At 40.1% G+C, this 72089-nt stretch overlaps 3 pseudogenes across 1 annotated transcript; 2 read left to right on the top strand and 1 right to left on the bottom strand.

Annotated features, from left to right (window-relative positions):
- Positions 1-14554: 14554 nt before the first annotated feature.
- Positions 14555-19383, top strand: LOC143597754 (65-kDa microtubule-associated protein 3-like; annotated as a pseudogene). The gene is made up of 6 exons (XR_013146987.1): positions 14555-14779; positions 14876-15085; positions 16650-16805; positions 16893-17052; positions 18074-18258; positions 18775-19383. The product of XR_013146987.1 is annotated as a 65-kDa microtubule-associated protein 3-like (transcript).
- A 5732-nt stretch (positions 19384-25115) lies between these two features.
- Positions 25116-49254, top strand: LOC143597753 (65-kDa microtubule-associated protein 9-like; annotated as a pseudogene).
- Positions 49255-50273: 1019 nt separating this feature from the next.
- Positions 50274-51183, bottom strand: LOC143597758 (putative rRNA-processing protein EBP2 homolog; annotated as a pseudogene).
- Positions 51184-72089: the final 20906 nt, after the last annotated feature.

Here is a 72089-nt window from a genome sequence, read left to right as displayed (position 1 = left end):
CGAATATTAGAAGGGTTCGATTCCCTAACATCACAGATATTATAAGGGTCTGGTCCCTAACATCACAGATATTGTAAGGGTCTGGTCCCTAACATCACAGATATTATAAGGGTCTGGTCCCTAACATCACAGATATTATAAGGGTCTGGTCCCTAACATCACAGATATTATAAGGGTCTGGTCCCTAACATCACAGATATTATAAGGGTCTGGTCCCTAACATCACAGATATTATAAGGGTCTGGTCCCTAACATCACAGATATTATAAGGGTCTGGTCCCTAACATCACAGATATTATAAGGGTCTGGTCCCTTGTTTTCGAATATTAGTAGGGTTCGATTCCCTCTTCGTTACCATACAACCATACATCATACCTCGAGTATTATTAGGGCTCGGTACCTTTTTCGTAACCATACAACCATACAACCGTCATTTCCTTCTTTTATTAACTTTATTACGTTCATACACATAAACATACATATCATACTTACCATATTCATAACGTTACAACCTGACAGTACGTGCAATATCCGAAGATCGTTCACGTACCGACAAGCTTCCATTCATAATGTTTATACATCATCCTCACATTACATACAATATTAATATCTTTATTTACATCCTGACAGTACGTGCAATATCCGAAGATCGTTCACGTACCGTCATGCAATCATTCATACATTTCACATTATCCACATAAGCATACACTTATCTCTTAGGATAAGCGTATTAACAAACATATTGAGTATGCACACAGCCCCGAAAACATAACACATAAATGGGGCTAGAAACTCACCTGAACTCTGCTTCTTTCTTCTGATAGCTGTAAATCCCTTCTTTAACTGAGCTCGGCTGACTGTACAAGTTACACGTATCAATACTCGTCTGATCTAATCTGGTGGCCTAGTATTAGCTTACTTTAACTTATCGCTTTTAATTTATTTTCTAAACGAACTTGGCTTTAGGCGAAGTTAACCCTCGGGCGAACTTAGCTTCAGGCGAAGTTAAACCTTAGGCGAACTTGGCTTCAGGCGAAGTTATCCTTAGGCGAACTTAGCTTCAGGCGAAGTTAAACCTTAGGCGAACTTGGCTTCAGGCGAAGTTAAACCTTAGGCGAACTTGGCTTCAGGCGAAGTTATCCTTAGGCGAACTTGGCCGTAGGCGAGGTTATCCTTAGGCGAACTTGGCCCTAGGCGAAGTTATCCTTAGGCGAAGTTACGCTTGAAGGCGAAGTTACGCTTGAAGGCGAAGTTCATCAGGCGAACTTAATCTTGCAGGCGAAGTTATCGCGCTGCAGATCTGTTTGCCCATAACTCCTTCGTTTCTTAGCCAAATAACTCGATTTTGGTACCCACGGAATCGTATGATCGGCGCCTACAAATCCCAACCATCAAATCGGCCTAAAATCGACGTTTTAGGGGTCCGATTTGGGCAGTTTGGGTTTCGGGTCCGGTTAACCCATCCAATCCTAACCATTTTCAGTAATATTTGCTTTGTTGGATTTGTTCTTACCTTACCAACTCAGATCTATCAACAAAATCTCGGGTCTCGGCTTCGAATCTTGATCGGTTAGAAGGTGTGTGTATGTGTGTGTTAGGAGTTTTAGGGTGTAGGGTGAGAATGAAGATATTTTGGGTTTAGGGGATATTTATATCCCTTAAATCCCATTCTCTTTTAACCCATCTCAAATAATCCAAGTCCACAACCCGCATCCATTACCCAACACTAGCCCGATTCATACCAACTCCTATTCTGTTATTTATTTCCTGCTAACCCGAGTAAACTTTCCCTCTATTATTAAGTAATATAATTAATATTATCTTGAAATTTCGGGATGTTACAAGTCTTCCCTCCTTAAAGAGGTTTCGTCCCCGAAACCTAACTTATTCCCTATAAAAGGAAAACTTCTTATATTTACACGCTTTATTGAATCGCCTTCGTTTTCTGTGTTACCCTTCTTACTTCCGGCTTTGCAGTCATCGAATGGTGGTCATGTGTATTAGCTATTTAAGGTAGCTTGTCCATGAGGCCCTCGATGTACCAAGTCTCGTTTCGATCTTTAAGAGGCTTTGTCTTATATCATATTAATGCTAAAGCCTAAGTCGACACTCTATCACAACACGTCAATTTATCATGACTAACATGCATTCAGACAATTCGTACCATAATTAATAAACACCAGTCTAAATTTCAACATAAAACAACACGCATCGAGTCATCAATAAGTTACACATTGATTTAATACTTATGGCTAGCATCTAGCCTTCTTGAATGTCTTCTCTAAGCATACGGAGGAATCTGTTAAACCTCAAGCACTCTTTTCTCCTTCATGTCCTCCCTTTGGCTTCTTGCAATCCCTTGCTAGGTGCCCACGTCCTCCACAGTTGTGACACCTATGGTAATCATCACATTCCCAAGAGGAATGTCCTGCTCTTCCACACCTGTAGCAAACACCTAATCCCTTTCTGCACTCTCCGGGGTGTCTCTTCCCACATTTTTCACAAGCAGTGAACCCCTCTTGCCTTGCCTTCTTTTTGCGTGGATCCACCTCATTGGCTTCCTCTGGTTCAGGGGTTGGGTTCTTTTTCTTCTTTTCCCCCACCGTTCTTGCTCCCCCACAATCCCTAGCTAAGTGACCCGACTTACCACACTTATAACATTTCTGGTCCTCGGTGCAATCACGAGTTATGTGTCCCTTCTTCCCACATCGGTAGCACTGATTTGGACCAGCCTTGCATTCTCCTAGGTGCATCTTCCCGCACACTTTGCATGTTTCCCTTCCCGCGACCTTTGGTATCTTCTTCCCCGCATACTCCACGACATCTACAGATCCTTTGGTTCCTTTCGCTCCTCCCTTATCATCATCACCCTTCTTCCCGTCTCCTCCTGCCTTCTCAGTGGCCCTTGCATGGTTTTCGGCAGACTTGTCAGTACGAAATTTCTTCTCTGCAGCAGCTACAGCGTAAGAAATGGCAAATTGAGTAACAGGATCCAGCTGATACCCTTCATTGCTGCTTGGTCCTTGCAAAGTTTCACTTTTATCCTTTTTCGTGGTAGTAACTAGTTCTTCAGAAGGTTCTCGGACAACGCGTATTCCAAGAGGACGTCCAGTGTGACCTCCCTTACCAACAAACCTTTTTGCTCCAGCCATTAGTATTCTAAAAGGGAAAACACAAACATCCTCACTCAAGGAACTATTTAGTACAAGGATGGTAAGGCTAACAGGTAATAACAGTGGCCAGTTGTGATTAGCTGATCACGTTACTTTCCGTGTCCTATACACTTCCTTTTATGAGTCTATTTGTGCTGGTTCTACTTAAGCAGTTAGTCAATTCAAACAATCAATTATTCCTATCCGTACCATTCTCATATCTTTTCTTTCTCATTAACATATATCATTTAATCATACCTTTCACCTTTACTGATCTTGCTTGAGCGACACACGGCATTCTTGAACTGGCATCTTCTTTCTTTTCTTACTTAAATCCCATTCTCTGTTCGAGTCTAAGCATGTAGGATGCTTAAATCTCTCGAACTTATGCTCTGATACCAACTTGTAAGGCCCCGAACCCGGTAGCCCTACTTTAGCGTCGGATTTACTCATAAACACAGTTCTTCAAATCAGAGTTTATTAAAACTTTTCGCGGAATATAAAACATCAATCATTTGTTACAAAACATTAAATCTTTTCTTTGATACCATAACACAAAACTTTATATTTAAAACATCTTTACTTCTTTCTTCAGATGCCAGCCGTTCAATCCATGCCGTGTGTCATCCTCATGCTAACTCTATAATCAGCTCACCTGCGTGCATCCTAAAAGTCAGCTACGCTAAGTGAGTTCTAGTTAATCATACAATACCATACAATACCTTATTACATACATACGTACTTAACCTCATAACTTTCTTTCATACACACATAAGTACTCATACCTTCATTCTTACTTACATACTTTCTTTCTTACTTACATACTTTCTTTCTTACTTACATACTTTCTTTACATTCATAATCATACGTTTTAAAGAGCCTTTCGCCCTATAACCTCACAGATATTATAAGGGTCTGGTCCCTAGTTCTCGAATATTAGAAGGGTTCGATTCCCTAACATCACAGATATTATAAGGGTCTGGTCCCTAACATCACAGATATTGTAAGGGTCTGGTCCCTAACATCACAGATATTATAAGGGTCTGGTCCTAACATCACAGATATTATAAGGGTCTGGTCCCTAACATCACAGATATTATAAGGGTCTGGTCCCTAACATCACAGATATTATAAGGGTCTGGTCCCTAACATCACAGATATTATAAGGGTCTGGTCCCTAACATCACAGATATTATAAGGGTCTGGTCCCTAACATCACAGATATTATAAGGGTCTGGTCCCTAACATCACAGATATTATAAGGGTCTGGTCCCTAACATCACAGATATTATAAGGGTCTGGTCCCTTGTTTTCGAATATTAGTAGGGTTCGATTCCCTCTTCGTTACCATACAACCATACATCATACCTCGAGTATTATTAGGGCTCGGTACCCTTTTCGTAACCATACAACCATACAACCGTCATTTCCTTCTTTTATTAACTTTATTACGTTCATACACATAAACATACATATCATACTTACCATATTCATAACGTTACAACCTGACAGTACGTGCAATATCCGAAGATCGTTCACGTACCGACAAGCTTCCATTCATAATGTTTATACATCATCCTCACATTACATACAATATTAATATCTTTATTTACATCCTGACAGTACGTGCAATATCCGAAGATCGTTCACGTACCGTCATGCAATCATTCATACATTTCACATTATCCACATAAGCATACACTTATCTCTTAGGATAAGCGTATTAACAAACATATTGAGTATGCACACAGCCCCGAAAACATAACACATAAATGGGGCTAGAAACTCACCTGAACTCTGCTTCTTTCTTCTGATAGCTGTAAATCCCTTCTTTAACTGAGCTCGGCTGACTGTACAAGTTACACGTATCAATACTCGTCTGATCTAATCTGGTGGCCTAGTATTAGCTTACTTTAACTTATCGCTTTTAATTTATTTTCTAAACGAACTTGGCTTTAGGCGAAGTTAACCCTCGGGCGAACTTAGCTTCAGGCGAAGTTAAACCTTAGGCGAACTTGGCTTCAGGCGAAGTTATCCTTAGGCGAACTTAGCTTCAGGCGAAGTTAAACCTTAGGCGAACTTGGCTTCAGGCGAAGTTAAACCTTAGGCGAACTTGGCTTCAGGCGAAGTTATCCTTAGGCGAACTTGGCCGTAGGCGAGGTTATCCTTAGGCGAACGTGGCCCTAGGCGAAGTTATCCTTAAGCGAAGTTACGCTTGAAGGCGAAGTTACGCTTGAAGGCGAAGTTCATCAGGCGAACTTAATCTTGCAGGCGAAGTTATCGCGCTGCAGATCTGTTTGCCCATAACTCCTTCGTTTCTTAGCCAAATAACTCGATTTTGGTACCCACGGAATCGTATGATCGGCGCCTACAAATCCCAACCATCAAATCGGCCTAAAATCGACGTTTTAGGGGTCCGATTTGGGCAGTTTGGGTTTCGGGTCCGGTTAACCCATCCAATCCTAACCATTTTCAGTAATATTAGCTTTGTTGGATTTGTTCTTACCTTACCAACTCAGATCTATCAACAAAATCTCGGGTCTCGGCTTCGAATCTTGATCGGTTAGAAGGTGTGTGTATGTGTGTGTTAGGAGTTTTAGGGTGTAGGGTGAGAATGAAGATATTTTGGGTTAAGGGGATATTTATATCCCTTAAATCCCATTCTCATTTAACCCATCTCAAATAATCCAAGTCCACAACCCGCATCCATTACCCAACACTAGCCCGATTCATACCAACTCCTATTCTGTTATTTATTTCCTGCTAACCCGAGTAAACTTTCCCTCTATTATTAAGTAATATAATTAATATTATCTTGAAATTTCGGGATGTTACATGATCCAGACACGTCCCCAAGAATAACATATCCTCAGTACTGATTATTCATGGCTTAACAATTGCCCCCAAAATGACGGTTGCAAGTGGATAACAACTGGCTTTTTGAATTTCAAACATCCTGCAAAAACAGATGAAAGAACACATATAGGGTTTAAAACGAAAATGACTAGGGATTAAAGATAAACCCTATTTCCTTCTTATACTCTTCATTCCTGAAATTACTCATCTACTCTCCACCATAGATCAGGTAATCCTTTCTCCTTTTCACTATTTATTTTGCTTTCCTATTTATCTGATGTCTAGCGATAGCCGTCTTTCAAATTCAGCCAGCCACATGGACGAGGAGTTGAAGAGTCAAACTTGTTACAAAACCCCTTATCGGAGATCTGTAAATTCATCGACCCCGAAATAGAACAGCCTGTACCCTTGTTTCCTTCCGGCACCATATTCAGGCCATATGACTCTTCTACACCAAGCGTCATATAATCTAAAATCTGGGTTTGCTTTCCAGCCTGCCCTTTCTTGCTTGGTTATTCATATCCATTCCCCGATTTTACCCAACGATGTTTCACCCTTACTGGTATTAGCTACATCCAGGCGATGCCAATGATTTGGCGAACTTTGTTGACCCTTGAAGAAATTATTGCTGACCATGACCTAGACTTCGGACTTTCTGAACTTTCATACCTGTATTCTCTGTACACTCATGGTTCCAGCTTATTCTTGTTTAAATTTCTCATCAACCAACCCCACTTGACAAAGTTACCCAAAATGGCTCTTATTGGAAAAGCCAATTTTTCTTCGTTAGACGGGATTCAATTCCAAATTGGAATATACTTCCAACTAGGTGGATTATGCGGGGTAGGCTTTATAATTTTGTAAGTTTTTTGATAAAGGTTGAAATTATAATGCTGATTTGCTTCACTTTTATGCAGTTGACAACTTCGCACGGTTGGCTGATCTTCAAGGAACCAAAAAGAGAGCAGCTGCTTTTCTTGCACTGATCCCCATAAGTCGTACCTTTAAAATTTGGATCCCTGATTCTGATTCATACAGATGATCAGACAAATCTCTCCATTCGCAGTAACATGTCAAGTAAGTAATATTATAGAGATAAGTATATTGATTTTGTAATAAAAAATGAAAACTTATATGTTTTGTTTTTTTCAAGACATGCCCAAGTCTAGTATTAAGCCTGCAGCCCAGTTCCTGTTTGATGATATCAATCATTTGATTTCTCTAAGAGCAGTCAAGAAGGAACCTTCCAAGTCTACTCCGGCTCCTAGTCCTCATACAGTTACTACCAGGGTTAAGGCTCAATCTGTGAAGAAGAGGAAGATACCCGAGCCCCAAGCTGAGGTTCACGAAGTTGAGAAGCAACTCCATGAAGAAGTTTCCCAGGCGCTTACTCAGGTAAGGATCCTTTATTCTACTTACTATCCTTGCTAAACAATTGTTGTTGGTCCCGGGCTTGTGGTTTGTAGGGTGTTCAAGGTCTCTGTTCCTACTATGGATCAATCATTAAGGACCTCGAGGACACTTTGTCAGGGATGAGGACTCTTACTGCTGCCGCCAAGGATAAGTTCGATTGCCAAGCTTACAAAGGAGAAGAAACAAGCAGACTCCCAACTTATTTCCATGGAAATGAAGATTGGATGGGATCAATGCGGCTACTGATGAAGCAAAGATGTCTGTGGCCAAGTTGATCCTGCAAGCAAGGATCCAGTTTGTGGCTGATGCTAACGATCCCTCTTTTGACAAAGCCAACTAGGATGTGGAGGAATGGAAGAAATCCATGGCAAGGCTGGGCTTGGTAGAGAAAGAGGAGGCTATAGCTGAAGAGAATAAGGTTGCGAATGAAGGTGAAGCTGGGACTAGCGGGGTACCAAGGATGCGGGTGAGATGGATGAAGGAAAGGATGCAACAGTTGAAGAGAAAGCTGCTAAGGCGGGCAATGAAGGATAAAATAGACAAGACCCGAGCCCGTTTTTTTTAATTTGCTGATGTTTTTATGGATATTCTTGTTGTGTACTTAAGAAAATAGTAATTAGGGTAAAGGATCTATGATCCTTATGACAATTTTTAGGGGTAGCAAAGGTGGAGGGATCCTCTATTTGTGGGGATGAAGCCTTTGATGCCACTGTCTTTATTTTCCTGCACTTTGATGAACAATTAGCAACACATGCTTAACCCGGGTGGATGGTCCATTTTTTGAATGGTGAAATCCGGGTAAAGGATTATGGTGAGTCCGGGTGACTTAATAATAACAACTTAAGCTTTTAACTATTTAAGTGTTGTTTATTATTCTAAAATCATACATGTTATAGTTTAAGTCCATGAATAGTTTTAAGAAATACTCTTAAGAAAAAGCTTTAAGGATAGAATATCTTTGTAAAAACAAATTAAGGATCTAGAGACCTTACATAAAAGAATCTATAAAGATTTAAGCCAAGAAAATGTAAATTGATAAATAGAAATCATACCATAAGATCTAATTAGACGTAAGTTACCGTAACGCCTTGTTCTTGAGTTTTTTAACCAAGGAAAGAAAAGGAAAGGAGAGGAAAGGATAAGAAAGGGAATGGGAGGGAAGAAAATTTTTTAGTTAGGTGGTTCTTGAGTTTGAAGGAAATTAGAGGAAAGGAAATGATAACTGAAATAACCCTTGATATTCAAAACTTGTTTTAAATATTTAGAAAACAAAAGTAATAAATATTTTGTGTTATTTTAAAGTAACGATACATGTAAACATGTGTGGCTAGATATATCATTTTGAACGAACCACCAATACGCAAAAACGGATGTTTGAATGTGAAACATCTTATTAACAAGATTCAATAAGGGAAAGACAAAATATAAATAAATATACCAATAACAAATGTATATTGAAAGGCTTCAAACAAATAATTGTAGTCTGACTAAATCTCAATAATTGAGGTGGATGAGATTTGTTTGAAACATCTACGCAAAAATGATGGTTTGAAAATATGACGTATAAATTTGTCAAACAAAGATACTGTGCAAACTGTTATAGGCAAACTCAGTATATATTAATAATAAATCAAAATTTGAACTTCTACCTGAAACTTCATATCTTCACTATAAATAAATAAGATGGGTGTTCATCATCCTCACTTTCCATCCCTAACTTGTACCGAAATTGCTTTCGGCCCCTAATAAGATCGTCACTAGTATTCGCGAAACACCAAACCGAAATCACCATCACCTTTCTCCACCCCTAACCATTTCTCCCGCACCCTCAGTTGCAACCCCGTACATTACATCCGCCATTTCCAAAACAATTCCGGGAAGTTGCAGGTCTATCCGGCGATCTCTACCACCATCGGAACACCCAACATACCCACCGTACTTGTTAAACACCAAAACGTCGGCCACCACCGCAAAAACCACTCAACGTAACCACCCGTCATCGTCTCTACACTCTCGAATCCTCATCCAAACCTTCAACCCGCGAGCTAAGTCGCCGCTACTTGCTTACATTTTCCGTTTACCACCACCAACGATCGGAGAACCATCGGTTGTTTGAAAGCATCACCGCCGTCACCGTTCGCGTCTTTTCGGGAAGTATCTTTGCCACCGTATCGCGAGTCCAACCAAGGTAACCCGAACGTGAACCTATATAAATCATCTAGATAAGTTTAAACATGATTCATGACATAAAACAAAAAGGTTTACAATATGGCCATGTAGCTTATGTTATGATGAGTTAGCATGTTAAAGATGATAAAACAAAAATTGTGAATAAAGGAATTAAATCAGAATAGTAAACATGGAAACTCATAAGCTCCACTGGATAAGATGTTTCAGTTTTAAACTGTAGGTCCAGGATTCGAAACCCCTTGCTGCATCTATTTTCTTTTTAAGATTCTCAGCTCACTTTAAGTATATAACTAACAGTTGTTGGTCTGTTGGTTAAATTGTCAGTTATTTTCTTTTTAAGATTCTCAGTTGTTGGTCTGTTGGTTAAATTGTTGGATTGCAATAGTACAGATGCATGTTTGAAACCCGTAGGCAGCAATCATTTTTTTTAATTGCTTAACAGCTCCTTTAACTGATTTGTTTAACTGTTTCAAAAAAATAAATTGCTAGTCACGAGTTCAACCCCCACCCATGACAAACTAATTTTTTTAAAACCTTGTTTGATATTTATCCATGATCATATTTTCTTTTTACATTTGAATAATATTCGTTAAAATATATATATAAGAGACATTGACCTCGTTAAATAATACTTAAATTCTTAATAAAATGACTATATCTTTCTATATATACATAAGATAAAATTCGACTTTAACTTGTTAAACTGTACCCGAACTTATGAGCTATATGTATACAATGTAGGTTGATTTAAAAGAGCATCATTTATATTACATATCTCTGTAAGATAACTAATCAACAATCAAGGTACGGATCCTACCCCCCTCCTTATTGTTATATCATATTCGATTATTATAAACCCGTTGATATTATATACCTTTGGAACTCCTAACGTCTTTAACGCCTCGATTCATTTGACCGTCCGTTCGATTTATGTTCAGATTATGATTTGTTATTTGACTTGTTAGCATGCGATATATTTATTATTGAATTGTACTCGTTATCGCATGTTCCGTTATTTATTAAGATATGAATTGTTATTGTATAACTCAGATTATTTGTACTCTGTTACCCTAAGCACTCGTTTCCCGTGGAGTGTCCCACGGGCATAACATTGTGGCATCGATGTTATGTGCTCCTTCCGTGACGGAGAGATCAGTTCACGGCGTCTCTTAAGTACAGGTGTGGTACATAGCTATTAGGAGGCGTATGGATATATCCTAGTTCAGTTTTTCAGATTCAGTTTCAGGAAATGGTTGTGGGTATGCCAGCTTACGCCATTTCGGATGATTGACATAGAGGAGTGGCCCCCCTTGTATGTCGTCACATATTATCAGACTCAGTTATGCTTATGGGTACATCCGTATTATATGTTTCAGTTCAGTTATATAATTTTAATTAGTCATATGTTATCATATATTGTGATTCAGTTGATTATTACTTGCTTTTGAGCCTTACTATTCCGTACTGGGCATTCGGCTCATTCGGTAAATCTTTTTACACTTCAGGTTCACAAGATACTTTGGAAGGGATCAAGAGAGAAGCTTAAACTTAGGAAAAATATGAAGATGTGTGTTAAGCTTATGTCATTTGAATAATATGTATTTTGGACTTAGTATCTGAACCATCAGTAGTATGTACTTTTGAATCTAATGAAGTAATGGAATTATGTCTTTTGTCTCTGTATACCTCCGTACATTGTGACACGTCAGCCTATCCGGGTTGGGGTGTTACAATAACTATGTTAAAAAATAGTTATCCTTAGTAATCATCCCATTTTTGGTATGATAACTTATTGGGAAAATACATTAATTTAATCCCTCCTAACTCCTCCTAGTCCTTTCCTTTCCATCCTAAAAAACACTTAATAACACCCATTTTTTTAGCTATCCTTAGTTTTCCTTTTCTTTCCCTCCTTTAAAAAAACTCAAGAACAGGGCGTAAGTGTTGATCCTTTTATGATCCTAGTAATTTAACTTATGATACCTGATGCAAATAACTTATGATATTAACTGGGATTAAACCTAACAAACTGGGGACAAGCCCAAATAAACAGGGGAAAAGCCCGTGAACTAGGGACAAGCCCAAAAACTGGGGACAAGCCCAAACTGGGGACTGGCCCAAAGATACGGATGTCAACTGGGGACTCGCCCAAACCAAGATTTAGCCCAAACGTGAGTGACGTGAAAACGCCAAAACCTTAGGTATGGTACGTCTACCATAAATCGTAGGATCCTCCATATAGCCGAAAGCAACGAAATTGTCAGCCACTAAGCGTGTACTGGTCCCGCTGCCCCGAACTATACTTAGGACAACCTGCGCTACAGGCGAGAGTGTAGAAACTCTAATTCGTAAGAAAGGTGAAAACCTTTAAACCTTGGAAGATATGACCATCGGGGGTCACATCTTAATCGTGGGTGATGTGCTGTGTGCGGTGCGGTATAAAATGTAGATTGGATATTTAGGCTTTCGCACAAGATCGTGTTTTAAATTTATAAAAGTGATTTCTACTAAGACTAAATACACACAAAATAGGCAAATGTACCTATCGTATATGTAGAATAGTATTGGTAAGAACCAAGCATCGATCCGTGGACACAAATGTTTCTAATAAGAATTTTCGTTATACTTTAATCAGAGAGGATAATCATTTTGGGGTAAATTTTAAACTCTTTATAGAAAAGAAATACTTATGTATAATATATAGGTGACAAGAAGAGAATTTCTAAGTAAGTAATGAAATAATAATAAGGTTACCATCTAAGATCAAGAATCCACTCCATTGTTCCTTGATGATTATTAAATAAACATGTGATAAACTTGTCCTAAGAATATATGATAGAGTAGTCCCTAATTTCTAAGTGAACATATTTTTATGACATAAAAGAAAGTAGCATGCGCATTTTAAATTCTATCCTTTCCTAATGTCATGCTACCACGAGAATGTCAATTTAAGTAGACAAGCAGTTTGGTTTAATAGAACGATTAGGATTGACTTCGATTTCTCAAATACCAATCTAACAACTTCGAGTGGTTGTAGTTAACTCACACAACCTCCCCTTTGTTGATTTAATTAGGTTATAGTTACACATTCCATTAACATATGATTTCTTTAACTAGCATGATACCCTAAGCAATCGTGTTAACAATGTTATTTTAGAATTATCAAAACTAGAGAAATAGATCATAACCTATATCTCATCATTTCTAAGTAAAACATAGGGATCCATGTTTTATCTTTGAATAAATTATCAAAGTATTCTTTTTACCATTTCTAGTTTCCAAAAACATGAGTTAACATGAATGATTATTAATCATCAAATTTGATGTATTGAGTTAAAGTGATAAAACATTTCTTAATCAAAGGATAATTGAAAAATAACCATGTACTATACCAAACTAAACCACAGGTTTCACATAATCATCAAGTAAAACAAAGCTTCTTCATAGATTTTAGATGGTAAATGGAGTTTAGCTCATAATGAGCATTGTTATAAACATTAAAAGAGATGATGATAACAAACACATGATTAAACTTAGAACAATCTAACCAAATGTGGATGAATCTTCCTTCTTAATAATGATGATGGTAATGATGGATGATAGTGGTAACCTCCAAGCCTTCAAACTCCTCACAAGATCTTCAATATGAGTGTAATGTGGGTGTTTTTATAAAAGAACCTTATTTAGAGATTTTCTTCAAGCACACCAAGTGAGTGCAACTTAAGCCTCCATTTATAGGCTGTCTGGAGAGAGGGGCACGGCCCCGTGCTTTATGTGGCATGACCTCGTGTCCAGGTGTCCAGTTGCATGATGTAAGATAGTACATGATGACTCAACCACGGCCCCGTGCTTCTTGAGGCACGGCCCCGTGCTTTAATGTGACATGTGCTAATTCTTTTTGTCTTATCTGAAAGGTGACCATGGCCCCGTGGTTGAGGAGGCACGACCCCATGCTTTTGTCTTAAGTGCTTGTCTTTTCTTGTAGATTTTTGTCTTTTCTTTTATTCAGAAGCATGGGGGCGTGTTTCTTGTTTTTCATGTGTATTCTTTCGTTTTTCTTTGTCTTTTCGCTTGTATCTTCGTTTGAGACTTGGGTTTATCTGAAATTGCATTTTGTTATGATAAGTAGCCTTCTGAGCTATGTTATTTGATAGAATGTGCAGTTTTTAGAGATTATTTGATGTTATTTATATACATTAGTGGGCTAGGCCAAGGAAATAGCAATGTACCTTGAGTGTGAGGGAGAGGTGGCCAACCTCTTAGTCATTGAACCTCTTATTGAAATCTGCATTGTTACTAAAAACTTGGAAAAGATAACGGTTAAGAATATATTATCCTATAGTTAATAATAAGGATCTGAAATGAATAAGTGATTGGATAAATATTACCCATTTTAGGATCCTTGATCCTTAAATGATACTTGATCCTAATTAGAAAAAGTACTTCTTGAGATAGAGAGATGGGCGGGTTGGGTAAAGGGTCATTTGTTGAAATGGGTTGGGCTTTGTTGATTTGTTAACCGTTATTTTCCATTGTTAACAAAATTAACAAATGGTTTATTTGTAGTTATAAAACAATTTTAACCATCGGCTCTTGATTCTTCGTTACATAGTGTGCTACCTTTTCTTAATTTTGGTTAAAATAACTGTAAGTTCCTATTTTGGTTGCATAATGTGTTAGTTGTTCTTGATTTGATTGCATAAAGTGTTATATTTTCTCTATTTTGGTTACAAAAACATTGTTAACAATCAGTTCTTAATTTAGTTGCATAAAGTGTTACATTTTCTTGATTTGGTTGCATCAAGTGTTATTTTTTCTTGATTTTCGTTACAATAACCATCTTAACAATCAGTTATTATGGTTTGGTTACAAAAACAATGTTACTAATAAGTTCTTGATTTAGATCGCATAATGTGCTACTTTTGCAGTCTGATCAGAAGACAATGAGCCTTAAGGCAGAACTCAGAGCTATTCTTCCAGAATTTGAAGAAATGAGAAAGAGGAAATCCGAGAGGAAGAATCAATTCCTTGAAGTTATAGAACATATACAAAGGATACAAATGGAAATTTACGCAACTTCTTTCAAAACAGTATTGGATGAAACTGATTTATCATTAAGAAAACTTGAAGAACTTCATGTGCAGCTACAAGCACTTGAGAAAGAGAAGGTAAGTCTACCCTTTTCACCATCTACATTATTAAATCTTCAATAAACAGGTTTGTTTTAAAACTGATTACTTGTTGCTTTTGTCCAAAATATACAGAGTGATCGAATCAAGAAAGTTCTAGACCACATGAAAACCTTAAACTCACTATGTCTGGTGCTTGGAATTGACTTTAATTAGACAGTTCATGAAATTAATCCTCGTTTAGCATAAACCGAAGGAACAAAGAGCCTAAGTAATGATGCCATTGGGAGTCTTGCTGCTGCTATACACAAATTACATGAGGTCAAAAGAGAGAGAATGCAAAGAGTAAGTACATTGTTATATTTCAAATCTAATGGGTCAAAAGAACCGGACGTTATTTAAATAGTTACAACCTCTTAAAATTGCTTTTCTTTATCAGAAAACTGAGCAGGTCAAATGGATCGTAAGACCCTCCGCTATGGGGCGCGGAAAGGAGGGATGGCGGGGGCCCTTTGGCGCGGAACACCGCCAAGGGGCGCGGAAGGTGATGGGGCGCTGTTCCTCCGATCAACCCAACGTCGGGCGTGCTTGTGAATTCAGGTGGGCCCCTTCCTCTTTAACGGCTCTTTTTCTCTCTCAAACACACATACATACATATGTATATATATATATATAATATTTATATATTGGATGGGGCTTGGATGGGCGCCCTTACCATAGCGGGGCATTATTGAATGGGGCTTCGATGCCCTCGGTGCTTATGTGGCGCTGACGTGACATAGTGGAGGGGCTTCGAAGCCCCTCACCATAAAGGATGGCCTAAGTGACATGTAGTGTATTCAAATACTTACAGTTATAACTTCGAGAATTGCTTTATTCAAAAAGCTAGATTAGAATTTTCATATAGTAGTTCTATTTATCAGAAAACTGAGCAGGTCAAATGGATCATAAGGTTATGCGTAGTGGATGGTCTACAAATGGGGGCGAATTGCAACATGTGGCGCCCAGTCAGCAAGGGGTGGAAATTTGTTTTTGGAATGTAATGGTGTTGGGGCTACAAATTGAACCCACAGTGTCTTTTTTTATTATTTTCTTTTTATAATTGAACTAAACAAATAAAAACCAATTTATTTAAATAATTACATAAAAATGTATTAAAATTAAAAAATAAATACAAAAAAATACATAAAACTAAAAAAACACACACCAATAATAAAAATAAATTGTAATAAAAAAACACACCACAACAAAATACATATAAAAATACAAATAAAAAAACTAATCTATTCGTCTTCATCTCCGTCCTCCTCCTCGTCTTCGTTGATTAATTGATCCCATATCTCGGCAGAATTCGTGGAATCCGGGGAACCCATTGAGTTTGAAGAAGTATGAAATGATGAAAATGACTGGTATTTTTATGTTTGAGTTTGTGTATGATATGGTGAAAATGATTTAATTAGTTTGATATTTATATTAAGCTTTTACTTTAATTTATTTTTTTTAATTTAGCAGTCCAACGGTAATATTAATATAATATTATTATTTGCTTCTTCAAGCCGGTGACAAAAGAACCCGGCCCCCGCCTCTTTTCGCCCACATATCATCGGGGGGGGGGGGGGGGGTGTTCGCGCCCCTTCTCGCCCAAACTCGCGCCCCACTACACTTAGTCTAAGTGACCTGTAGTGTATTCAAATACTTACAGTTATAACTTCTAGAATTGTTGTATTCAGAAAGCTAGATTAGTATTTTCATATGGTAGTTTTATGCATATTTAATACATTAAATATTTACAAGATTCAACCCGGGCCCGTTTTGATCCATCAGAAAAATGGCATATTCTGATCCGAACCCATTTCAACCCATCGCTAAACCCGCTAACCTTATTAATTTGCCAAACTTCTTCTGTTAGCTCCAAAATATTGCAAGATCCCTATTAGAGCTTTGGAATTTGATGGATACGCCCATTGAAGAGCAACAAGAATTTCAGACTGTTACCTGCAACATAGCTGCTTCAGAGGAAGAGATAGCAGAACCCAACTTGCTTTTAGTTGAGTTTATTAATTATGTAAGTAATGGTATTTAGAATTATTTATTCAAAGCGTAATTGAGTTTTTCAAATGGTAGAAACTATTAAAGTTTTTTTCTTTTAAAGGTTGAGACTGAGGTTTCGCGGCTTGAAGAGTTGAAATCAAGCAAAATGAAGCAACTTGTTTTTAAGAAAAAATTAGAGTTGGAGAATATTTGTAGAAAGACTCACTTACTTCCTGAAGCTAATAGTTCAATGGAGATTGCAATGGAAGCAATTGAAACTGGTATGCATAATTATATGTAAAATATTTTCACTTGATATATGTTACATGCATGCATGAATGGGACATTGGGTAAAGGGGCAGAATTGGTAATTTCTTCATTAACTTTTTTTTATGAGTTATGGGCCATTCAAAAGTTTATGGGCCAAAGTTGCCAATTGGGTTGAAATTGGTGATTTTTTTATGAGTTATGGGCCTTTAATATAATATACTCAAAATACAACGTGTGTGTTGGGTGTCGTGTTAGAATTGGTGATTTTTGTACGGGTCAAAATGGGTTGAAATTGTCAACTGTCATCAGTATTATACTTAACATACAACGTGCGTGTTAATAACAAGTTATAATGGGTAATATATGCATGGATAAAAACAGGCATAACACTTTATAGCTAGTTTCTACCCAAAGTTTCAGTTTTTTAGATCAATAATTTGCGTGTCAAATATGAGATTATGAAATTTATATTATTTAAGTGATATTTCTTTTAAAAGAATATAGTTTAGAAGGTTTTATGCATTAAAATACACTTTGGAAAACTTTTCACATCTCAAACCGTTTTGACTTTTTTAATGTACTCATTTAGTGGTAATAGGGTCACATTGCCACCTCTCATTATCATACTTAAAATGCAATGTGTGTGTTGGATAACAAGTTATAATGGGTTAGTTTTTTTACGAATCAAAACGGATTGGGTTGTCCCATAACAAATACACTTGTGAAAATTATATTATGTCAGTGATAATCTATTTTAATATACCCATTTAACCGGTTTTCTTTTAAGGGGGTGTTTGGGATTCCTTATTTTACTTCATTATAACTTTTCATTATATTAATAAGTTACAAAGTGTAACTTATGGAACTTTTCATCTCACAACTTAAACAATCCCAAACACCTTATTACTTTTCAAAAAGTTTATAAGTTATAAGTTAGTAAAAATAAGCAATCCCAAACACCCCCTAAGCTAAACTTTATTAATATACCCATTTCACCCATAACCTGAATCGGCCCATTTACTATCTTCACAGGAAAAAGGGGGTCCAGGATGTCATATGGTGGGCAAGTAACAGAAGATTATCACTCGGGGGAGCTATGCATGCAACTAAAACTGATCTTCACTCCGTTAGAGCCACGCCTAATACCCGACATGGCAAAAAGAACGAACGACAGTTAAATAATAACCGGGATGATGGATCTTCGAGCCTTTCTGTTGGTAAAAATAATTCTATTATTTTTCTTACCATATTTATATCATACATAGATAAAAGAAAAAGGTGGTTAATATTTCATAATTTGACGAATTTTGTAGTATAAATCTATTCAGTATACAGTTAAATTTTATAAACATAGTAAAATAAGTTTAATAAGTGTTTTAATGATATTAATAATGACGTAAGTTTAACAACGAAAGCCAAAAATAATTATCCACAAGTCAAGGTATCCGGGTATCTAACTTAGTTTTAAAAATTCTCCCTTAAAAGAATTATAAAAAGAAATTGAGAAGGGTAAAAATGACTTTTTTTAGAAGGATCTCCTATTTTGAGAAAAATATTCTTTTTAATGGGTAATATAAAATTCTAAAGTTTTGAAAAAATAAAGGTAAAATGATCATTTCTTGAATTGTTTTATTTTAGATGGGTAAATTTGATATTTGTTTTATAAATTCTCCCTTAAAACAGGTATAAAGAAAATTATTGTTAATGAGTAAATTTGGTATTTCTTATTTCAGGGAGAAGAGGTTTGGACATAGCTGGACTTCCAGCAAACAGAAAACACTCCAGCAGCGAAACCGAACCGCCACAACGACAGCCGATCTTCCGAACACCCTTTTCACCATTATCTTCAACCGAATCATCAAAAACCAACATAACTTTACTTGAAGATCTCAACCGAAAACACAGAATGTTGCAGAAAGCATTTCAAAACAACACCACACCACTTACAAATCCTTCCAAAGCCATAACAGCTGCAACAGATGACGAAAACAGAACTCCTGAGACACGCATGATCCCAACCGTGCCTTGTACACCATCAACTGTTTCTGTCCCAATGCAGACTGTGATGGCGCCTGCACCAACGCCTATAACGGGTGTGAATCAGATTAAGGAGATGGTGATCCCTGAAGAGGTTGTTGAATACTCTTTTGAAGAAAGGAAAGCTGGTTTTGTGGCTCCGAGAACACTACTGAAGACGGTTGTTGCGGCTTAACGATGTTTTGTGAAGTTACTTAAGTAAGTAATTAGGATACTTTGATTTGTTATGGTTTAATGGTTGTTACTGCTGACAGACATGTTTGGTGTTTGAAGTCAATTGTAATTGGCTTTAATGACTTATGTTGATGTTTAATGACCTATGTGAGAAAGATTTACCACTTTTATTCCTAGGTTGAGTGGGTCTCTGTTAGGGTCTGGTATGTTATATATTGAATTTAAAGTAGATGTAGGGATAAAAGGAAGAAAGGTTATTTTATTATAAACGTAAAGAAAGATTACAAGATATTCCTAGGTCTAGCCCTCTTTTACCGCATACACGGGAGCCATGGCAATCTTATCTTAAATCTAAAACATATATTGGCTATTGATACCTATTAATAGAAATATAATTACACTTAACCCCCTCCCAAAATAGACAAATGACAATTAGTACTAAAACTAGAACATGATTCCTATCATTACTCCTCCCTTCAAAACAGTCTTGCCCTCAAGACTGGTAACGACAATTGGCTCGACAACCAAGCGGAGGCTTCCCCGAGAGCGTTTTCAGGTGGTCGACCCTGCCCATGCACCATCCACAAATGATATGATCCAATACTTAACACAATAACAAGACTGGCATTCTTGTACCACCACTGAATACCCGGTAGTTCTCTAGTAGAGAAAAGTCCAATAAAGGTAAACATGCCAAAAGACAGAACCCGGTCAGCACGAGTGAACGAAAGTGTGCCTCATTTCCAACCAAGGCGTCTATCGCCAATTTGAACGCAGGCCCAAGGAAATGAGTGACAAATTGAACGTCCCCATAAAACGGGCCCAGATTTGGGGAGTATCGGCCCACAACAATTTTCAGCTCCAGATCGTGGCCCACCCCCGTACCAAAGCCCACCAAAGATTATCCAATATGGCCCATTTATCAACTAACAGCCCCAATTTGGCTTGAACGGCTGGTTGTTTGTCAGATTTGCCAGCGCCACTTGTATTGGATTCAGAATTGGGGATTATTGTCGTCATTCGAGCGGGTAGGGATGGCAAAATAGGAAGAGAACATGAGGAACGATCCAACACAAAGCCAATTTTCCAGATCTAGTGACGGATCTGGTAGTACTGACTGGGATTTGGATGTTAATGTCGAGACCTCATGTTCCGATTTAGCTGAATCCAAAATCGGTGGTGTAGGAGTAAGAGATTTTGAATCAGATCCAGAGAAAACCCCACCGGAAAATCCAGATCCCAACGAACCATCGACGTTCTGTTTTTCTCTCTCATCAGATCTGGACACGAGTGCCTCCAATTGAGTTATTAGAGATGGAGGTGAAGAAGTAGGACCTGAAGAGCGATTCGGAAGTGGCGACGGAAAACGGGAACACGAAGATTCAACCACATAAGTGACGGAACTGGAATTCTGTCGTCTAATCCAAGCAATCACCTCCTTCCGAAATTCTCTGGATTTAGATCTATGATCTTCCAATATCGTCAAGGTGTTTTTAATTTCAGCGACAGCACATTGAAGCTGTGTGATCTGCTTTTCATGAGCGTTTAAACGAGTAATTGTAAGAGTTTCCATGTAAGATAAAAGGAATCGACAGGTCAGACCAATGTTAGGGTTTGATATGTTATATATTGAATTTATAAAAAAAAATGTAGGGATAAAAGGAATAAAGGTTATTTTATTAATGTTTGTTATTACTAAAAATGATGAAAATATTGTTTTTAAAATGGCATTTTACATGTTTATTTAACGAAATAGCACGTCATATTAACGTAACGAAATGACCACTTATTGTATGATTGAGATGTTAATTTAACGAAGTCAACACCCTAAGGTTTGGTACGTTGACCTGGGATGGGTTTTAAATAATTCTAACATTTTCAGCACTATCATTAAAGAAACCTTAAGTACATCGAACTAGTTTTTAGCCGGTGTGTTGCGTCGGGACAGTTGGGATATTTTTATATACATGTGTCGCCTCGTTTTTGCGGCGGTAAGTTGGTAAAACCTAGGCGTTGGTGAAACACAGACGTTGTCAGTCCCAGGCGTTGCAGCAGTAAGTCGGCGTAAATTGGGTTGGGTTCGATTATGTTCGTTACGTAAAAAAAAGAACAATAAAATATGGGTTGGTAAAACCCGAGCGTTGTAGTAGTGATTCGTCACGGATTTTGTCGATTTCAACGTTCGTTACAATATGGAAACTAAAATGAAAAAAAAAAAAAACATAAAAAATTGTGTGGACAACGGTGTGATGCCACTTGAACCAATAGAATTAGACACAATTATTTTGTTAATTATTTTGATTTCCCATTCTTTTATGTCATAGTGACTTGGTATGTAATATTGAAAGAGTTTGGTATAATCTTTCTTCATTGGATTCCCTCGTTAACTAGCTAAATTTTTATGTGATTAAATTTGTGTCTTTTTTTTTTCGAATTTGGAATTGACCCCACTAATCCAATTGCTCTTTCTCAAATCAAAACAAAAGATAGCATCTGCTTATTAAACATAACTTTCTTTTAACATGAATGTAAACTGAGAACCAAGATTCTAAACTACAAGAAGCAACAATCAAAACTCATAACCCGTTATCGAGCCAACTTATCTACATTCCCTATAACAATATAGGCCATGAGATGAAACTTAATCAGTGAAAGAAGCAAGACTTGAAGTTGAACTCAACTTTTCAGCCTTCCAACCTCTATTAACCTTTTCAATGAATTCTTCCACTCTTCTTCTGAGTTCATCCTCCTCGTGTTCATTGATCGATAAGTTGCAATCATCATCATCAACATAAGAAACTGGGTCAACGTCTATCAATATGCTAGTGGTAATCTTTTGTGGGGGTGCAGTTTGACTCCTTGGAGTGGCGGTTGCGAAACTTTTGGTTTTGTTGACGACAGCAGGCGGTGGTGGTGGAATGGGAGTAGGAGTGTGTTTATGATCAGAATGTGATGATGGTTCCAAACTAACAAGAATGAGAGTGATTATGATCACATTGCAAAAAAGAAATATGAGGTGCGGATTTGAAGCAGCAACAGCGATCAATTCAAACATGACAGTGGTGGTGGTGGTGGTTTATTAGAGAGAGGTGGGTTGGTTGGTGTTAGTTATTTGGGAGAGATGGAAGGGTTTATAAGGACGGGAGAATAATAAGAAGAGTGTGTGTGTGTTGTGTAAGCTTTGGGATGAGTTGATTTGAGGTGTGGTGTGAAAGCTAACAGCAGTTGACTTCTCAATATAAAAACCAGTCTTCTTTTTTAATAACCATCAATAAACTATAACATTAAAGCAGAAGATTGCTTCTTAATGATTGATTTTTTTTGTATGATAAAAGAATCATAAATAATTGACGTACAAGTATGACGTGTAGAATTCTGAACTTTTTAATAAACTTGCTTTGTAAGTCTTTATATAACTTTGACTTGTTCCTACACAACTTTTTGACTCGTTTCTTTGTGTCACAGAAGAAACATTCAAATCTCGGACAACAAAATAAACTATCAAATTCCTAACAATTTTATTCTTAAAAACACAACAAAAATCATACATAAGCTTACTATGTCATAAAACAACGCAAGCTATTATAGAATAATCTGCGTAATTACCACCCAAGTTGATAAACGTGTTCAAAATAAAATTTACTAATTCTCAAAAACATCTAAATTTGCGATATAAAATATAACTGGAATATATAATCAAGCTTTTATTTGTCATAGAAAGTTTGCCTTCAATTTTAAGTTTACCTTTTTACATGTAGGTAAACAGAAAAAAAAAACAGCAAATTTTGTTGAACTTAAAAGACATTAAAGTTCATTATACGCTATTTTTCAAACTCTCGGATCATATGCTATATTCATCTTTACCATTGATTTCTTATCGAGTACACAAGAATAATTCAAATATCTCTGCGTTAACCTTGGAAAGCGATTGTGTCACACCCCAGCTTAGAGCCTAGGCGTGTGACCACAAGTTTGTACATGTTTTGTAAATACATCAGAGTTGCGGTTTATTTTAGCGGAAGACTTTGGTTGAAATAAAATATTAATTTATTTGAAAACTTCTCGGATAACAAATATCCGAGTATTTGATTTATAAATCATATTTAAATCTTGTTTATAATATTTTAATAATTTAAAACTGAGCCATCTTTACCTTGCGAGCAACTAACTCCATGAATGATTATAATTTCTTGCTACTTGTACTAACATGTTTCCCTGAAATATGTGGAAAAATACGTCAGTGATATGTTGGTGAACACGTATGACAAAACAAAGGATCCACCCACCTTCGGTACCCCTGAAAATTGTCTTGAGGATCATTGATCCTTAAACCTAATTACTAATGTTTATTACAGACCATAGCTATTGTTCATAAAAACATCAACATAAAAAAAATGGGCTCGGGCCTTGTCTTCGATATTCGTCATCGCCCATTTACGTGGTTGCTTCGTCCTCCGCGGTTGCTTCCTTTCCTTCACCAGCTTCCATCACATCCTTGACCCCACTAGTCCCAGCTTCATTATCCTCAGCCATCTCCGTATCCTCTTCGCCACCAAGAGCCGCCAGGGCAGACTTCCACTTCTTCACGTCCCAGGTCGCTTTATCGAAAGCAGGATCACTGGCCTCCATCGCCATCTTGATCCTTACCTGGAACACCGACCTGGCAGCCCACATTTTGGCCTCTTCTGTAGCCTGCTTCACTTCTTCCTGGCGCTGGGCTTCTGCTGCGAATAGTTGATCCTCCAACTGCTTCTTGTCCTTGGAAAGCTGGATTAAGGCTTTATCCTTAATAACCACAGCATTCCCCATCCCGGACAGCTTCTCGCTCATCTGGTTCACAATCTTTTCGTAATGGTCCTTGAAAGCGTGTATAGTTGTAACCAACAATTGAGTGAGGATTAGAAGGATATTGGATCCTTAAATTCAAAATAGCAGGATACAGGATAGTTACAGTGAGGAACACATCAAAATGGGTTTCGGGCTCAGAGGATCTCTTTCTCTTGGAAGCGGCTGACTAGGCTCTGGTGGTTGCAGTTTTTGGCTCAGAACTGGTTGTTGCCTTCAAAGCCTCCTTCTTGACATCTTGAGGAGTAACCATACTGTCAATATCCTCCAAGGAGAACTTGCTGGCAGACTTTTGAGATTTCTTAGCGCATGCAGAATAAGTTAACAGATAAGTATTCTACCTATTGTTATTTATTTCAAATTATTACACTAATCTTACTTGACATGTTGGAATCTGAAGAAATATCACAAAAAGCTTCGATGAAACGGGCTTGAAAAGTTCTGACCTCGGTATCCAGTGCAAGGAACCGTTTTGTTTTTTCATCTGTTCCAGGTAACTTGGTCAGGGAAGCAAAATTCTCAACTGCAAATCTTAAAAAAGAGATATAGAGTTAGATTGGTCATCACGGATTATATCTTGTTAAGGATCCAGGATCCTACCCTTTCTGATCCATTTCAAAGGTAAATCAGCCCCACCAGGTATGGAGTTGCGATTTACAAAGAAAAAATGATTCCTCCAAAAGGAATCGTTTAGGGTCACTTTTGAAATCGGATGGGGTTGTCGAGGCTTGGATTTCAGTATGAACCGGCTCGGATCGTGAGTGGTTAGGGTATACAGGTGAGACAATTCCCAGATACCAAAGTCGATCTCCTCTTCTTCGATAATCTTCTCAATGGTACCTAGAACTCTCCAGATCATAGGCATAGCTTGGATATAAGATATGCCCGTGGTTTCAAAGAAAATCTGTGTGAAGGGGGAAAAGGATAAGTGTAGCCAATGAGAAAGGGACAAGCTGGAAAACACACCCAGGTTCGGGAATAAACATCACATGGAACGCCGGAGTCATATGGTCGGAAGATGGTTTCTGGTGGAAACAGTGATCGGAATTCGTCTATCTCGGGGTCAGTGAACTTGCATATCTCCATAGAAGGATTGGCTATGAGGTTCTGGGATTGCATCTCCGTCAAACCGGAGTCACCGGAAAACTGGTCAGACGGCTTAGAGGGAAAAGAAGAAGAAGCGACAGACATGATTGTTAAAATAATAAAAAAATGAAGAGAGAAAAGAAAGATACCTGCTGAACGGCCGGATATGTGATTATAAATGAATTATCGGGATCACATATATAGGCGGTTATAATTGATTTTTAGGGTTTGATAATAATAACCCCTGGCATATGTCTAATCGTTTAATCTTTTTGCAGGGATTTCAAATTTCAAAATGCCAGCTGTAAGGTATAAACACCCGCCATTTTGGGGGCAATTGTTAGGGCAAATCATTCTGACACTGAGGATATGTTATTCTTGCTGACAGATCTGGATCAATTATCCTTCTGAAGGGCTCTGGAGCTGTGGCAGGATCAAGGATCCTCAGCAGTTGGTATAATTAACAATTGTTTTTTGTGTATAGGTTATTATTTGATGAAGGTAACGGCTCTAAGACTCAGTCCACTGTCTAATTCGCTACTTGGACTTCTCAAGCACGTGGTAAAATGCATGAAGGAAGAGAGTGGAGAAGATGGAGGATTAATAGGAACTAGTTGTTATTTTCTTTTATTACTTACATTGAGTTAAGATCAATGCTAGGTCACACACAAGAACTCTCGCATACTCTAGCTGATAGTTTTCTAAGAACACACACTTAGTATCATTGTATTCATTGATCTATAATTCCACCCGTTGTAACCTTTTTTGATATTAATAAAGTGGTGATCGACGAGTTGTCATCACCCGGGGTTTTTTCCTTTGATCTAAACAAGATCAAGGGGTTTTTCCTTGTAACAAATCACGGTGTTCATTCCTATTTTGTTCATATATTCATTGCTATCAATTTAGCACTAAACCTCGCATAACAGATTTGGATACATTATCATTAGCTGATTTTTATCCAAAACAATATGTTCTTAAAAATACTTAACTAGTATTAATAATACAGTTTTTTCTTCGTAAAATAAGTTTTCTACTTTATAAGATTGGTTGAAGAATAGGTAGAAAGATACTGTCCAGACACAATTGGTGTGTAATACAAGACATATGGTTATACGGAACCGTATGATATGCGGAAAATAGTCGTATAGATCGTATGAGGGGCAAATCATACGATTCGTATAGTCGTATGATGTGACGGCTTTGGTGTGTAGACTTAATTGGTTATACGGAACCGTATGATATGCGGAAAATAGCCATATAGGTCGTATGAGGGGAAAATCATACAATTCATATAGTCGTATGATGTGACGGCTCTGGTGTGTAGACTTAATTTGACATCATATAGTTGAAACATGTGTGTTTATATGTATATATGGATAATCATGTAGAAGTAACTTGTAATATCTTGTGAAAAAATCGTTCTTTGAGCGTTTCATGTGTTGTGTGTTGTAGAGGACAAGACGAGGATTTAATCAAAGCAAACCGAAGAAATATGTCACAATGGGTGTTGGCCAATTTGGGTTCGAGTGAAAGTCTGGTGCTAGCGGTTCTAAAAAGTATTTTTGATGGTTTTGCTGTACATAACATTTTGGGGAGCAGGTTAGGAAAATTTTTATAACGAAAAATACAATGCGAAACATTAGAGGATTGATTATTATCATTTGGTATCATTTTTTTAATTTATAAAGTTCAAACAACATTCGTATCAATCAACCTAAAGATGTCATTCTATATGAAGAATCTCCATTATGTGTATTGTGGCCTATGTGATTTGTTAACATTATTTCATTTGGTTTATGTGAAAGGTGTGCGGATTATGTATGTGTAATTTATTAAACACATCAGTATAATAACAAGTTAAGTAATCATTTAAACCTCAAAATTGGAAGTGACTTTATTTCCTCATTTACGTGACAACTTGTTTAACCTTGTTCATTTAAGTTTTAGAGTTAGTCACCAACAAATGATTCTCACATTTCAGCATCAACACCAATTTCATACCACCCGCTAATTCTTTATAGATTCAACACCTTTCTATACATTTACTAGTCATAGATGAACATGTACATCTTCTCTCTATTTCAGGTTCAGGTTTCGACACAGATCAATGACTCGTATAATGCCTGTAGGATGAAAGAAAAAACATCCACTTAAACATATTATATGTTCTCCCACTTAAATGTAGAATTATATTATAATTTTATTTTTTTCATAAAAAAAGTTTTCTATTTTTTTAAGATTGTTTGAAAAACATATAATAACATACTATTACGACTCGTATGATGTGAAGGGTTTTAGTGTGCTTGACTTGAGATTATATGGTTGGATCAGTGTAGGTGCTTGTGTGTATATTATAAATAAGACAAATTGGCAAAAGACGTCCTTTACATCTGCACGGTTTTTCAATTGACGTCATTTGGCCAAACATATAGCATAAAGCATACTTCATGTTTCAAATCTATTTCACGTCACGTCCTTTGACACTAACCCCGTTAATTTTTCTTGTTAAATCTAGTCATGTGCAATGCACATGAGGGTAATTTTGTAATTTTACAATCTATTTATTAACAAATAATCTAAAAGAATAAATATATATAAAAACTCTCTCTCTCTCTCTCTCTCTTATATTCACCCAGTAACCCATCTTCATCTTCTTTTCCCACAATAGAACCATCACCACCATCAGTCACCTACCAAACAACCACCACCCATCACCTTCCACCGCAGCCGTCACCACTTGCCTCTCTATTACCCTAGATTTCGTCCACCGATTTCGTCCGCAGCCGCCACCATCAGAAAAACAACCATCGATTTTGTCCATAAACCCTAGATTTCGAAATCCTAGGGTTGGAGACAAACATAATACCTGCAATTTAGGGCTTTTCACAACTGAGAGAGGCGTCGCGGATGGTTTTGAACAATGAGTAGATCGTTATTGTGGTCGTCGGAGAGAGAGCCGTTGTGATGGTGGGGGTGGTGCTTGGTGGTCGTCGTGGTGTTTGGTTGTGGTGTTGATGGTGGGTTATGAATATTTGGGGAAGAAGATGATGATTAAAAAAATAAAACTTTTATTTATTTAAAGCCTCAAATTTTAAGTCAATTACACAAATAACCCCCCTGAAAGGGGTAAAAAGACTAAATTGCCCTTGCATGAGGTGCACATGACTGGATTTAACGAGAAAAACTAACCCTCGTTAGTGAAAAGGATGAACCATGCAACGTTTTTTTGAATTTTTTGTCATTAAATTTGCCAAAGGACGCTATAAATAATCATATGGAATTACATCGTCTTTGATTGCTTGATATGTTGCATGTTGTAGCGGAGAAGACGAAGATTTAATCAAAGCAAACTGAAGTTTTAATTTAGTAAGAAACACCATATATATGATAAAAGTCACATATTTGAAATTAAAATCTTCCGATCACAAATTTGTCAAGGGTCGAATTCCTTCCATTTCAAAAGGCATTCAATTACACACACAAACACTTGATCTCTCATTCTCTCCATCTCTTCTCTTCTTATTCGCGAATTCAGATCCATTGTTTGCTTTAAACCTTCACTTTTTTATCTGAGTTCTGTTACTTCTTACTTGTTTAATTACTACGCCTGATTTGTTTGTTCTTTAATTAACGAATTACCTATTTTTCTTTCAATTTCAATTTCAAATTACGTTAGGCTTTCTAGAATGACTACTAATGCAAGTGGAAATAACATGTCGTTCTCTTCTTCAGGTATTATTACATGTTTGTTGTTTTGCAGTCTGATCAGAAGACAAAGAGCCTTAAGGCAGAACTCAGAGCTATTCTTCCAGAATTAGAAGAAATGAGAAAAAGGAGATCCGAGAGGGAAGAATCAATTCCTTGAAGAACTTCATGTGCAGCTACAAGCACTTGAGAAAGAGAATGTAATTCTACCCTTTTCACCATCAACTTTATTATAGCTTTAATAAACGGGTTTGTTTTAAAACTAATTACTTTTTGCTTTTGTCCTAAATAGCCAGAGTGATCGAATTAACAAAGTTCTAGACCACATGAACACCTTAAACTCACTGTGTGTGGTACTTGGAATGGACTTTAATCAGGCAGTTCAAGAAATTAATCCTCGTTTAGCAGAAACCCAAGGAACAAAAAGCCTAAGTAATGATGACATTGGGAGTCTTGCTGCTGCTATACACAAATTACATGAGCTCAAAAGAGAGAGAATGCAAAGAGTAAGTACATCGTTATATTTCAAATCTAATGGGCCAAAAGACCATGACGTTATTTAAATAGTTATAACCTCTTAAATTGCTTTGCTTTATCAGAAAATTGAGCTGGTCAAATGGGTCGTAAGTGACCTGTAGTGTATTCAAATGGTAGTTTTCATATGGTAGATTAGTGTTGCTTTATTCTAAAAGCTAGATTCGTATTTTCATTTGGTAGATTAGTGTTGCTTTCTTCTAAAAGCTAGATTCAACCCGGCCCGTTTTGATCCATCAGAAAAATGACATGTTCTGATTCGAACCCATTAATTTGTCAAACTTCTTCTGTTAGCTCCAAAATATTGCAAGATCCCTATTAGAGCTTTGGAATTTGATGGATGCGCCTATTGAAGAGCAACAAGAATTTCAGAGTGTTACCTGCAACATAGCTGCTTCAGAGGAAGAGAAATCAGAACCCAACTTGCTTTCGGTTGAGTTTATTAATTATGTAAGTAATGGTATTTGGACTTATTATTCAAAGTGTAACTAAGTTTTTCAAAAGGTCGAAACTTTAATAAGTTTTTTTTCTTTTAAAGGTTGAGGCTGAGGTTTCGCGGCTTGAAGAGTTGAAATCAAGCAAAATGAAGGAACTTGTTTTCAAGAAAATATTAGAGTTGGAGGATATTTGTAGAAAGACTCACTTACTTCCTGAAGCTGATAGTTCAATGGAGATTGCAATGGAAGCTATTGAAACTGGTAAGTATAATTATATGTAAAATATATTCACTTGATATATGTTACATGCATGAATGGGACATTTGGTAAAGGGGCAGGATTGGTAATTTCTTCATTAACTTTTTTCTTAATGATGGGTCATTCAAAAGTTCATGGGCCAAAGTTGCCACCTTAAATATAACATACTCAAAATACAATGTGTGTGTTGGGTGACGTGTTAGAATTGGTGATTTTTGTACGGGTCAAAATGGGTTGAAATTGTCAACTCTCATCAATATTATAATTAAAATACAGTGTGCGTATAAATTATACTGAAATTACAATGTGTGTATTAAACTACACGGGTAAAAACAAGTCGGGTTGGCTCATAACACTTTCTACCCAAAGTTTCAAACTTTTTGATAAATAATTTGAGAATGTCAATTTAAGTATACAAGCAGTTTGGTATAATAGAACGATTAGGATTGACTTCGATTTCTCAAATACCAATCCTAACAACTTCGAGTGGTTGTAGTTAAGTCGCACACCCTTAGTTGATTTAATTAGGTTATAGTTACACATTCCATTAACATATGATTTCTTTAACTGGCATGATAACCTAAGCAATCGTGTTAACAATGTTACTTTAGAATTGTCAAAACTAGAGAAATAGATCATAACCTATATCTCATCATTTCTAAGTACAAGATAGGGATCCATGTTTTATCTTTGAATAAATTGTCAAAGTATTCTTTTTACCATTTCTAGTTTCCAAGAACATGAGTTAACATGAATGATTATTAATCATCAACCTTGATGTATTGAGTTAAAGTGATAAAACATTTCTTCATCAAAGGATAATTGCAAAATAACCATGTACTATACCAAACTAAACCACATGTTTCACATAATCATCAAGTAAAACAAAGCTTCTTCATAGATTTTAGATGGTAAATGGAGTTTAGCTCATAATGAGCATTGTTATAAACATTAAAAGAGATGATGATAACAAACACATGATTAAACTAAGAATAATCTAACCAAATGTGGATGAATCTTCCTTCTTAATGATGATGATGGATGATAATGATGATGGTAATGATGGATGATAGTGGTAACCTCCAAGCCTTCAAACTCCTCACAAGATCTTCAATATGAGTGTAATGTGGGTGTTTTTATAAGAGAAACCCGTTTAGAGATTTTCTTCAAGCACACCAAGTGAGTGCAACTTAAGCCTCCATTTATAGGCTGTCTGGAGAGAGGGGCACGTCCCCGTGCTTTATGTGGCATGGCCCCGTGTCCAGGTGTAACATCCGGCCCCTCGCACCACCAATATTGTCCGCTCTGCCCACGAAGAGCTCACGGATTTGTTTTTGGTTGCCCAGATGTAGACTTCCCAGGAGGTCACCCATCCTAGTACTACTTTCACCTAATCACGCTTAATCGTGGAGTTTTCATGTGCTCCACAGCCAACTAAGCCCAAAACGCGTTGGTGATTGAAGAGGCAGGACATTTACTTATGAACCAAGGATCTCTCTTGTCCACGGCCGATGTGGGATTTGCCTAAGAGTGGGACGATGTTGTGTTTGCCAAGGGTGTTACAAACAACCCCCCTTTGGACTCATCGTCCTCGATGAGGCGTGTCCCAACATCCCGAACGGCACAAGAGTGGATCTGATACCACCTGTAACATTCGGCCCCTCGCACCACCAATATTTTCCGCTCTGCCCACGAAGAGATCAAGGATTTGTTTTTGGTTGCCCAGATGGAGACTTCCCAGGAGTTCACCCATCCTAGTACTACTTCCACCTAAGCACGCTTAACCGTGGAGTTTTCATGTGCTTCACAGCCAACTAAGCCCAAAACGCATTGGTGATTGAAGAGGCAGGACATTTACTTATGAACCAAGGACCTCTCTTGTCCACGGCCGATGTGGGATTTGCCTAAGAGTGGGACGATGTTGTGTTTGCCAAGGGTGTTACACCAGGTGTCCAGTTGCATGGTGTCAGATCGTACATGATGACTCAGCCACGGCCCCTTGCTTCTTGAGGCACGACCCAGTGCTTTAATGTGACATGTGCTAATTCTTTTTGTCTTATCTGAAAGGTGACCACGGCCCCGTGGTTGAGGAGGCACGGCCCCGTGCTTTTGTATCCAGTGTTTGTCTTTTCTTGTAGATTTTTATCTTTTCTTGTGTTCAGAAGCATGGGTGCGTGTTTCTTGAAGCATGGATGCGTGTTTCTTGTTTTTCTTGTGTATTCTTCCGTTTTTCTTCGTATTTTCGCTTGTTTCTTTGTTTGAGGCTTGGGTTTATCTGAAATTGCATTTGGTTATGATAAGTAGCCTTCTGAGCTATGTTATTTGATAGAAGTTGCAGTTTTAGAGATTATTTTATACTAAAAAGATGTATAAATTTATATACATTAGTGGGCTAGACCAAGGAAATAGCAATGTACCTTGAGTGTGAGGGGGAGGTGGTCAACCTCTTAGTCATTGAACCTCTTATTGAAATCTGCATTGTTACGAAAAACTTGGGAAAGATAACAGTTAAGAATATATTATCCTATAGTTAATAATAAGGATCTGAAATGAATAAGTGATTAGAAAAATATTACCCATTTTAGGATCCTTGATCTTTAAATGATACTTGATCCTGATTAGAAAAATACTTCTTGAGATGGAGAGATGGGCGGCTTGGGTAAAGGGTCACTTGTTGAAATGGGTTGGGCTTTGTTGATTCGTTAACCGTTATTGTCCATTGTTAACAAAATTAACAAATGGTTTAATTGTAGTTATAAAACAATTTTAACCATCGGCTCTTGATTCTTCGTTACAAAACGTGTTACCTTTTCTTGATTTTGGTTACAAAAACTATAAGTTCCTATTTTGGTTGCATAATGTGTTACTTGTTCTTGATTTGGTTGCATAAAGTGTTATATTTTCTCTATTTTGGTTACAAAAAAATTGTTAACAATCAGTTCTTGATTTGGTAGCATAAAGTGTAACATTTTCTTGATTTGGTTGCATCAAGTGTTATTTAATCTTGATTTTGGTTACAATAACCATCTTAACAATCGGTTCTTAATTATGGTTTGGTTACAAAAACAATGTTACTAATAAGTTCTTGATTTTGATCGCATAGTGTGCTACTTTTGCAGTCTGATCAGAAGACAAAGAGCCTTAAGGCAGAACTCGGAGCTATTCTTCCAGAATTAGAAGAAATGAGAAAGAGGAAATCCGAGAGGAAGAATCAATTCCTTAAAGTTATACAACAGATACAAATGATTCAAATGGAAATTTACGCAACTTCTTTCAAAACAGTATTGGATGGAACTGACTTATCGTTAAGAAAACTTGAAGATCTTCATGTGCAGCTACAAGCACTTAAGAAAGAGAAGGTAATTCTACCCTTTTCACCATCAACTTTATTATAACTTTAATAAACGGGTTTGTTTTAAAACTAATTACTTTTTGCTTTTGTCCTTAATATCCAGAGTGATCGAATTAACAACGTTCTAGACCACATGAACACCTTAAACTCACCGTGTGTGGTGCTTGAAATGGACTTTAATCAGGCAGTTCAAGAAATTAATCCTCGTTTAGCAGAAACCCAACGAACAAAAGGCCTAAGTAATGATGACATTGGGAGTCTTGCTGCTGCTATACACAAATTACATGAGCTCAAAAGAGAGAGGATGCAAAGAGTAAGTACATCGTTATATTTCAAATCTAATGGGCCAAAAGACCATGACGTTATTTAAATAGTTATAACCTCTTAAATTGCTTTGCTTTATCAGAAAATTGAGCTGGTCAAATGGGTCGTAAATGACCTGTAGTGTATTCAAATGGTAGTTTTCATATGGTAGATTAGTGTTGCTTTATTCTAAAAGCTAGATTCGTATTTTCATATGGTAGATTAGTGTTGCTTTCTTCTAAAAGCTAGATTCAACCCGGCCCGTTTTGATCCATCAGAAAAATGACATGTTCTGATTCGAACCCATTAATTTGTCAAACTTCTTCTGTTAGCTCCAAAATATTGCAAGATCCCTATTAGAGCTTTGGAATTTGATGGATGCGCCTATTGAAGAGCAACAAGAATTTCAGAGTGTTACCTGCAACATAGCTGCTTCAGAGGAAGAGAAATCAGAACCCAACTTGCTTTCGGTTGAGTTTATTAATTATGTAAGTAATGGTATTTGGACTTATTATTCAAAGTGTAACTAAGTTTTTCAAAAGGTCGAAACTTTAATAAGTTTTTTTCTTTTAAAGGTTGAGGCTGAGGTTTCGCGGCTTGAAGAGTTGAAATCAAGCAAAATGAAGGAACTTGTTTTCAAGAAAATATTAGAGTTGGAGGATATTTGTAGAAAGACTCACTTACTTCCTGAAGCTGATAGTTCAATGGAGATTGCAATGGAAGCTATTGAAACTGGTATGTATAATTATATGTAAAATATATTCACTTGATATATGTTACATGCATGAATGGGACATTTGGTAAAGGGGCAGGATTGGTAATTTCTTCATTAACTTTTTTCTGAATGATGGGTCATTCAAAAGTTCATGGGCCAAAGTTGCCACCTTAAATATAACATACTCAAAATACAATGTGTGTGTTGGGTGACGTGTTAGAATTGGTGATTTTTGTACGGGTCAAAATGGGTTAAAATTGTCAACTCTCATCAATATTATAATTAAAAAACAATGTGCGTATAAATTATACTGAAATTACAATGTGTGTATTAAAATACACGGGTAAAAACAGGTCGGGTTGGCTCATAACACTTTCTACCCAAAGTTTCAAACTTTTTGATAAATAATTTGAGTGTCAGATTTATTTAAGTAATATTTCATTTAAAAGAATAGTTTAGAATGTTTTATGCGTTAAAATACACGTGGAACAACTTTTGACATATCCGTTTGACTTTTTAAGTACTCATTTATTGGTAACTGGTTCACATTGCCACCTCTCATTGTCATACTTAAAATGCAATGTGTGTGTTGGGTAGAGGTGGTAAATGGGTTGGGTTGGGTCGAACGAATCATGGGTTGAAATGAGTCATGGGTCAAAACGAGTATGGGTTATAATGAGTTTTGGTCAAAACGGGTCAATTGCAAAAAGGGTTTTTTTTCTTTTTTTGGTGAACGAGAATAACGGCAGAAACATTTTAGTTTTTTTAGATTTTTCGTTTTTTATTTTTAATTTAAGTTATGATTTTTTTTAATTTTTTTTTTTTTTGAATTTTCTTTGAGGGGTTTTCTATTAAGATAAAAAACCTTCAAAAAATATTCAAAAATAATAAAAAAAAATTATAACTCAAAATATAAATCATAAACAAAAAAAGTAAAGCACTAAAATGTTTCCTACGTTGTCCTCGTTCCATATAAAAATAAAAATAAAATAAAATAAAACGCCCCACCTAGAATTGAACCGAAACCGAAAGAATCGACGAAAAAGAAACAAAGAAACAAAAAGCCAAAACCGGACCACATCAACCAAATCGAAAAAATCAATCAAAACGAAACTAAAAGAATTCAAACCGAACAAAAACAAAACTGAAAAAACGAACAAAAACGAGTCCGCAATCGACCAGAAAGAAACAAAAGAAACCAAAACCCAACACGTCATGGATGAAAACTCGTGTTGGCTTGAAATTTGAACCGAACCCGTTCCATTCTGAAACCCGTTTCGTGCCGAAACCTTGTCTTGTACGAAAACCCGTTCCGATCTGAAACCTGTCACATTTCCTTAGGACACTAACCCACATCGACCCATTTCTTTGAACTTGTCGACCCATTTTGACCCGAAAATAAAAGAATGGAATTTCAAATGACTCATTTTGACTCATTTAGTTAAAACCTTTTAACCAAACCAACTCATTTAATTTTTAAAACAACTCAAATTGACTCATTTAAATGGGTTTGGGTCAAGATTGTCACCCCTAGTGTTGGGTAACAAGTTATAATGGGTTAGTTTTTTTATGGATCAAAACGGACCGAGTTGTCCCATAACAAATACAATTGTGAAAAAATTATTATTTCAGTGATAATATTTTTTAATATACTCATTTCACCAATAACCCGAATCGATCCATTCATAAGTAAATTGGTCAAAATTGATATCAGTAACAACAATTATATTTGCATATTTTGTGATACAAAGTTTGCATTTGTTAATGAAGGAGCTATTGATCCTGCTAGGCTTCTAGAACAACTGGAGCTTCAAATAGGAAAAGTTAAAGAAGAAGCATATAGCAGGAAAGAAATACTTGACAAGGTTGAAAAGTGGATTTCAGCTTGTGAAGAAGAGTGTTGGCCGGAGGAGTATAACAATGTGAATATTTTCTCTTTACCCTTAGTTACTTCTGTTCAGGGGCGAAGCTATGTGGGGACCGGGGTGGCCCCGGCCACTGTCGTATTCTCCGTTAGTATGGTAAATTTCGTGATTTTTTCGAAAATTTTTATAGGTATTAAGCGCGGTCACCCCCGATGTATTTTTCCAAATGCTATTGGTCACTACTGATTTTTTTTATAAATATAATACCCCATCGTTTGTTTTTTTTTCCAAAACCTTGCAATATTTATAAACAAAAGTTACAAAATAGTAGTCAGATAGTAAAAGATGTGTTTTTATAAATATTTTAGGTTTTTGTAATTCTTCTTCTAGGTATTCACCCTTAGGGATGAGATCGGTACCGTACTGGTGCAGGTACCGATACCAAAATATTCGGTTCAATACCGGTATTTAAGGTAAAATTTGAGATATAACGGTACCAAAATTCAAAACTTTGGTATCTATTCGGTACTGACGGTACCCAATCTGTACCGATTTTGGTACTGGTTTCAATACTGAATTTGCTTATCCCTACTCACCCTTCCTCTCGCATCATCATTTATATTTTAAGTCTTTGTTGGTTAAAAAATTGTTTTTGATTTTTTATAACAACTGTTTGAATAAATGAAGAAAAATTAGATATATAGATTTTTTTTTGGTGCACGATTACCACCTTTTATATTTTTTAGAAACATCCAAACGATTTACAATGAAGTGGCAGGTAAGCGGGCAACAAGCTGCGCCGCAACCCCCTTTTGGATAGCAAACCCAATCCGACTAAAAACAAAGTTATGATTCTTATGGGATGATTGGTTACTATACACAACTTTCTAAACCCTATTCAAAAGGTCCACGGCATCCGGAGCTAAGAAACCAAAAGTGTCAAAGGCGAAGGGGATAAACACGTGTTGATTCTCCAAACAAGCTCTCTCGTGTTTAGCAACCTTGCCCGATGCCGCCTTCAATGCTACCTGGCCTGCTACAAATCCAGTGTCCCTAATCCCAACAAGAGGGGACACTCCTGTGAGGTCGACACAAGCGTGTTTTCCCCCTACCCACCCAAAAATAAGTATATCGGCCGGTCGTAATGTAGATCTTCCTTCTTGAGGATCCGTAAGAAAGTTTACAGGGGCTTCCTTTTTAGCTGAAATTCCGGCTCGTTTAAAAACATCGCATAGAACATCCCTCACCAAATCATGCCTGTACTTAAACCCAGGCAACTCTTTGCAGTGAACCGCATGCTCGCCAAAAGAATCCAAACAAACCTTACGGCAAACCGGGCACGGCTCATCTACCGGAAACAAAGGGATCATTAACCGATACTTCAGGATGGCCCGGTACTCCAAAGCCGACATATGTTGGCCCAATCCTTCAATAGGGAGAACACTTAAGAAATCTTGAGCCCGAGGAGCCCGGCCCGAATCACCGACCCGACCCGAATCACCAACTCGAACCGAATCGTCGACCCGAAAATTTTTGAGTCCATGAATTCGGTCACCTCCGTGACTAAGCGCAAGCTTCGCCACTGCTTCTGTTTCTTCAATTTAATTACATGCTCAACTAAAATAACTTTTATTGTTTTGTATCCAGGATTATCTAGAAGGGGCGCGCATCTCACTCTAAAACTTGCAGAAAAAGCCCGCGCTTTAGTAAATAAACTTCCAGGTAAATCTTACTTTCGTGCAATTTTGTAAAATATTTGTTTCAATAATGAAATATTTTTTCATAGATATAATTTTTTTTGTTGTTTTTCAAACAGGAATTGTGGAGGCATTAGCTGTAAAGACAATAACCTGGGAGGATGAGAGAGGCATTGAATTCACTTATGATGGTGTAAGAAAGATTGACTTATATAATAATATTAAAAATGTTTTTTTTTATGTTATTTTATTAAATTTTCGGGTCGACGATTCGGTTCGAGTCGGTGATTCGGGCCGGGTCGGATAAAACAATATGACATCTATATATCTAATTTTTCTTCATCTATTGAAACAGTTGTTATAAAAAATCAAAATAAAATAAATAAACTTCCAGGTAAATCTTACTTTCATGCTATTTTGTAAAATATTTGTTTCAATAATGAAGTATTTTTTTCATAGATATAATTTTGTTGTTGTTTAACAGGAATGGTGAAGGCATTAGCTGTAAAGACAATAACCTAGGAGGATGAAAGAGGCATTGAATTCACTTACGATGGAGTAAGAAAGATTGACTTATATAATAATATTAAAAATGTGTTTTTTTTATGTTATTTTATAAAATTTTCGGGTCGACGATTCGGTTCGAGTCGGTGATTCGGGTCGGGTCGGTGATTCGGGCTGGGTCGGATAAAACAATATGACATCTATATATCTAATTTTTATTCATTTATTCAAACAGTTGTTATAAAAAATCAAAAACAATTTTTTAACCAACAAAGACTAAAATAAATAAACTTCCAGGTAAATCTTACTTTCATGCTATTTTGTAAAATATTTGTTTCAATAATGAAGTATTTTTTCATAGATATAATTTTTTTGTTGTTTTTTGAACAGGAATGGTGAAGGCATTAGCTGTAAAGACAATAACCTCATTTTTTTGTTGTGTTTTGAATATGAATGGTGAAGAAACACAAAGTGACCCGGTACAGATTATAGATAATCTGGGGGTTAAGTAATGTTTCCCACGGATGAGGTCTAGCTGAGAAGGCTGTTCTTCAGGAGACCTGCAAAACAAACACCGTAAGCTCGTCACTGAGAAAGGGGGGGTTCCTCCTTGTGACCACCCTCCGGCGTGAGAATCAGACTAGGTTGCTCTGAATATAAGTGTATATTAAGAGATTGCTAGATAACTGGATAGCAGATGATCTTACCATTCCAAGATGTTGGAGTATTTATAGCCGAAGGTAGGTTTCCTAGAAGGTACAGCCGGCTGAATAGTATTCCTGTTCTACCAACAGTGGACTATGCACAGGCCATACTGGTTGGTGAATAGATTACGGCCAACAGTAACTATGTCGGCTGCACTATTCCTCCAACTGTAGATTATGCACGTCCTACCTACTGTGGATTATACGCAGGCCATGCTGGTTGGTGAATAGGTTACGGCCAACAGTAACACTATTTCACCAACTGTAGGCTGCGCACGCCCTACAGTAAGGGTTGGTGAGTAGGCAGCGGCTAATAGTGACAAACAGTACTAGAGGGTGCTCCTCCTCGCACTGTTGTCGGTGAGCTGTCACCCTGTGATTGGCTCATGGGTTGTTCTGGTCAGATCGTCTGTCCTATCCATACCTTGGTAGGTATAGTACAGAAGATCTTTCAGAATCAGACTGGCTCATTTAGGCGGGATTGTTCCCGCCTTGCTCATTCCTTCATGTGACTACTGAAGTATCTATTGTCTTGTGCGTGTAGCCCTGCTGTCCGCGGGTAGCCCTCCCTGATGGCTTGTATCCGCAACTGCGGGAACAGGCGGGGTACTTCACCATTGGGAGGCTTTCCCTGCGTGTACAGCTTGCGTACTGCGCGTAAGGTTCTATGAGCATGGTGGGTCCTGCGGGAGCAGATGGTCTTTGCGCAGACGTCCCTGTTTAAGGTGAGTCTTGCGGGACCAACTGGGCTCTGCTGGGACCTACCTCTTCAAGTCCCCCCAGTCCAATGTTCTTCTCATGAATGTTCAATAAAGTGAGGTGAACTTTTGGACTTTAAGCAAGGGGTTTTGAAAAGGTTTTTAGTTTTAAGGTTCTTCGTGGGGATTCTTCCCGCGGATTTCCTAATGTCACTTGCAAAAATTCCCGATTTTTTTGCTTGATCTTTGGGTATGATGCGGGTAGGTATGTAACCTTCTCGCAAGTCAGGAGCGTTGAGTCTCACTTGTGTGGATTCTCCTTGAGGTTTTAGTGGTTTTGAACATAGTGATCAATTATGTTTAAACCACCAATTCCATCCTGGAGCCTCAAAACAATGTATTTCTCGACGTTCCCGCTATGCGGGGATGTTATTTCCGTTTCCACAAGCATTGCCCAAAAGATCCTTCTTGGTTTCAATTCCCTGCGGAGCGCTAGGTATGTGAAGGGTTTTGCCTTGACACTGTACCCGCGCTCGTCTTACAGTTACTTTACTTTCAAGGTACCTCTGGCGTCAATTCCCTGCGGGTGCTAGGTATGTGAAGGGTTTTGCCTTAACACTGTACCCGCATCCGTCTTATGGTTACTTGGTTGCCAAGGTTAGGGGTATTTTCCCGCTTACTTTTGAATCTTTTTGAATTTTGAATTTTGAAATTCGAAAGGTTGGTAAGGATAAGAACAGTCCAGACATCTGAAACGTCGTGCGACGGTTTCTTCTGACTGTGTCAGGACGTGCAGGAAGTTATGGTGATGTGACAGAACATGGTCATTCCAGTCGCTTTTTCAGGCGCGTGGGCACGATTTTTCGGGCGCGTGGCCGCGAAATTACTGGCACGCGTCCTGTCAACAGCTGTTGCCAGTTTGCTTTTTGCCACGTGTCATAGTTTCATTGCACCTTCGATTTCTCTCTCCTCCGCATTAAATTCACCGCATTAATTGCGATTACTATATAAAGGGGGAGAGGGTTATTTGCAATTCACACTTTCCACTCTTCTCTTCATCTTTAAGGCGATTTCCGGCGAATACTCCTTTATTTAATCGAGCATTCTCTCGAAATCGTTTTCTTCTTCCTCTGCAAGATGTCTTCACGTGATGCTGAAGCTGTGGCCGACGACAGGAGTACTGTTGGCGAGTGCCAGTGTGCTCTGCCCGGCGATCAGTACCGGTATGTTGTCAGGAAGTTCATGCTCGATCCCCTCGAGCCTGAGTTTCCTGAATCCCACCAGACCGTGTACGATGCCCCCAGAGGCAAGATCGGGGTTTATGCTGCGTTTTTTGTCCATGGGAATCTTAGATTCCCATTGACAAAATTTGTTTACCGTGTCCTTGAGAGGCACGGTGTTCATTTGACCGAGCTGCACCCCATGGCGATCGCCAAGATTCGCCATTTTGAGTGGGTGTGCCGGATTTTGGGCATCGAGCCCCATGTGGACCGCCTGATGACCTTCTATACCTGGAGGTGCATCCAGGGGTGGTACACCCTGACGACCCGCATTAAGGGTCTGAAGATTTGCGACACCGAGCGCAGTCTTCGCGCGTGGAAGCAGGAATTCTTCTACATTTCTGCCCGCGCCATCCCCCTTGCCATGAAGTTTAAAAATGGCCAAGCGATACCGAGCCTTCACGCCCCCAACTACCAGGAGGCGGAATGGTTTTCGAAGATATCCCGGATCCAATCTCCGGTTTACCGGTTTGCGGAATCCGGGATGGTTATGTTAGGGATGAGCCGGGTGTGGAAAGATGCGTCTCAGGTTCCCATCCTTCTCGAATACGGTTTGAACTCTATTCCCTATGGTATGTCTTGTCTTTCTTTTTGATACAAGTTTGTCTTCTAACTGTTTCTTTTCTTTCAGAGGGCAATAATTTGGAGTCGCTTCTGTTCCCGCGGGAAACCGACGGTCTCGCGCGGATGGGTACTCGTGCTCTGGACGAGGGCGAGTTGCCCATCCTGGAGCAAACGGCGGATCGTTTTGTGGAGGTCTATCCGCTGGGCCACGAGATCCTGAGCCACCGGCGGCCAGGTAAGGCGATATTTTTTCCTCAATCCCTCAATGCTGTACCCGCTGTTGGAATTCTTGACCTGTCTTCTTCAGAGGAATCCTCAGATGCTCCTCCACTGGTGCGGAAGAAGAAAACTGCTGCCGGCGGGAAAGGGAAGGAGAAGGCCTCCACGGCTGGTCCGGTAGTTCTATCTGACTCGGAGTCAGATAGTGAAGAGGTGGCGGGGAAGCCCGGTGGTGAGAAGACCACTGCTCCGGAGGCTACGACCGTTACCTCCGGAGAACCGACGAAGACGACGGTGACCGGTACCAAGAGGCCGGCTCCATCGGGTTCCTCCCCGCCCGTCCGTACGTTCAGGGTCAAGAAAACCCGTAAGTACAATCATAGTTGTCTTTGTAGATTTATTACTTCATAAATTTATCAAACACTTTCTTCTTTATGCAGGCGTGGATGTTGACGCACTCCGGGGTGAAACGCAGGGGAGTACCTCCCCGCCAATGACGGTAGGCTCGGTCAGCCTTCCTGAGGCATCGACCCAGGCGCCTGCGCCTGCATCCGCTGGTCCAGTTGCTCATTCCTTTGAGCCAACTGTTCCGGCCGAGATGACGTCACCGCTGGCCGTGAGTGCGATTTTTACAGCATCCTTCACGGAGCCGGCGGTTACTGCTGCTGATGAGGCGGCGACCGCGGCGGCGACCACAACGGCGACCACGGCGGCTGCCACCATGCCCGCGCCACCGGCACCGACGGCCGGACCATCAGGTACGCGCAGGGCTTCCCGCCGATCTTTGCCACCTTCCCGTCTGCCTGACCTGTTGGATGGATTTCCTTTAGGTTCAGGTGATGGGTTTGGCGGCTATCGGCCTGTCATTGACCCTACAGGTGCGTAGGGTTCCTTTCTTTTTCCCTTATGTTTTTTATCATCTTTTCCTTACTGCTTTTGTTTCTTTTGCAGTGTCGGATTCCAATGAAGTGTATGTTCCACGATGGAACATTCGCCGAGGAACAACCCTTCGCACACCTGTGGAGTGCGTGGACTGGGCTCGCCACGCTGCTCCCCCGGGTGCGTTGGGGGAAGCCATGGTTAGCTACCAGGAGGGTAGGCTAACCAATGAGCTTCGGGTTCTCCAGGCCCGGATTCAGCCGCGCGTCGAGCTGCTTTGTCGTGAAAATGACAAGTTGAAAGCAGCTCGCGCCAAGGACGTATCTGAGGCGCGTGCTCTTCGGGAGGAGAACCAACAGTTGGCGGCAACTGCCGCCGACAAGGAGAAGGCCTTCAAGGCCCTCGAGGTTGAAGTTCAGGCGCGACTCGAGGCCCGCTCCAAGGCTGCCCAAGCTGTGAATGAACAGCTTCGGCTGGCCAGGGAGACTGCGCGAAATGCAACCGAGAGGGCTGGCAAGGCTGAAGCCGTTGCTGAGCCTTTGCGTGTGGAGAATGAGGAGCTCAAGGCCAAATTAGAGGCTCTCCAACGCGCTCATGATGCCTTGGCAATGGAAGATGCCAAGAAACTCCAGGAAATCCTGGACCAGAGGGGGGTGCTTGACCACACCGAGCGGAAGCTTAAGGGCGTCGAAGAGGCTGCCGCAAAGGAAGTTTTACTTGCCAACCTTAACAAGAGCGAAGCCGAACGCGCCCATAACGAAGCTCAAGCTGCCCTCCAATGGCTTCTTCGAGAAGCGTTGCCTCAGGTATGTTTAGCTTTGTCCTCACGCTTTTCTCTGTAAGAGAAAAGGTTCTAATACTTTGTATTTTTTCTTTGTAGGTTGTGCGTCGGGTCTTTTCAGAGACCTCTTACGATGATGCTATGAGCGCAGCCCTCAACGCTTCTCATGAGGATGGGGAAAAGGCCGGCTTCTTGCTTGGTCTAGGGTTTGTTGAGAAAGGCGTCCCGCCTTCCAACTTCCCTTTGTTCAATGTGGATACCGAAGCCATTTACGACCAAGCATTGAACCAATACGCCGCCTTCCCGCATCCAGTGGTGGAAAAGGTGGACGAAGTAGCTGTTGCTGATGATGGGTTAGCTGTCCTCAAAGCTTTCTTCGAACCACCCCGTTCTTCTGACGGAGCGGGTCCAAGTGGAAGCGGCCCTGAAGCTTGACCCTGAAGATCCCTTTCCATTGCTAAGATAGACTTGTATAGATTTACTCTTTTAGGCGGGTAGTAACCCGGCCATTCTTGTAATATATCATTGAAATATAAATCTTTTTGCGGATAAGATTGTTATTTCCTTCTTTGGATTCCTTGCTTTATAAACTCATGACTTAGTTTAAGTTAGTAATTTTCCAAGTGTTTTAGAATAAGTTAACCTGTTGAACGTGGTTGATGATGGGTTAAAGTTTCGCTTCCTCATTCGTGATTGTGCGGGTAGAACCGTCACTTGCACTTGGTAGGATGGCTAAACTTTAACCTTCATCTGACCTGCGTGTAGGTTTTCCTCATTTTTCCTCGAAATTTCTAAGTATTTAGGATAAGTTAACCTTTGAACGTGGTTGATAGTGGGTTAAAGTTTTGCTTCCTCTTTCGTGATTGTGCGGGTAGAACCGTCACTTACACTTGGTAGGATGGCTAAACTTTACCCATACCTGACCTGCGTGTAGGTTTTCCTTATCCTTTTTTTTTTTTTTTTTTTTTTTTTTTTTTTTTTTTTTTTAGGATAACCTTTGAACGTGGTAGATGATAGTTTGAAGTTTTGCTTCCTTATTTGTGATTGTGCGGATAAGACCGTCACTTGCACTTACAAAGATGGCTAAACTTTACTTACATCATACCTGCGTGTAGGTTTCCCTTATTTTTAACGTTGTGTTTATGCGGGTTTTGCCGCCTTCCACACGCAACGACCTACTTCTCCCCATTTATGCGGTAAATACCGGCACCAGTGGGGAGTTCATAAGGATAAAGGTAAACACATTATGAAAGGAGAATCATTTCCATTAGAAGTGGCTCTTGGCCTTTTCTTTACAAGTTTTGGAATTGATCTACATATAACATTTGCGTAATTGAGCTCCATTCCATGTTCTTGGATGGGAGTGCCATCGAGCCTTTCGAGCCGGTATGCGCCCTTTCCCAGAACCTGTTTGATAACGTATGGCCCTTCCCAGACCGGGGCCAACTTTCCTGGGCGTTCTTGGTTCGAAGCCTCGTTGTTACGCAGTATGTAGTCTCCTTCCTTGAAGTTGCAGAGTTTTACCCGCGTGTTGTAGTACTTTTGCATTTGTCGTTTGTAGTTCTCTTCACGCACTGCGGCTAAGTCTCTGCGTTCCTCGGTTAGCATAAGATCCAACCGTCTTTCCGCATCATTGTCTTCTGGCTGACTCAAGACCCTTGGTGAGGGTAGACCAATTTCGACCGGGACCATGGCTTCAGTGCCATAAGTGAGGCTGAACGGGGTTTCTCCCGTACTGGCCTTCTTCAACGTTCTGTTTGCCCAAAGGACGTGCGGAAGCTCGTCCACCCAGCCGGATCTGTGTTTCAAGAGTCTTTTCTTTATGCCTTCGACGATGCTTTTATTTGCTCTTTCCACCTCACCATTTCCTTGCGGGTGTGCCACTGAGGTAAAGGTGTGGGTGATTTGAAGTTCTTTTAGCCACTGTTGTAGCTTTTTGTCAGCAAAGTTGGTGCCGTTATCGCTCACCAAATTCTGTGGAAGTCCAAAACGACAAATTATAAATTCCCAAATAAATTTTTTGATATGCTTTGCGGTTGTTTGGGCTAAAGGTTTTGCTTCTATCCACTTGGTGAAGTAGTCGATGGCTACCACTAGGAACTGAACATTTCCTGCTGCTGTAGGAAATGGGCCTGTCACATCGATGGCCCACTTCTGAAATGGCCACGAAGAAGTGACTGGAACCAGTTCGTTTTTCGGGCGATGCGTGTTAGGTGCGTAAAGCTGGCAAGACCTGCATTTTCTGATGTATGCCAGTGCATCCGTATGCATCCCCGGCCAAAAGTATCCCGCGTTGTTTAGCTTGGCTACAACAGCGCGGGGACTTGCGTGTACCCCACAGATGCCTTCGTGTACTTCCCTTAGGAGGTAGTCGGCATCTTGGTTGTCCACGCATCTCAAGAGTGGGCCAAGAAAGTTACGTCTGTAAAGGATGTCATTGACGAGTTGATAATTCAGTGCTTTACAGCGTAGTTTTCTTGCCTGTGTTTTTGACTCTGGTAGTATTCCTGCTGCAAGGTAATTTATTATTGGTGTCATCCACGTTTCTGTACTGGTTTGGATGACACAAATTTCCTTGTGCGGGACTGATGGCGCTTCGAGGAGTTCAATGCGGATGTCCTTTCCCAGGTGGGTGAAGGCTAGTGATGCAAGCTTGCTTAACGCATCCGCAGATTTGTTTTCGCTGCGCTTGACATGTATGACTTTACAATCACTAAAATCACGCATAAGGGTTTTTGCCTGGGCGAGGTACAGGGCCATGGTGTCGTTCACAGCCGTGTATGTTCCATTTATTTGGTTGGCCACCAGCATGGAATCCACGTGGGCTTCCAAGTTTTTCACTCCCATCTTACACGCAATTCTCAAACCGGCCAAGAATGCTTCATATTCGGCTTCGTTATTCGTACTTGGAAAGTCCAGCCGAATAGCGTAAGTATATTCTTGGCCCGCTGGGTTGGTTAATTTTAACCCTGCGCCTGAACCCTCGTTACTGGCTGCTCCATCAGTGTAGAGTCGCCAGACATCATTGACGTCCTGTGCTGGGGAGGGTTGAGCCTCCTCCTGGCACTCTTTTTCCCGCGAAGCGGGGACTTCTGCAATAAAATCGGCCAAGACCTGGCCCTTTATGGCTGGTCTTGGCTTGTACTTAATTGCATATTCTCCCAATTCAATTGCCCATTTGGCTAGACGTCCCGATAATTCGGGTTTGCCTAGAACATTTGAGAGTTTGAAGTTGGTGAGAATGGTGATTGGGTGGCCCTGGAAATATCGTCTTAACCTGCGTGAAGCGTGTATAAGTGCTAAGACTAATTTTTCAAGGGTAGAGTACCGGGTTTCTACGTCTGTTAGTACACGGCTAACATAATAGATTGGCATCTGGATGCCCTTTCGTTCTACTAGCAGGACTGCCCCGGTTGCTCTATCTGTTGCGGAAAGGTATAGGATTAACTCCTCTCCCGCTTGTGGTGCTGTAAGTGTTGGGAGTTCGATCAGGCGTGACCGAATCTCCTGAAAAGCTGTTTCCGCTTCTGGTGTCCAGCGGAAGTGCGTTTTCTTCAAGCAGTTTCTCAGTGTTGACACGAAAGGAAACGACTTATCCGCATGGTTTGCCAAGAAGCGATTAAGTGCGACTAGTCGCCCATTCAGTGTCTGAGCCTGTTTGATGGTGGTAGGTGATTCCATTTTAACAATGGCTTCGACCTTTTCAGGGTTCGCTCTAAAGCCATCTTTAGTAACAATGACTCCCAAGAACTTCCCTTCTTCCATCCCAAATGAACACTTGCTCAGGTTGAGCTTCATGTTTATCTTTCGGAGCGTGTTGAAAGTTTCTTCAATGTCTTTCAACATCGCCTCAGGCTCGAGGCTTTTGATGACCAAATCATCCATATAGACTTCCAAGTTTCTCCCTATTTGGGCATGAAACTCTTTGTCCATTAGTCGTTGGTACGTGGACCCTGCATTCTTAAGTCCGAATGGCATCATTTTATAACAAAATGTACCATCGGGCGTCCGAAATGCGGTTTTGTCCTGGTCTTCAGTGGCCATGTGGATTTGGTGGTACCCCTTATACGCATCCAAGAAGCATTTAAGGCGAAATGGTGCCAACGAATCCACTTTGAGATCAATTTCTGGTAACGGATAACAATCTTTGGGGCATGCTTTGTTCAAATCTTTGAAATCTATGCACATGCGCCATTGTTTGTCATTCTTCGGTACCATTACGGGATTTGCAACCCATGTAAAGACAATAACCTGGGAGGATGAGAGAGGCATTGAATTCACTTATGATGGAGTAAGAAAGATTGACTTATATAATAATATTAAAAATGTGTTTTTTTATGTTGTTTTATAAAATTTTCAGGTCGACGATTCGGTTCGAGTCGGTGATTCGGGTCGGGTCGGTGATTCGGGCTGGGTCGGATAAAACAATATGACATCTATATATCTAATTTTTCTTCATTTATTCATACAGTTGTTATAAAAAATCAAAAACAATTTTTTAACCAACAAAGACTAAAATAAATAAACTTCCAGGTAAATCTTACTTTCCTGCTATTTTGTAAAATATTTGTTTCAATAATGAAGTATTTTTTCATAGATATAATTTTGTTGTTGTTTTTTGAACAGGAATGGTGAAGGCATTATCTGTAAAGACAATATTCTGGGAGGATGAGAGAGGCATTGAATTCACTTATGATGGAGTAAGAAAGATTAACTTATATAATAATATTAAAAATGTGTTTTTTAATGTTATTTTATAAAATATGTCCTGTGCAGATCCGACTTCTATCCATGCTTGAAGAATATAAAACCTTAAGACAAGTAAAAGAAGAAGAACGGAAACATCAAAGGGTACAATATAATTTAAGTGTTGTGAATGGGTTGACCCGTTTGGCCCGATCTCATGACTTTATAATGTTGTTTTGTGTGTTTTTAGGATCAAAAAGAACTTCAAGGACAGTTGATGGCGGAACAGGAAGCCATGTTCCGGGTCAAAACCGAGCCCGATGAAACAAAGTGAGAAAAAGGGGTCCAAGATGTCATATGGTGGGGCAAGTAACAGAAGGTTATCACTCGGGGGAGCTATGCATGCAACTAAAACTGATCTTCACTCCGTTAGAGCCACGCCTAATACCCGACATGGCAAAAAGAACGAACGACGCCTAATACCCGACATGGCAAAAAGAACGAACGACAATTAAATAATAACCGGGATGATGGATTTTCAGGCCTTTCAGCTGGTAAAATAACTCTTTTAACTTTTTCTTACAATAATGTCATTTTAACCTCTACTTGTGAAATATCATATATACCAAACATAAACTTAAAATAGTAAATATGAATCTTTTGTAATGGGATGGCAGTTGCGAAACTTTTGTTTTTGTTCGGCGACGATGGTGGTGGTGGAATGGGAGTGGGGGTGTTTATGATCAGAATGTGATGATGGTTCCAAGCTAACAAGAATGAGAGTGACAATGAACACATTGCAGAAAAGAAATATGAGGTGTGGATTTGAAGCCGCAACCGCAATCAATTCAAACATGGCGGTGGCGACAGCGGTGGTGGTGGTTTAATAGAGAGAGGTTGGTTGGTTGGTGTTAATTAGGAGAGACGGAAGGGTTTATAAGGATGGGAGAATAATAACAAGTGTGTGTTGTGTAAGCTTTGGGATGATTTGATTTGAGGTGTGGTGTGAAAGCTAACCACAGTTGACTTCTCAATATAAAACCAGTCTTCTTTTTTATAATAACCATTATAACATTAAAACAGCAGATTGCTTCTTAATGATTGATTTTTTTTGTAAGATAAATAATTGACGTATGACGTATTTGTACCACGGTAGTGCTCAAATCGCTTTTAGGGCACTATGACTACACACGACACAAGTTCAATTTTAATTATTGCTTTCATTTATTTAATTTGTTTTGACAGATTACTCCAACACATTTCATTTAATGTATAAAATCTCCAAAACCAGTTCGTACTCCGATCCAAACTAACACCAAAAATTAGCCTCATACATCCCGTTTTAAACTGTACAATAGAAAACCCATTTCAACTCCACCTAAAATGACATGGTCACTCAACACCCGACCCACCCATGGTGCAACCTCTAGATTTACCATCAGCAGCAAACTATGAATCTGATAACATGCAATATCATGACTAAACATAATAACCAAAAGAAAAACAGACAAAAGATTTAAAAGTTAACCAAAATCTAATTTTACGTTTATATGCGCCAAAATAATTTTCAAGATTAATGTTTTTGTGATCTTAACTATTATTGTAGATCATGTTCTGACCTGTAAAACATAAGAAATCTCATAAGATGCAATAACATAATTGGGTTGACTGGCCGATCAAATAATGCCATGTTATATAACAATCTACAAACCAATATAAGTTCAAAAGCCAAAAAAACACACTGCAGTAAATAAAAGTTTTCATAGAGAATATCCAGTGGCTCAAAACATTCATAATACTAAAACTAAGGCAACAGGAATGAAACAAAAGTTGATTTAAAACTTAATATTCAAAAAAAAACAACAATCTGACCTTAGAGAACCAAAACTGATTAACTTATGATGGGTCACTTCTTTCTTTTCTTGTTCCCGAAAGACTCACTCTTCTTAAACCCTTTAAAATCATTAGTAGTCTCAGCAGTATTCTGCTTCTTCCCGCCCTTCTACCCACCAAACCCATACTTTGAATCCCGATTTTTCCTCTTATTGCTTGGGCCCCCCTTACGGTCCTTCCCACCACTTACTTTCGCCTTTCCACCTGACCGGTCCCACGGGTTCACCCCAGCCCGTTTGTTCTTCTTAGACTTGTCAGACTCTTTTCCACTTTCAAACGATAAACCCATATCACCATCCTTGTCACCACCCGCAAACCCACTTTGTTCCCGTTGTTTCCTCCATTTCTTAACCGACTCTATTTCTTCTTTCTTCGTTTTGGCCCGTTCTTTTTGCTTCTCGGCTTGCACTTCCTTGGCCTTCTTCTTATTCTCTCGAGCCTTTCGTCTTTCTTCTGCCTCTTCAATTCTTCTCTTCTCAGATAAAAGCCGTCCTTTAATCTTCTCCATGTGTGTGTCGGTTTTCACCATTTCAGCATAATAATCAGTAGGCCTAAGAAACGGGAGGCCCAAAGGTTGGAATTTGAGAAAAGCTTGACGGGTGCCTTCAAGGGCTTGTGTGTAAAACGCGAGCTCACGTGCCAGGTCATCATTAACGTCTACCTTTTGGTCTTGGTCAATGTCGAGTGATAGTTTGTGTAACCAGTCAACATCTTCGGGCCAGCTAATGTCTCCGAGTTTGTCAAGTATAGCTTCTTTGTTGTATATGGCGGTTTTTGATGGCTCGGTCAGCTTAATGTCCTCGTCCCCTTCGGATTCAGATTCTGATTCTGGGTCGGATTGGGATTCGATTTCTGGGTCAGAATCAGAAGCATCCATATCAAGATCTTCGGGTAACGTCTCTAATAACTTGGAGGTCGGCTTTTTTATAATAGCCATTTAGTAAGCTGTTACAGTTTAAAAAATAAACAAGCTATTCAACTAGTTTGTCAAAATAAATAATGAAAAATGACATTTTTATATATATTTTATTTTGCGGTTACTAGTTTGATTTTTCTAACAGCATTTTTCAGGTATTAAAACAATATTACATGCTGTAAACATGTAGTTAGTATCTATATAAACAAACAATATTGTTATCAAACATGTACGTATAATATTAGATAATTTGTAATAACAAACAAACTTCCCATTAACCCTGATGTGTAAATGAAAGAAAACCCTAAAAAATGAACTTTCAGCAACAAAAGAAATAGACATATACAGAACCCTAAACTTGTTAAACCATAGAAATCGATATTAACAGTTAAGAGAAGATAACAATTGAAATTGTAAATTACATAGATATACAAGAATCAATGGGAAAAAAATACTGACCTTGCTAATTGTCAACAGAGGCGTATGATGATGAACCCTAAACCCTTAAACGTCAATTGCTTTCTTTTTCTTTGCTGTATATATATATATATATATAGGCCCATTTTTGTCAAAAGAGAGTTGGGTCTAACATTTAGCCCGTGAAAAAGCCTATGACTTGGCCCATATTAAATAAATAGGCTTTTAAATATAAGGATTAATTTCATATACTCTACATACTTTAAAACTATCATATATATATACCCAACTATACTTAAAAATATCATATATATACCCAATTTTAATTAATGACTATTCTACCCTTTTTATATAATTTTGATATGATTAAAGCTAAAATTTGAAATCATTTCGTTCCCCGTAGGTTTAATCGGACCCGCCACTGGTGGTGGTTTAAATCCGATCGGGTTCAAAGATGGTAGTTGTAACATCCCAATTTGCCGTTCGGTTAATAATAATAATAATAAAATATGATAGGATAAGTAGGCTTTTAGATGGAATTAATTATGGACTAAAAGGGAAAGATGAGCCTTAGGTCCAAGGGCTTAAGGGAGTATAAAACCCCTTAAACCCTAATCCTTTCCATTTTTATCCAAATCTACACTATAGCCTACACCTTGAAAAACACACACAAACACCATCCTATAACCCGAGCCAAGATTCGAAGGTGGAAACCCGAACCCGTTGGTGCTAGATCGTCGTGAAGAACCAAAACAACATCAAGGCTTAAGCGTATTCGTAGTTTGACTCGTTTAAGGTGCGTATATAATTAGGAATCGTTCATTTAGGTCCGGATTCATTTAGATAATCTTAGATCTGTATACTTATGATAAAAACGAACCAAACGTGATGATTCTTGCTGAAAACCATTAACGATTGATAGGTTAAATTCTAACCTAAAGAACCCGTATATATATGTTTAAATCGCACCCTATAAACACGACTGTTTGAACGATTAAATGGTTAGGGTTTGTAGGCGTTGGGTAAACGACTCCATTGATACCTAAATCGTGTTATTTCATCGTGAAATGAGGGTTTAATTGCATACTTGATGAAGGTTGACTGCGTAAGTTCTTGATGATTTTGACTTTGACTCCTTGAGTCAAAGATCTGGATAAGACTGATGTGATTCGTTAAGGTAACGAATTAATTAGCCAAATCGTGCAGGCAAGATAACGAATCAGTTCACCAATTCGTTATGGCAAGATAACGAATTAGTTCACCCATTCGTTATGTCCAGATAATGAATCAACTTACCTAATTCGTTATGTTTAGATAATAAATCAAGTCAAGATCAGATAACGAATCGGAATGACGAACCATATGATGACAAGATGACGAACTAAGATAACGAATTAAGTTAGCGAATCAGGACAACGAAGCGGATAACGAATTACAGTGTCATCTGATAACAAATTAGACTATGATATGATAACGAATTAGACTTAATTCGTTATAGCAAATGAGATGGCGAATTAGATAATAATTTAAAATCCTTTTGAAAAATGTGTTAAGCTAGTTAATGAAAAAAAAAAATTTCCAAGCTGACCTGGCAGCTCAACCCCAGCCAGGGGATGCCGCCCCTAGACCCCGCTGCCCCCGGACCCCCATTCGTTGAGGGTAATAATTTAACTATAAACGCGATATGAAAAGTGATAGTAATCAATACGCATAATTGTTATACAGCTAGCCGTGCACAGCCAAAGAAACGAGTAACCAGTAACGGAAGAAGTAACCGAGTTCAGGTGAGTTTCTAGCCCCACTTCCTTAATATGTTTTCGGGGCTGTGTGCATACTCGATGTGATAGTTAATAAACTTACCTTGAATGGTAAGTGTATGCCAAGTATGATATATGTGATAGATACGAATGATTGTTTGACGATACGTGAACGATCTTCGGATATTACACGTACCGTTAGGTTATAAATAAAGATATGGATATTGTATGTAATGTAAGGATGATTGCTTGTCGATACGTGAACGATCTTCGGATATTGCATGTATTGCCAAGAATAGTGATGATTGTCTCATTATATGGATATTAAATGATAACTTATATATAAAGTTCCCTCTACGGATAATATATATAGTGTTCCTTAAATGGAAAGCCCAGTGTTCCTTTGATGGAAAGCATAGTGTTCCTTTAACGGAAAGCTCAGTGTTCCTTTGATGGAAAGCATAGGGTTCCTTTAACGGAAAACATAGTGTTCCTTCTATGGAAGTATATAGGATGTTCCTTCTATGGAGATTATATATATAGAGTGTCCTTCTATGGAGAATACAAATAGTAAGGGCAATAGTAATAGTTCTTTTAATAGATATTATGTGACGTTCATCTTATGGATATTTATACAAGGTTAAGATATGTATGTATGTATGTAAGATATGTGTATGTATTGTATGTCGCCTCACTTAACGTAGCTGACTTTTAGTATGCACGCAGGTGAATATGATTAAAGAGCTAGCATGAGTTTGGCACATGGCATGGATCGAACGACTGGTATTTGAAGAAGGAAGAAATGATGTTTTAATATGATGATTTATGTTATGGTTTTACAGAAAAGATTAAATGTTTTGTAATAAACAGTTAAAGTTTATATTCCGCGAAAGTTTTAATAAACTCTGATTTGTAGAATTGCGTTTATGAGTCATTCCGACGTTAAAGTGAGGCACCGGGAACGGGGCCTTACAGTGGTTAAACCTCCCCAGCTTCCGCACCTAAAACCATCATTGTTGTTTTAGATTACCCACATCGGTGAATGGTGATAACGACAATCACGGAGGTTTCAAATCTGAGGGGTGTGGGGCTGGATATGTTCATTTCCCACCTTCCGGCCATCACCAATCTTGCAAAATTGGGGGGAAATTGTAGTTCTAAATAACAACATTTGGAAATGGATTAGTGGTGAGGAATATCTAAACTGTAAAATGGAGGAAGGAGACGAATAGAATAGAATAGAAAGAAATGTGGTTCATCATCATTTTGTTTCTTATATTAGCGGGACCCACTTTTCAATTAAGTTTTCTTAGATTTTCTTTTTTTTCCTTTCGTTATAGTATATATTCAAGTTTAAATAACCAAGGGTAAAATTGTAACTTGCTAAGGTGTTTTCTAATGGATCGGGCATACATGATATTATAATTATTTTATAATGGCATACATGATATATTTAGTTTTGTAGGGGTATATGTGATATTATCAATGTTTGTAAGGGTATATATAAAATTGTCTCTTTAAATAAATTCATTCATTTTTGTCTACAAATTTAGTAAATTAGATAAGTAGGTTTCTCGAGTGGTTTTACTTACTTGCTATCATTTTAAGTTATAATTAGTAGTGATCGAACGAACTATTGTAATTTCTATATGCTAACATTATCACTGTTGTACTTTACAATTACAATAACAATATAAAAAATGAAAACAAAACAACAAAAGAATATAGAAAAAAATAACCCAAGAAATTAAGAGAAAGAAAAAAAAAGTTAAACCGAATGAACTAAACCACAAACGAATTAACAGATGGGTTAATTAAACCATAGTCGATTAACCATGGTTTAAGGTTTTGATGTGTAAACCCATGATCATATATGTTATGTAACAAACTTATTAATATTTGAAGCAGTTCTAACTAAAACTTCCGACAAGTGTATTTGTTTGCTAATTAACTAAAGTCAATTCATTTAGTTTTAAGTATCGTAACCAAATGTTCTTCAATCCAATTCTCTCGTGTTAAGAAATACTCATTTAATCTAGAAGCAGCTTATTGGATTTGCCAGTCAATATTACCACATCAATTGAATGTGAACATCATGAATCATTATTGAAGAAACACTAAGTGACCCCGAGTAGATTATGGATAATCTGGGGGTTAAGTAATGTTTCCCACGAGGGTTAGGTCCGGCAAAGAAGGATGTTCTTCAGATGACCTGCAAAACAGACACCGTGAGCTCGTCACTGAGAAGGGGGGGGGGGTTCCTCCTTGTGACCACCCTCCGGCGTGAGAATCAGACTAGATTGCTCTGAATATAAGTGTATATTGAGAGAAATAGCTAGTGAAGGTAAAATACAAGATGATCATACCGTTCCAAGGTGTTGGAGTATTTATAGCCGAATGTAGGTTTCCAAGCAGGTACAGCCAGCTGTATAATATTCCTGTTCTACCAACTATGGGCTACGCACGTGCCATGCTGGTTGGTGGGTAGGCAGCGGCTGATAGTGACAAGGCCGGCTGTGTACTGTTCCCTTTCCACCAACTGCAGGCTATGTGCGTGCCACGACAAGGGTTGGTGAGTAGGCAGCGGCTAATAGTGACAAACAGTACTAGAGCATGCTCCTCGTACTGTTGTCGGTGAGCTGTCACCCTGTGATTGGTTCATGGGCTGCTTTGGTCAGATCTTGTCTATTTTGTCCATACCTTGGCAGGTATAGTACAAAAGATCTTCCAGAAGCATACGGACTGGCTCATTTGGGCGGGAGTATTCCCGCCTTGCTCATTCCTTCAGGTGACACTGAATTATTGAGAGTTAGTGCCTTGTGCGTGTAGCCTTGCTATTAGTGCGGGTAGCCTTCCCTGATGGCTTGTATCCGCAGCTGCGGGGACAGGCGGGGTGCTTCACCATTGGGAGGCTTTCCCTGCAGGAACAGCTGGCGTACTGCGCGTAAGGTCTTCATCTCTGAGCATGGTGGGTCCTGCGGAACCAGTTGGTCCTTGCGCAGACGTCCCTCTTCAAGGTGAGTCTTGCGGGTCCAACTGGGCTCTGCTGGGACCTACCTCTTCAAGTCCCCCAGTCCAATGTTCTTCTCATGAATTGTTAATAAGTGAGGTGAACTTTGGACTTAAGCAAGGGGTTTTGAAAAGGATTTAGTTTTAAGGTTGTCCGTGGGGATTCTTCTCGCGGTTTCCCTAATGTCACGTGCAGAAATTCTCGACTTTTCTGCTTGATCTTTGGGTATGATGCGGGTAGGTGTGTAACCTCCTCGCAAGTCAGGAGCGTTGAGTTTCACTTGTGTAGATTCTCCATGAGGTTTCGGTAGTTTTAAACATAGTGATCAATTATGTTAAAGTACCAATTCCATCCTGGAGCTTCAAACAATCTAGTTCTCAACGTTCCCGCTATGCGGGGATGTTATTTCCCTTTCCGCAAGCATGGCCCAGAAGATCCTTCTTGGTTTCAATTCCCTGCGAGTGCTAAGTATGTGAAGGGTTTCGCCTTGACACTGTACCCGCACTCGTCTTATAGTTATCTTACTTCCAAGGTATTCTTGGCGTCCATTCCCTGCGGGTGCTAAGTATGTGAAGGGTTTTGCCTTGACACTGTACTCGCACCTGTCTTATAGTTACTTGGTTGCCAAGGTAAGGGGTATAGTCCCGCTTACTTTTGAATCTTTTTGAAATTCGAAGAGTTGGTGAATGGATAAGAACAGTCCAAACTGTTGAAACGTCGTCCGACGGTTTCTTCTGACAGTGTTAGGACGTGCAGGAAGTTATGGCGACGTGACAGTATATAGTCATTCCAGATGCTTTTTCAGGCGCGTGGGCGCGATTTTTCGGGCGCGTGGGTGCGGATTTTACGGCGCGCATCCCGTCAACAGCTATTGCCAGCTTGCTTTTTCCACGTGTCATAGTTTCATTGCACCAGCTCTTTTCTCTCTCCTCCGCATTAAATTCATCGCATTCATTGCGATGAGTATATAAAGGGGGAGAGGGTTCACGGTAATCCACACTTTCACTTCTTTCTTCTTTTTCTAAGCGATTTCTGGCGAATACTCTAACTTTCTGTCGAGCATTCTCCTGAAATCGTTCTTTACCTCCAAAACATGTCGTCTACTCATGATCCAGAAGCTACCGTCGAGGAGTCTGACTTGTATGTCGAGAACCCGACGTCTACGTCCGATAAGGACGATAAGAGCACTGCTGGCGAATGCCAGTGTGCTCTTCCCATCGAGCTTTACCGGTACATCGTCCGGAAGTTCATGCTCGAGCCGTTCGAGCCTGAGTTTCCGGAGCCACACCAGACGGTGTACGATGCCCCCAAGGGCAAAATAGGGGTATATGCCGCTTTTTTCGTCTATGGGAATCTTAGGTTCCCGTTGACGAAGTTTGTATACCGTGTTCTGGATAGACACGGTGTGCACCTGACCGAGGTACACCCAATGGCGATCGCCAAGATCCGCCATTTTGAGTGGGTGTGCCTCATTCTTGGCGTGGATCCCCACGTCGACCGCCTGATGACCTTCTACTCCTGGAGGTGTATCCAAGGCTAGTATACCCTGGTCACCCGGATCAAGGGTTTGAAGATCTGCGCTACCGAGCGCAGTCTTCGGTCTTGGAAGCGGGAGTTCTTTTACATCTCTGCCCGTGTCGTCCCTATAGCGATGACATTTAAGAACGGGAGAGCTCTCCCCAGCCTTCACGCCTCCAACTACCAGGAGGCGGAATGGTTCTCCAAGATTTCCCGGATCCAGACTCCGGTTTACCGCTTTCCGGAGTCCGGGATGGTGATGCTCGGTATGAGCAGGGTGTGGAAGGATGCTGGGGCGGATGCGCCACAGATTCCCATCGTACTTGAATACGGTTTGAACTTTATCCCTTACGGTATGCTCCGTCTTCTTTGTTGATTTAAGGTTTTTTCTAACTGTTTTTCTTTTTATTTCAGAGGGAAATGACTTGCAGTCCCTCCTGCATCCGCGGGAAGCTGACGGTCCCGCTCGGTTGGGTACTCGTGCTCTTGACGAGAACGAGTTGCCCATCCTTGCGCAGACAGCGGATCGGTTTGTGGAGGCCTACCCGCCAGGCTACGAAATACTGAGCGCCACGCGGCCAGGTAAAAGACTATTTAACCCTCGCCCTCTGAATGCTGAAACCTCTGCTGGAATTCCTCTAATCTTGTCATGTTCTGATGAGGAATCCGCAGATGGTCCTTTTCTTGCGCGGAAGAAGAAGGCTGTCGGCGGGAAGGGCAAGGCGAAGGTTGCCTCCACTGCCGATCAGGGGAACCGGTCTGAGTCGGAGACCGAGAGTTGTAGGTTCCCTGGACGGATCACACGAGATATCTCGATATACACAGGTGCGGAATCCCTGTGTAGATCGTTACGGACGTAGAACACAAACACACGAACACACGAATACGATACGAACAAACTCACGTTATATTAATAACTCAACACGTGATATAATCACAGTTACAGACTCTCGACCTCTCGTCACTTGACTCACTGATTTACACGTACTTAAAACAACAACCTTAAAGAATAATCCGTAACCTATATAAATACACGACAACTTCGCCTCAGGCGAAGTTGTCCATAACTTCGCTTGTTCAACAAGTTCGCCTAGGCGAACTTGTCAACAACTTCGCTTGGTTAACAAGTTCGCCTAAGCGAACTTGTCAACAACTTCGCTTTAAACAAACAAATACATAAACAATATTACAGACTCGATTACAGACATTAGACATATGAACTACTAACATTTATGCACCAACAAGAGTGAAGAAGCGGCGGGGAACCCAGGTGGTGTTGAGACCACTGCTCCGGAGGTTGAAACGGCTGTCACCTCCGAGCAGCCCAGGACGACGACGGTGACCGGTACGAAGAGGCCGGCTCCATCGGGTTCGTCCCCGCCTGTTCGCACCTTCAAGCTCAAAAGGACCCGTAAGTGTACATAACTTTAACTTCATATCTTTCCGCTATTATACTTATATATCTTGTCTTCGTGCAGGCGTGGATGCTACGGCATTCCAGAGTGGAGCGGGAGGGAGCAGCTCTGGACCCATGAAGGTAGGTTTGGTCAACCTACCCGAGGCGATGACCCAGTCGGCTACGCCTGCTTGCAGTACTGGTTCAGTTGCTCATCCCGTTGAGCCAACTGTTCCAGCTGTAACATTATCCCCGCCGGCTGTCAGTGCCATTTTCACAGAATCCATTACTGAGCCGGCGGTGATTTCTCTTGCGGGTTCTTCCGCAGCCGCGGCCACGGTTGTGAGTTCACCTCCGTTGGTTTCCACCGCGGCAGCCTCCACCATGCCTCCTCCGGCGCCTGCGTCTACGGCCAGTCCTTCAGGTACGTTTGGGGTTGGGGCGTCTAGCCAATCCTTGCCTCCTTCCCGTCTCCTTGACCTTTTGGATGGATATCCCTTAGGTTCAGGTGATGGGTTTGGTGGCTATCGGCCTGTTGTCGACCCTACAGGTGCGTAGGGTTATTTTGGCCTATATCCCTTTCATCATTTCTCTCTCTTAACTGTTTTTTGTTTTATTGCAGTTCGTGATTCCAACGAGGTGTACGCTCCACGGTGGAATATCCGCCGGGGAACGACCCTCCGGACTGCTGAGGAGTGCGTCGAATGGGCGCGTCACGCCGCCCCAAGGAGGTGCTCTGGGGGAGGCCATGGCCAGCTACCAGGAAGGTAGGCTGTCCAACGAGCTCCGAATCCTCCTCGCCCGGATGCAGCCGCGCGTCGAGCTACTTTGTCTTGAAAACGACAAGTTAAAGACGGCGCATAGCCTTGAAGTGGCTCAGGCGCGGGCTATCCGGGAGGAGAATGCGAAGCTTGCCGCCGTTGCTGCGGAAAAGGAGAAGGCCTTCAAGGCCCTCGAGGTTGAAGTTCAGGCCCGGCTCGAGGCCCGTTCCAAGGCTGCCCAAGCTATTAACGAACAGCTTCGGTTGGCCAAGGAAACTGCACGGAATGCAACCGAGAGGGCCACCAAGGCTGAAGCTGTTGCTGAGCCTCTACGCATCGAGAATGAGGAACTTAAAGCCAAATTAGAGAGGCTCCAGCAGGCTCATGATGCTTTGGCCATGGAAGATGCCAAGAAGCTCCAAGAGATCTTGGACCAGAGGGGGGTGCTTGACCAAACTGAGCGTAAGCTAAAGGGCGTCGAAGAGGCTGCAGCCAAAGATGTGTTGCTTGCCAACCTTACAAAGAACGAAGCCGAACGCGCCCATTATGAAGCTCAAGCTGCCCTCCAGGAGGCTCTGGTTACCAAGGAATGGCTTCTTCGAGAAGCGTTGTCGCAGGTATGCGCAGTTTCACAATTTCTTTACGCTTTTCCTTACACTTAGAAGAGTTTTTGATATACTTCTGTTTTTTAGGTTGTGCTTCGGGTGTTCACGAACACATCATATGACGATGCGATGAGCGCAGCCCTCAACGCTTCTCATGAGGATGGGGAAAAGGCTGGCTTCTTGCTTGGTCTAGGGTTTGTTGAACAAGGCATTCCGCCATCCAACTTCCCTCTTTACAATGTGGATACTGAAGCTGCGTATGACCAAGCAGTGAATCAGTATGCCGCCTTCCCGCATCCGGTGGTGGAGAAGGTAAACGAGATTGCTGCTGCTGATGATGGGCTAACTATCCTCAAAGCTTTCCTTGAACCGCCACACTCTACTGATGGTGCGGGTCCAAGTGGGAGTGGTCCTGAAGCTTGATACTTTAGATCCCTTTCCACCATTAGAGTAGATTTTTATGTTTGTAGACTTCTAATCTTGTATGCGGGTATGTACCCAGCAATTCTTTTAATGTTTGAATGTTGATGGAATAAAGATTATTTGTTAATGCCTTGCCTTGTTTATTTCACGCATATTTTGTTTTAACTTAGCAATTTCTTGAGTACTTAGATAAGTTAACTTTTCAACGTGACAGATAATAAGTTAAAGTTTTGCTTCCTCTTTCGTGATTGTGCGGATAAGACCGTCACTTTCACTTAGTAGGATGGCTAAACTTTACCTATATCTGACATGCGTGGAAGTTTTCCTCATCTTTTCCTTTGAAATTTTCTAAGTGTTTTGAATAAGTTAACCTTTCGATGCGCGGTTGCCAATAGGTCAATGTTCAGTTTCCTCTATCATGATTGTGCGGGTAGGATCGTCACTTTCATTTATTGGGATGACCAAACTTCACCTATAGCTGACCTGCGTGAAGGTTTTCCTTAGAAATTTTTACCGTTTTATGTGTTTATGCGGGTTTTGCCGCCTTCCACACGCAACGACTTACTTCTTCCCATATTTATGCGGTGAATACCGGCATCAGTGTGGGAAGTTCATAAGTATAAAGGTAAGGCTATCAACACAATGTGATAAAGGAGAATCATTTCCATTAGAAGTGGCTCTAGGCCTTTTCTTTACAAGTTTGGAATTGATCTACATGTAACATTTGCGTAATTGAGCTCCGTTCCATGTTCTTGGGATAGGAGTGCCATCGAGCCTTTCGAGCCGGTATGCGCCTTTTCCCAAAACTTCTTTGATAATGTACGGTCCTTCTCAGACCGGTGCCAGTTTTCCTGGGCGCTCTTGGTTTGAAGCCTCGTTGTTACGCAATATGTAGTCTCCTACATTGAAGTTGCAGAGTTTTACCCGCGTGTTGTAGTACATTTGCATTTGTCGCTTGTAGTTTTCTTCACGCGCTGCGGCTAAGTCTCTGCGTTCCTCGGTTAGCATAAGGTCTAACCGTCTTTCCGCATCATTGTCTTCTGGCTGAATCAAGACCCTTGGTGAGGGCAAACCAATTTCGACTGGGACCATGGCTTCAGTGCCATAAGTGAGGCTGAACGGGGTTTCTCCCGTACTGGCCTTTTTCAGCGTTCTGTTTGCCCAAAGGACGTGTGGAACTTCGTCTACCCAGCCGGATCTGTGTTCCAGGAGTCTTTTCTTTATGCCTTCGACGATGCTTTTATTTGCTCTTTCCACCTCACCGTTACCTTGCGGGTGTGCCACTGAGGTAAAGGTGTGGGTGATTTGAAGTTCTTCCAGCCACTTTTGTAGCTTCTTGTCAGCAAAGTTGGTGCCGTTATCATTCACCAAAGTCTGTGGAAGTCCAAAACGACAAATAATAAATTCCCAAATAATTTTTTTAATATGTTTTGCGGTTGTTTGGGCTAAAGGTTTTGCTTCTATCCACTTGGTGAAGTAGTCGATGGCTACCACTAGGAACTGAACATTTCCTGCTGCTGTAGGAAATGGGCCTGTCACATCGATGGCCCACTTCTGAAATGGCCATGAAGAGGTGACTGGAACAAGTTCATTCTTCAGGCGATGCGTGTTGGGTGCGTAGAGCTGGCAAGACCTACACTTTCTGATGTATGCCAGCGCATCCGTATGCATCCCCGGCCAAACGTATCCCGCGTTGTTTAACTTAGCTACAACAGCGCGTGGACCTGCGTGTACTCCACAGATGCCTTCGTGTACTTCCCTTAGGAGGTAGTCAACATCTTGGTTGTCCACGCATCTTAAGAGTGGGCCAAGAAAGTTACGTCTGTAAAGGATGTCATCGATGAGTTGATAGTTTAATGCTTTACAACGTATTTTTCTTGCTTGTGTTTTTGACTCTGGTAGTATACCCGCTGCAAGGTAATTTATTATCGGTGTCATCCACGTTTCTGTGCCGGTTTGGATGACACAAATTTCCTTGTGCGGGACTGATGGTGTTTCAAGGAGTTCAATGCGGATGTCCTTTCCCAAATGGGTGAAGGCTAATGATGCAAGCTTGCTTAACGCATCCGCAGATTTGTTTTCGCTACGCTTGACGTGTATGACTTTACAATCATTAAAATCGCGCATAAGGGTTTTTGCTTGTGCGAGGTACAGGGCCATTGTGTCGTTCACGGCCGTGTACGTTCTGTTTATTTGGTTGGCTACTAACATGGAATCCACGTGGGCTTCCAAGTTTTTCACTCCCATTTTACGCGCAATTCTCAGCCCGGCCAAGAATGCTTCATACTCGGCTTCGTTATTCGTACTTGGAAAATCCAGTCGAATAGCGTAAGTGTATTCTTGGCCTGCTGGGTTGGTTAGTTTCAACCCTGCGCCTGAACCCTCGTTGCTGGCTGCTCCATCGGTGTAGAGTCGCCAGACATCATTGATGTCCTGTGCTGGGGAGGGTTGAGCCTCCTCCTGGCACTCTTTCTCCCGCGAAGCGGGGACTTCTGCTATAAAGTCGGCCAGGACCTGGCCTTTTATGGCTGGTCTTGGCTTGTACTTATCGCATATTCCCCCAACTCAATTGCCCATTTGGCTAGACGTCCCGATAACTCGGGTTTGCCTAGAACGTTTGCAAGTTTGAAGCTGGTGAGAATGGTGATTGGGTGACCTTGGAAATATCGTCTTAGCCTGCGTGAAGCTTGTACAAGTGCTAAGACTAGTTTTTCCAGGGTAGAGTACCGGGTTTCTACGTCTGTTAGGACACGGCTAACATAGTAAATAGGCATCTGGATACCTTTTCGCTCTACTAGCAGGACTGCCCCGGTTGCTCTATCTGTGGCAGAAAGATATATGATTAATTCCTCCCCCGCTTCTGGGCTGTGAGCGTTGGGAGTTCGATCAAGCGTGACCGAATTTCCTGAAAAGCTGCTTCCGCTTCTGGTGTCCAGCGGAAGTGCGTTTTCTTTAAACAGTTTCTCAATGTTGACACGAATGGGAACGACCAATCCGCATGGTTTGACAAAAAGCGGTTAAGTGCGACTAGGCGTCCATTCAGTGTCTGGGCTTGCTTGATGGTAGTAGGTGATTCCATTTTGATAATGGCTTCGACCTTTTCAGGGTTCGCTCTGAAGCCATCTTTAGTAACAATGACTCCCAAGAACTTCCCTTCTTCCATCCCAAAGGAATACTTGCTCGGGTTGAGCTTCATGTTTATCTTTCTGAGCGTGTTGAAAGTTTCTTCGATGTCTTTCAACATCGCTTCTGGCTCAGGGCTTTTGATGACCAAATCATTCATGTAGACTTCCAAGTTTCTCCCAATTTGGGCATGAAACTCTTTGTCCATCAGGCGTTGGTATGTGGACCCTGCATTCTTAAGTCCGAATGGTATCATTTGATAACAAAATGTGCCATCGGGTGTCCGAAATGCGGTATTGTCCTGATCATCTACAGCCATGTGGATTTGATGGTACCCCTTATATGCGTCAAGGAAGCATTTAAGGCGAAACGGTGCTAATGAATCCACTTTGAGGTCAATTTCGGGTAACGGGTAACAATCTTTGGGGCATGCTTTGTTTAAATCTTTGAAATCTATACACATGCGCCATTGTTTGTTAGCCTTCGGTACCATAACGGGATTTGCAACCCACGTTTGATATCTACTAACGCGTACGATGCCCGCGTCAAGGAGTTCCTTGACTTGGGTTCTACACGCGTTAGCCTGTTCCGCCCCCATTACTCTGCGCTTTTGTATGACTGGCGTAAAAGCCGGGTCACACTTGAGCTTATGCTCTGCTTTACTTCGAGGTACACCAGTCATGTCAGCTGGTGTCCACGCGAAGATGTCAGCGTTTCTCTGTAGTAAACGTTTGAGTAAGGTGCGCGTAGGATCAGTGATTGTTGGGCCAATTGTAACAGCCTGGTCAGGGTATTTGCCATTGAGGGCCCATTTTTCTGGTTCGGTGATGGTTGGTTTAGCCATCTTTGGTTTGGGTTTAGATGAGACGGATGCGATGCATACCTGGGGGATACCGGTGATCATCGCTACACCCTCAGCAGTTGGCCATCCCATCATGCCGTAGACTGAAGATACCACGGCGTTGAATCTTGCCATCCCGTCTCTCCCGAAGAGAATGTCGTTTGTGTGATGTGGCTTCCTCATTACGACGAAGTCCACGTCTTCTGTGCGGGAGTATTTTCCGTCCGTGAGAATGACGGGGAAAGATAGGATACCCAGGGGTGTGTTTGTGCTGCCATCGAACCCTTCCATTGAGGCGTAAACCGTTTCCAGGCGTTCTTTGTCTTCGTCGTCTAGCTTGTCGAAGAACTGCCTGTACATAACCGTTGACGAGGCGCCGTTGTCAGCAAGAGTGCGGGAAGTTATGTAATGCCCCAGCTGGCTTTTGATGACGATAGGGCCTTCCTTGCTGGGTCCTCCTGGCACTCGCGGGAAGCGCACCTTAGCTTCCTTCCATTCGCATGGTTCTGTCGTTCGTCTTTTTCTTCCTCTGATGTTGCCATGAACCATGTGGATGCTGATGTCAACGGGCTTTCGTCCGTTGCCTTTATACCGGTTATCATTCCTTCCTCCATTCTTGATTGATGCCACAAGGTGTGCAAGTCTTCCATCCTTGACGAATGTTTCAACAATATCCTTCAAGGATGTACACTCCTCTGTATTGTGACCCTTTGTCCCGTGGAAGTCACAGGATTTGCTCTGATCCGCATTAGGTCGCTGTCGGATCATTGGAGCTTTTGGCCATGGGAGTTTTTCGGTGGCAAATATCTCCGTGATGCTTTTGGTGAGTGGCGTCCACCGGTGTTTTCGGCTTGAAGGGTGCGTGTTATCCCTTCCGCCAACAAGAGGGCGAGAGCTGGATGAGGTGTCAAAGTTTACCCTTGACTGCCAAATACCTAGCTTCCTCTTTTTGTTCTGCCGGGCGATCCGAACATTGTTTTCTCTGGTCCTCTGCGTGTAGAGGTGTGTACTCTGGGGAAGATCCCTACCCAGTTGCTTCTCCGTCTCGGCAAAGCGCTTGGCTGCCGTCATGATGGCATCCCATGTGGATGGCATGCCGTCCTTACCCGTCAACGTGCGGATAAGCTCTGGGTATTCGGCGGCCTGGATGAAAGCGGCGCGAACAAGATCTTCACTTATGTTGCCTAGACTCAGCTTTTTGGAGTTGAAGCGAGTGATGAAGTCTAGTAAAGATTCATCTTCCTCTCTCACGCAGTTGAGGATCGTCCACTGCTCTTCAGTATATTTCCTCTGTTGACTGAAGTGTTGGCTGAACTTGTGTTGAAAGTCCGCCCAATCATAGATGTGGTGGACTGGTAAACGATCAAACCACGCCCTGGCCGCTCCAACCAGCGTCATCTGGAACATATAATACCACGTGGGTTCCGTCCAGTTACTGACGGTTGCCCCCGCTATGAATCTGTTCAAGTGATCGTCTGGGTCGGATAGACCATCATAAGTGCCGATGTTGGACATCTGTTTGGCACTTCTCGGGGCGATTGCTTCCGCAATGTCCCTTGCAAACTTGGATGTTCCCGCATTTACAGTAGTTGGTTTAAAGGTTTTGGAGAAGTGCGTGGGTTTCCCCCCGCGTTCCTTGGTTTGAAGGTTTCTCCGAAATTCCTTCTTGGTTGGAAGTCCGTTTCTTTACGCTTCCCTTTCGCCCTATGGCGAGGGTTCGCGTCAGTGTCGGATTCCTCCCGATCATCGTCCGAGTACTCGCACTCACTGTTCATGTAGAGCTGTTGTCAAGTGCTTCCGAATTCGTCAGCCTGTTGGAGTGAACGCAAGCGTTCATCCAACTCAGCTTGGAATTCCTTCTGACGTGCTTCGGCCCACGCCTTAACTTGATCGAGTGTTTGGCGAGGGAGCCTCGTCTGTTTCTCCAACTGGGCATCAGTGAACCCCAGTGAAATATTGTTTACTGCACTTGCCCCGGCTTGGGTAACCGGGGTAGTGTTCGTAAAATTTGTGTAACCGCTGGTGTTCCCCCCAGTAGCTGGGGTTGTGGTTACCGGGGTTTCTTGGTCACTTACTGGCCTTGGGACCGGAGTAACGTTAACAATTTTTTCAGAAGTTTTGAAAAAACTGAATTAGTTCTAGCTTTTATGCACGGATGGCGCCAATGAAGAAACACTAAGTGACCCCGAGTAGATTATGGATAATCTGGGGGTTAAGTAATGTTTCCCACGAGGGTTAGGTCCGGCAAAGAAGGATGTTCTTCAGATGACCTGCAAAACAGACACCGTGAGCTCGTCACTGAGAAGGGGGGGGGGGTTCCTCCTTGTGACCACCCTCCGGCGTGAGAATCAGACTAGATTGCTCTGAATATAAGTGTATATTGAGAGAAATAGCTAGTGAAGGTAAAATACAAGATGATCATACCGTTCCAAGGTGTTGGAGTATTTATAGCCGAAGGTAGGTTTCCAAGCAGGAACAGCCAGCTGTATAATATTCCTGTTCTACCAACTATGGGCTACGCAAGTGCCATGCTGGTTGGTGGGTAGGCAGCGGCTGATAGTGACAACGCCGGCTGTGTACTGTTCCCTTTCCACCAACTGCAGGCTATGTGCGTGCCACGACAAGGGTTGGTGAGTAGGCAGCGGCTAATAGTGACAAACAGTACTAGAGCATGCTCCTCGTACTGTTGTCGGTGAGCTGTCACCCTGTGATTGGTTCATGGGCTGCTTTGGTCAGATCTTGTCTATTTTTTCCATACCTTGGCAGGTATAGTACAAAAGATCTTCCAGAAGCATACGGACTGGCTCATTTGGGCGGGAGTATTCCCGCCTTGCTCATTCCTTCAGGTGACACTGAATTATTGAGAGTTAGTGCCTTGTGCGTGTAGCCTTGCTATTAGTGCGGGTAGCCTTCCCTGATGGCTTGTATCCGCAGCTGCGGGGATAGGCGGGGTGCTTCACCATTGGGAGGCTTTCCCTGCGGGAACAGCTGGCGTACTGCGCGTAAGGTCTTCATCTCTGAGCATGGTGGGTCCTGCGGAACCAGTTGGTCCTTGCGCAGACGTCCCTCTTCAAGGTGAGTCTTGCGGGTCCAACTGGCTCTGCTGGGACCTACCTCTTCAATTATCTTCTATGTTAACCTGCCAACTGCTTTAAAATATATTACTTTAAACACCTAATAAATTTCACCTGGATCTACTTTGTCTATTCTGTGACACAGAGAGATGACACGATCCAAACCAATTTCATTTTAGAGACCATATGTGTTACACTTTTGAACTATTGAGGACCATAGTTGTATTTTTTTTAAGTTAGATACTAAATTTGTAGTATGAACTATCCATGTAATTTACTTGTATTTTTATAAGTTATACATACATCGTATGAAAATGATGGTGTTATAAAAGAATTCGGAGAAAGTGATATTACCCTTTTTTTACAAAATATGTTATTTCCATACAATATGTCATATGAATATGAGTGATACTTAGGGGTTGTTTGTTTACATCTGAATGTAACCATTCAAATGGAAACATCTGATTCATTTAGACTTCAGACTGTTTGACAAAAAACATCTTAATGGTTAAAATTGTGTGTAGAACGCGAGCTCACGTAGCCAGCCAACATCCTCATGCCAGCTTATGTCTCCGAGCTTGTCGAGTATGGCTTCTTTGTTGTAAATGGCGGTTTTTGATGGCTCGGTTAGCTTAATGTCCTCGTCCCATTCAGATTCAGATTCAGATTCAGATTCTGAATCTGGGTCGGATTCTGATTTGATTTCTAGGTCGATTTCAGAAGCATCCATATTAAGATCCTCGGGTAACGTCTCTAACAACTTGGAAGTAGGCTTTTTTATAGCCATTTAGTAAGCTGTTACAGTTAAACAAAAAAACAAGCTAGTAAACAAATTTGTCAAAATAAATAATGAGAAATGACATGGTTCACATTTTTTATATATATTCTTCTACAAATAGTAATATGTATACATACATTTTGTTTTTGTTTGATCCGTATGTATGTATGTATGTATGTTCAGGTGCGCACAATGAGAGTAGCTAGAGAAGCGAATAAATGAGGTCGTGAATACGCTCAACCGCATAAAAGTTGAAAGAAAAGATGATTTGAAATGTACTTTTAATATCAAATATATACCCATCTAAACAGTTTCATATTTGTCACACCCCAACCTAACGGCGGGACATGTCGGGGCGCGACATAATTTGTATCATAGCTCAAAGACACTAAAATAATATTAAGTGTCAATATCTAATTTATTTCATTCATATCAAAGTACACAAAATATTTAAAACAAATAAATTACAACAATATTTAACTTTATAGTTTTTAGCCTAAAGTCCAAACCTATGTCCTCACTTCAGATGACTTCTTATAACATCCTATAATATGCGTAAAAATAATTTGTCAACAACACATGTTGAGCGAGTAATTCACAGTTTGGTGTAAATATAATAATAATATTGAGAAATAAACAATTCCTTGCGTATGTGAATAGCATCAATTATATAAACAACTAAATTTGTCTTTTCGATCATGCCACAAGAATACGGACATGTCTACTCGGACGGCGTATGATCATACTATGAGGATGAGGATGGGATACCAACCAACCATCAAAGCAGTAAACACATAATTCATATATCATCAATAATTAATCGAGCAAACCACGCAAATAAGAGAATTGTGTTTAAATGAGATAATATAATAATAGAAATAGCTTAATACGCATAGTGCCCCCAAAACATAATATAATAAAAAGGGGAGTGTGATTACTCACCTTCGGTATACAATAGACGACGAGACGGCGGTAACGTTAAGACGGACTAGTTAGGTAGTCCTGTGAGGAGTCTTGACAAATTCTCCTAATTTAAAGTATAATTAAAATAATTATCTAACGACATAAACAAACAAGATAAGGAAAATAAGGGTTTATAACAGATTTAGGATTGATAAAGTGTTAAATATATATTATGTTACTTGTATAAAAGTTAAATTAAAGTATAAATGATTTAAATAATATTACCAATTGGTGCTTTGCTGTTTATATGTTTACGAGATACGATATTGTTGTCGGTTTTTGGTTCAAATAAACTATTGTCAAAATTATTGAATAAACTTTTAAGAGAAATTCGTTCAAAATAGTTATGGTCTAACAAAAATGATGATTGGCCAAAAGACATAAGCCATTTAAATAATACTTATATATTCACTTATTAATAAAGTGTCAACTGAAGGAAGTTAATTAAATGGTTGCGTCTCCCTGCCTGGTACTTTATTTTCCGATGCCATATTTCCGGTTACATGTGTTAGTTGACAAATTATTTTTACGTATATTGCAGGATGTTATAAGAAGTTATTTGAAGTGAAGACATAGATTTGGATTTTTACCCATTTTATTAAATGCATACCCATCCAAAAAAAAATCGTATTTACCCATTTTATTATATACATTATATAATCCGAGGGAGCATTATGCACTTCCTATTCCCTATAAATCGCGTGTTTTAAGGGAAGAGTATAAATAAAAATAAATTAGAGTTAGGTAGATATGATGTTTTAGGTGTGATTGTTTAATTAAAGTTGCAAATTTAGCTATTGTGATGAGCTAATTTCATGTTGTTGACGTGTAGCTGAGCATGAAGCGGTTGACGCAACGGAAAGGGCAGAGAGGAAGAAACTACTGTGAGACAAAACGAGTATATTTGTTTATTTTTACAGTTATTACTGTTAATGTTATGTGTTTGTAATAATATGATGTTGGAGCAAAAACGACAAGAGAAAATGGAGAGGCTGAAAAAGGAGAGACTAAAACATCCTTTCACCCAACTGTCATCAGCACCAGACGGACCAAAGGCGAAGTTATCCAGCCTGAAGATCTGACCGTACACTTCATGGAAATAACAACAAATCGTTTAGCAGACTAAATTTCAAAAGCAAACAACCCTAACTACAAATGAATAAAATTAATGGAACTACCTTAAGATGCGGCAAAATAACAAGACACACCTGAAACCATTAACAAATCAATAAACAATAACAAGTAAAATAAACTAAATAAACGAACACAAAAAGCGAAACAAAAAGAAAGTTCGGAAAAGAAAGAAACTGACAATGAAAGCAACAGTGTCTTCTTAGAGATTTGGCCGGAAAAACATACGGGATACTGTAAGCCGTCGATTTTTTTTATCATATACCACCTTCGTTGGGTTTGTTTAACAGATCCATCGCCAGATAACACCTACAGTCAATCTTAACGAAGATGGATAAAACAAAGAACCCTAACTCATCTGCTTCAACGAAAGAACGAAGATCAAAGCATAAACAAGATAAAACTCAGATTATTAATAAATCAGGTGTTTGTTTATTATTCATGTAGTCGATTTAGGTTTTAGAGAGCATTTTAATTGTTGTTTTCATGAGCGTTTGACAACAATCAGTGGATGTAATGGTTTAATTTTAAGATAAATTGTATTATTTGTTTTTAATTATTGGTTATTACCTTGTTAATTTACATCTGTTCGTAAGTGTATGAAAACCGTTTGGGATTATTTCACCATATTTGTATACCAAGTGTTAAATAACTGCCTTGTGCGTCTGATGAGTGTTTGGTAAGCTTCTTTTTTATAACCGCATTGTGCGTCTGATAAGCATTGTAGATAACTAAGTAACATGTACTTAAAATGCCTTGTGCGTCTGATGAGCGTTTGGTAAGCTTCTTTTTTATAACTGAATGATAACTGGTTCTGCATATAGTGTTAGGCGTCTGATGAGCGTTTTATGTGTGATCAGTTAAACGAAAGGATGAAACAAAACAAGTTGATGCCGGAGTCAAAAAACTTAAGAAAAAACATGTTGAAGCAAACTCTGATTCGGACTTTGAAGTTCCAATTAACACATTTTTATCAAATAAGAGGAAAGAGGTGGAAGAGAGTAGTTCGGATTCAGACTTCCAAAAACCAGCGAATAAAGTTGTTAAAGAAAAGAAGGTTGTTAAAAAAAGGAAGGTTGTTAAAGAAAAGAAGTCAGCTGAGAGGGTACAAAGGAA

Source organism: Bidens hawaiensis, unplaced genomic scaffold, assembly GCF_021521415.1.
Source record: "Bidens hawaiensis isolate Kalapana, Puna unplaced genomic scaffold, B.hawaiensis_p1.1 tig00048986_1, whole genome shotgun sequence".
Taxonomy (NCBI): Eukaryota; Viridiplantae; Streptophyta; class Magnoliopsida; order Asterales; family Asteraceae; genus Bidens; species Bidens hawaiensis.
Note: the sequence above shows the minus strand (reverse complement) of the source record. Positions and strands in the feature narration are given on the sequence as shown.